The 72,089-nt window shown below is 39.4% G+C and overlaps 1 long non-coding RNA gene across 2 annotated transcripts; it reads left to right on the top strand.

Annotated features, from left to right (window-relative positions):
• The first annotated feature begins 27,242 nt into the window (after positions 1–27,242).
• Positions 27,243–59,397, top strand: LOC140128998 (uncharacterized). 2 transcript variants are annotated; one of them, XR_011855240.1, is made up of 4 exons: positions 27,243–27,313; positions 47,702–47,745; positions 57,581–57,702; positions 59,321–59,397. It is a non-coding gene; the product is annotated as an uncharacterized lncRNA (long non-coding RNA). The 2 variants fall into 2 exon arrangements; XR_011855239.1 differs by lacking the exons at positions 57,581–57,702; positions 59,321–59,397 and adding an exon at positions 48,771–48,952.
• Positions 59,398–72,089: the final 12,692 nt, after the last annotated feature.

The raw sequence follows: 72,089 nt of genomic DNA on the forward strand, positions 1-72,089 counted from the left end.
TCTCCCACATATAATTCAATCAGCCCATTCATTCTGCTCTATAACATTCTTCTAGTACTTTAGATATCATTTAAGTTTCACTATATCAAAATTGAAAGCTGGACAGAGACAACTAGCATAAATACTAATCTGAAAAACAGACATTGTTCTATGAGCATTGTAGTTTTGTACTTTCCACTAAAGACAGGTTGTAGAAGCCCATCACACCTGAAATACCTTATCTAAGCATTTTCATTACAATATAATTGTGTGCTGTAACTTACCTTGCACCCTTACAGAATCCCCTGTGTAGTTCTAGGGGTTGAGGGTTGGTTTGGATGCATTTCAAAAAACAGCACAAATGTGTCTGTGCTGCTCACAGCTCACTCCTCAGATCTCAGCCCCCACCTTTGTACTACTTCACAGGACAAAGCTCACAGCCTAGTGAGCTGACATCAGTGGGGGAGGGATGAGCTATACAGGAACACAAAGGTCGGGGCTGGAAGCAGAGCAGTCTGCAGCACAGAGAAGTCACATGTTGTGTTTTGAAATGCATCCAAAGCCCAAACCCCTGGGACTACACAGAGGATTTTGTCAGGAAGTTGGGTAAGTTAAAACACACAATTATATTTTAATGTAAATGCTTAGAGAAGGCAGAAAGACATATTTGAAACGCAGATGTAATGGGCTTCTGCAACCTGTCTATAGTGAAAATGAGGTCCCTGGTGACAGGTTCCCATTAAAAGAGTCTCAAGTGTTCCCAATTAGTTGATACATTCATATTTTAAGATCTGTCTCACCAGACCTATCTTCTTTTGTTTTTTAAGTGCTCCCATAGATTTGAATCGAAGACGGCACAAAAACATAACCAGGGTCCTATTGTGCCGGCACACATAACATGGAGTTTGACTTCTTTCTACTTTATTTACAATGAATTTGAAAGTTCTCACTTATCATCTATAGAGAAATGTAGGGTGTTAGAATTTGGGTGTCTGATCAATTTAGCTACTATAAATGATTGTTTGTAGTAGTTTGTATCTCATGTCAGAAATACACTTACCACATAATAAATGGCAGGTTCAGACAAACCCAAACAAGATTGTCTTTAGGGTAAAATGCGATGAAGTGTTAAGTTACATAATTACTAACGCTGGCATAGGTGTCACGAAAGAAAAAAAACGAATAAAATAACTCCTGTTCTTCATTAACATGATTAGTTGGCATAGGTGTCACCTCAAGAAACAAAAAAATAACAGGATAACTTCTGTGCATTGATAACACAATTACCCAAATTGTATCTATTATTTTTCCAAAATTAATGTAAAATGTTACCTAAATTAACATTAACCCATATTCTACATATTTCTGAGAAAAATGGATTTACAAAAGGTGACAAAACAAGCATGTTCATGGACTTTGGGATAGACTGGTGCCTTTTTTAATGCTGGTACTAGTCAAGTTACAATAAATTTGGTTGGCCAAGGTGTCCCTGGCTTGGCCCGCCTTGTTCATCGCCCCACAAAAGGGTCATAAAGTACCAATGTCCATTAAAAGTTCAAGAAATTGCTACTTTTTATGCCTTGTACACCATTTCAATGCATGGTGTAGACCCTTCTTGCATGTCTTTTATGCAGATGTTGGATCATTTTTCCATGTACAAGCACAAGCTGCAGTTCCACCTCTCTTCATCTTTGATTATCAGTGGATTTCTACATTGGAAAATGTCCATTGGAACCTCTATAAATACCTGATATATCAAATAATAATCCTAATCTAATTCAACGTATCAACGATATCCTCTAAATTTCTTTATTTCATATTATAGTTTGAATCAGACCAATCTTAATGGCAATCTATCACCAGATATTATCCCATTAAACTACTTGCCCTCACAGATAGTATATGAAATGTAATTTCTAGTATATCCTCTTTTATGTGACTCCCTCAGGTTACTTATAACAATCTCCCCCAAATTCATGTGAAAATGAGCAGAGAAGAGTCACATTTTAAGAGATGAGTCATGTTTAGAGGCTGCAGATGACCCTATCTTTGTTTCTGTAGTACTTAGAAAATGAAAGTTAGGTATCTCATCTTTCAGGTCACATCAGGTTTGTGATTCTTTGGCCTACAGAGATACAGGCAGTTAAGTAATGAAATTCCTGGCCTTTTTTTAGCTATTTATATCTCTGGTTCTGTATCTCACAAAACTGCAAGATGAGAGTCTTATCTTTAATAAGCATGTCTCTATTTACAAGAGAACCTGAGTAACCTAATGCAATCTGAAGTAACACTCCCACTGCAGCCTATAAACTTATATTAGGCAAAACATGACTCTTCTCGAATTTATTTTCACATGACTTTAATGGAGATATATCTATAGGTAAACAGGTGAGATTTGCCATGAAATAGGGAACTCTGGGAAGGACATTTTGTAACCTACCTGAAGGGGACAGTAGTATAATAGGGCAAAATGTGATGATACGTTCCCTTTAAACCCTTGCCCCACATACCAGAACATCATGGTGCCACTAGAAGTGTATGAAGAGGGCTCAGGGGCTGCATAATGCAGCAAACACCCGCCACTAACACCCGCTATCAGCGCTAACACCAACTTAACTACTAGCACCCATTTAGAATTCCCTCTTTTATGTGAAATTTCACCTGGTTACCTATAAAAAAAACAGGCGAATATGACTATTCTCCCCCCATTCTAACATGAGATTAGTCAGCTTCAGTGATTTCAAGGGCAGTATCACTTCAGAAGGCCCTGTCTTCTATTCTATAGTACCTAGAATCATTTTTGTATCTTATTAAAGATACAAATCTCATCATTGGGTCTATGGTTCTGTGAGCTACAGAACTAGAGCTATGGGCAGTTAAATACATACTTGGAAATGCAAGCTGCAGATAATGATGCAGCTCCTGCCTAATTTTGAGCTGCCTATATATCCAGTTCTTTAGCTCATAGAACCGTAAGTTTGTGATATGATCTAAAAGATGAGATTCTTATCTTCAATATGAGACAAAAATCATGTCTTTTGGTACTAGAAGATTGGAACAGAAGATTGGGGCATCTGAAGTCACACTCCTCCTGTGCCCACTAAGCAAACCTCATGTGAAAAGAGTCATATTTGCTTAAATTGGAAGGAGATTTTTTAATTGATAAACGGGTGAGCTTTCAGATTGAAGAAGAAATGCTAGAAAGGACATTTCATATTCTACCTGAGAGGACTAGTAGTTAATTGGGTGACAGGTTTAAAGGACCACTGGGATGTCCCCCCCCCCCCCTTCCCTCCCTGGCAAGAACCGCTCTTTTTAAAGCTTCCTTACAAAAAAAAAAGGCTTTTCAAATTATGCAAATTAGCTTGAGAGATTCCATAGGAGTTATTTTCTTTAAAAAAGGGGCGTAAGAAGCTTTATGAAGGGTAGATCCTGGCAGAGGTGGCACACACCAGTATGTCAGTAGCCTTGGTTTACAATCCTTTATCCTGGTAGTTTGGGTACACCTATTCTATGGTTGCCTTATACCTAGATAGTATATAATGTTTCTTTAGATGTGAAGATTTCCTTTTTTTGCATTGTTTCCTAGTTTGCCCCATACTTGTCTTATTTATTAATGGAATCAATCACGAACTTTTATAAGCATATCCTCTTACAAGCAGAATACTGTAAAAAGCCTTCTTCTCAATGATAAGATTGCAACTTCCCCCTCACTTCCCAGTCCACAGAATCCTAGAGACCTCTTCTATTCAGTCGTGGCAGGCACAGGGCTGACGTACAGAAAACAGCCACATTGTGCTGCAGTTTGACAGGAAAGCCGCAGGGGATTCAAATTCCTCCCCATCCTCCCTGCTCAATTATTGGAAGACTATCACTCGTAAAGGGAGGGATTCTGATACCAGGCATAGTTTAGATAATTACTGTTTATGTAATTTCATAATGTATTAGTGTTATCTTGCCAAGGGAGAACCTATATGTTCACACGGCGCTGCAATGCCCATACAAATGCAATAGTTTACATTAACAAACTTAAAAAATGTACAGGAAATGTAGAGTGAGCTACAAATATGACACATAGTTACGTTAAGAAACAAAAACATACTCTGTAATTCATTCTTAAACAATCTTCAAGATAAAAAATATTTGATATGAACCAGCAAGGCTGGTAATATATACCCATTTAGATGCCCCTCAAGATATGGTCATGAAGCTGTGTTTGGGGTGAGTGATAGCTAGAACCCCTCCAAATCACTATGGAAATCCTGATATCCTTATTCTCTATGGTTTCTGGGAAGAGGTGGATTTCAAGAAGTTAATTTCACCTTCTGTGGTATTTGCATAGTAATAAATTCAGTCAACAATTACACAAAATGCTCTTTTATATCCCAAAATGAATGTCCTGCAAATGCCACTGTTCCTACATTGATGAGCCAAATTAGATGTGTACACAGCCCATTGCCCTACAAAACACTGATCTACCCCCCAAGGAGTTCAGTCTAAACCTTTTTTGAGCCGTGGCACACTTTTTATAATTAGAAAATAGCACAAAATGACACTAAAACAGTCATATTATACATATAGTTAATAATATAGATTCTAAATTTATTTTACTCACTCAATGTGAAACCTGGGCCTGTTTCGATAAACACAAAAGGGATATCCTGGCAGGAATGGTGGAAAGACACACACAAAGCTCTTCCCCAACAGTTCTCAGTTTCTCCCTGTTTTTAGTATATGGTGCTGATTATTATGTGGCTCATATACTGCAAAATAAAGGGGTACAATGAGAAGTACTATGGCCATGAGGCCAGAGTACAAGTGCCAGCTCGTATACTCAGCTTATGAGCTGGTACTTGTAGTACTCCAGCCTCATGACTATAGTATTTCTCATTGTTATATGCAGTATACTGCTGGAGTACTAAAAGTACCAGCTCATATGCTGAGTATTCTGCCAACAGTTCATATACTCAGGCAAAAGCTCATATAGTCAGCATTATTGGTGGGCATTACCTTGGCGGCAGGCAAATGCGAGAGTCTCTCCGCTCTCAGGATGATGCGCCGGCCTCGGTGACGTCATTTTGTTGCGCGAGGTTCAAAGCTTGCACATGTGTTATTGTACACGTCTCCTCCATTGTAAGAAGCCGTGACTGCGCATCGCTGCGCATTGCTGGGAAACAAAACACAGGGGGCACCATAGTTTGGGGAACTTTCCCCGCGGCACACCTGACCATGTGACGCGGTGCAGTGAAATTGCCCAATTGAAGGCGATGGGGCCATGAGTTACATGCAGTTTGCACAGCTAGCTTACGGCCTTAGCAAATGGTTGTGTGCGGGAGGCCTAAGGGGTAGGGGCATCCCAGCAAGAGGATTCAGGGGAAAGTGATGGGGAGAGCAAGGCTGTACTCCAATACATCTGTGATTATTTCCAATAAAGTTGGGTTGAAATAGTGTAGTAAGAATGGTATAAACCTAAACTAAGAACCCTATTTTTATACTACTACTCTATGTTCCACTTTAACCAGTGGCTTTATGCTTATTGGACGACATCTTTTTGTAAATCAGTAATATATTGTTCTATAGTGACTTAAGAGCAGAAGTGATTGATGACTATATGCAAATCTCTTGTTGCTAATATGTCAAGTAAACCTATTTGGGTGCTGTTTAGCAAGCAAAATGGCTCCAAGTTAGATGGGCAGAATAATAAATACACGCAATGGAATTTTATTCTTTTACTCAGGTTGACAATGTAAGTATTAGAATGAAAGCCTCTCTAAGGACTGGACGTCTGTGTTTTCAGCTCGTCTGCTCTTTTGCTCTGGTTGACTTATTTTTCTTTTGGCACAGACTGGTCAATCACAAGCCGTTTGATACCATTCCTTTCATCTGTCTTTTGCCAATGTGTCCAAATAAATGGAAAAACAGGTTGTTGAACACATTACTTGTAACAAGTGGAGATATGAATGGTTGCCAGTGCCTAGCACTTATTAAGACATATACCTATTTATGGTGTGTGGGATAAAACCTATTGATAGGGAAGATGATTCATGAGATATTTTGGAAAATCTCCATGAGTTGAAGATACTGATTTGTCTACCTTAGCAGAACATTATACTTTTAAACTGTATAACAGAGCCACCTCATAGCAGAACATTATACTTCAACCATCAACAGCATGGAAACATGAAACACTCTCCTACAGTGAATGAAAAACTGGAATGCAAAGGTAACAAAATATATGATTATATATTATATGTGATAATATAGCCCCATATGCCATTTTTTAGGCTTCCCATCCCCCCACATGGCATATTGGCCGTTACAGGGCAGAGAACGGGATGGGAGTGGGGCAGCTAGGGGGCCAACAGGTGTGTGAACTCCCAGGCCCACCATACTTACTATCTGGCCTAAACAGGTCCAACCTGGCAGAAATTGCTGCGGGATCTACTAAGAGGCTGGAGTCTTATTGTAGATATGGCACACCGTAAACCAGTGGGGGGAGAATTTAGAATGCTCGTTAAAACATTGGAGCCTCATAGTAGATCCGAACTACAGAATGCCGACCAGGTGTAATATTAAGAATGGCATTCAAAATGCCAGTCATTATAGATTCCCCCAAAAGTGTATTAAGCCACTGTCCTCTTCGAAACTCCAAACCTTATCCATTTCTTAGCCTAAAATGGAAGGGAAATGGTACCAAGAATAACACAGACTGACAAGGTTAAGAAATTTTTCAATCTTTTTATTCTTTTAAGCAACAATTAATAAATGAAGGAAAACAAAACCACCGGTCAGTATTTGCTGCTTCTGATAGTAGAATATTAACTTTCAGGTGCTTTAGAAACTTGTGTAGACATGACTGTGTGATGTTAATCATATGATGTCTGTTATTTCTGTGGTCAACAGCTTTTAGAAAAGGAAGTAGCTGTAGATCAGGGGTTACTGGTAAGTCAGTTATTTATGTTCTTTGTAACATTTTACTAGTTGGTATGGAGAATCACTACAGATACAAAAGTGTCGGAAGTTACAACAGTGACCTCTTAGAACATATAGATTTTTATCCATGAAATACAAAATATAGAGAAAAAAAAGATATACAGTCATGTTCTACAAATAAAATCTAATATATCTAATCTAATAAAATCTAATATTCCATCCTGAAAACCATATTTCCACATCTACAAGAACTCTGCAGTAGAGCCTCAATGGCTGTAAGTCTCCACATGCATTCAAGGTGACCGTTATTGGCAAAATCTCTGTAAGGAGAGCTATTACTTCTCCGACTTTAGTCTCTGACTTAGATGAACCAGTTCTCTAACTGTACTGAATAGGTGTAACTACAGATAAACATTGCTGTCTACAGTTGGAGATACATATATACATTTCGAACCAAAGCCTGTAAGTTCGCATCTTCAGTGAAATCCCCTGGTGTAATGATCCAGAATTATGTAAATTCTCTTGTTAACAGTTTAACCCAGAAAGAGGTATGGCGCCGTCTCACAAGCACTAAGATAAACAAATCACCGGGGCCAGATGACATATACCCCCGGGTTCTGTGTGAGAGAACAGAATTCATTTTGTTATGTGTTCTCTATCCACGTGTCTTTACATTGCCTATATTGTCAGCAAGCTGTGCATAGAACCATCAACCGATGTATGGGAACATCTGCAATGTGTTCTACCCACATATTGGGGCAGATTTATCAAGTGTCTGAAAGTCAGAATATTTCCTGTTCCCATGGCAACCAATCACAGCTCAGCTTTCATTTTACCAGTGCTCATGAATATTTTAAAGGGGAGCTATGATTGGTTGCCATGGGCAACTGGAAAGATTCTGACTTTCAGACACTTGATAAATCTGCCCCATTGTTCTTCAAATACTATTGTGAAGAACACCGTTCGGCACGCATGTCTTCAGATAAGTTAGCAGATGTACGGAACTTCTGCAATGTGTTCTTCACTGTGTTCTTTCAATGTGTTCTTTCAGTGAAAACATCTGCAAACATCTGCAATGTGTTCTTCTTCAGTGTTCTTTCAATGTGTTCTTTCAATGAAAAATGCTCGAGTCTCCCATTGACTTCAATGGGGTTCGTTATTCGATACGAGCACACGAGCATCGGGAAAAGTTCGACTCGAGTAACGAGCACTGAAGCATTTTAGTGTTCGCTCATCTCTATTCCCTAACAATTGCCTGAACTATGTACGGGATTGGCATATAACAAATGTAATGCCCATATACAAAAAAGGATCAAAAAGCGATCCTGGAAACTACAGACCCGTGATTCTAACTTCTGTTGTGGGGAAAATATTAAAGGGGTTTGTTAGAGATGCTATCCTGGAGTATCTCACTGTACATAACCTTATAACCCAGCGTCAGCATGGGTTTATGAGGGATCAGTCATGTCAGACTTATCTGATTGGCTCCTATGAGGAGGTAAGTTCCAGACTGGATCTGGGGCAGGCTGTGGATGTTGTATATCTGGAATTTTCCAAGGCATTTGACACAGTGTCGCATAAAAGGTTGGTACATAAAATGAGACTGCTGGGAATAGGAGAAAATCTGTGTATTTGGGTAAGTAATTGGCTTAGTGATAGAAAACAGAGAGTCGTCATTACTGGCACATTCTTGGATTGGATTGATGTTACCAGTGCAGTGCCAGAGGGGTCTGTATTAGGGCCACATCTTTTTAATATTTTTATTAATGACCTTGTAGTGGGTTAAGTCAAGTTTCAATTTTTGCAGATGATAGTAAGCTGTGTAAATAATTAATACTGAGGTCGATAGTTTAGCATTACAGAAGGATTTGTGGAAGCTTGAGGAGTGGACAGAGAAATGGTTGATGAGGTTTAATGTAGATAAATGTAAAGCTATTGTCACGGGTGCTCCTGCAACGCATATCTGTTTGTTTTGTTTTTTGCCACAAATAAAAGAAGATTTCTACAATTTATGCCTTTCAAGTCTGCGGATTAGTGCCGGGATAGCTTTCCTCCTATTGCTTCCATGTGTCCTAGCCTTTACACCGACCCACAAGCACCTGTACAGGATTAAAGGCAAGGCGGGTGGAAGGGTGAGCTGGATTCGCACATAGGGCATTTTTGTTATTTGTCGAATAGTACAATTATGTTCTAAAAAGTCGATTACTTGGTAAAACTAGAGCTCGAAAAGACTTGGGGATATTGGTGGATGGCAAACTTAATTTTAATGACCCGAGCCATACAGCTGCTGCTAAAGCAAATGAAATTATGGGATGTATCAAGAGAGGAATAGATTCTCATGATAAGGACATAGCTTTGCTCTTATATTGGTCAAACCACACATGTAATACTGTGCACAGTTTTGGGCACCAGTGTATTGAAAGGACATAGTAGAACTGGAACAGGTGCAGAGGAGAGCAACCAAGATTATTAGGCGAACGGGGGGACTAGAATACAATGACAGATTACAAAATTTGGGATTATTCAGTTTAGAAAAAAGACAGCTAAGGGGGAGACCTCATTACAATGCACAAATACCTTAAAGGGCAGTACAAGGATCTCTCCAAAGATCTTTTTATACCTAGGCCTGTGACCAGGACAAGGGGGCATCCTCTACACCTAGAGGAGAGGCGATTCTACCATCGTCATGGACAAAGGTTTTTTACTGTAAGAGTAGTGAGACTATGGAACTCTCTACTGCAGGAGGTTGTTATGGCGGACTTTATGGACATGTTCAAGAGGGGCCTGGATGACTTTCTGGAGAGCAAAAATATCACATATTGTGGGAAAAAAACATTTGTTTAATTCTTAAATGTTGGACTTGCGTCTTTTGACTTTGCAGATATAGCTATAAAAATGCCTTAAAATTTCTCTCCCCCTCAGTATTCTGGCACTTTGCAAATATAAATAATTTTTGTAATTCTAAATTAACTAAAACATAAAGGATTTATTCTTAATTTATGTCACAGTATAGCTAGGTGTATAAACTTCTGGTTTCAGCTCTATAAGGTAGTTACTACATAACAAAATGTTCAGCAACTTGGTATTATACCGTATAGTTCAGTTTCTCACCTTTTTCAGATCTACATTATGGCAAATTATCAGGACAAGATTGAGAGTTGTTCCACTGCTGCCAAGGTGAGTTTTTTCTGTACCAATTTTTCATTTCTAGGTGTCAAAAAGGATATTCCACTCAACAGAAAACAAAGACGTTAAAAGAAATAACTGAGATAGATAGAATATCTTTTTATCATCCTGTGATAAAACTCTATTTACATAAACCTGGGATTTATTCTGACAGAGGTTAATAACCTGTATTTGTTTTAGCTTCTTGTAAATTTAGACATGGCAGAGCGGAAGTCCTGATTAAAATGGTGCAGAAGCAAACAAGATAAAGTCAACATCTGATAAAAGCACAGCATAGTCAAAGTCAAAATCCACTCCAGACACTAACACCACATTGGCCCAGATTTTGTCAGGATTTGAACGGGTGTCCTGTAGCCTTTCTAGTCAGTTCTCCATCACTGTGCAATGTAGGGAACTTTTACCTGTCTTTTTGTTGCTGGTGTTTCTGGATTACCTGCTGGTGTTTTTAGGTCTCAGCGATATTAATTTGTATTATCCTATCAGGAGTAGCCGGGCTCGATTTAATACAGATTTTGTCATTCAGTATTTGCTAGGTATTGTTGTATCTGCAACTTATCCTTGGCTCTGCTCTGTAGGAATAGCTGTACTTACTAAGTCGCGTGTTTCTTTGACTGTGGTGAGAGATTCTGTGATGTTTATCTGTTCTCTTGTATTCACTCACCACTTTTCTGTCTGTTCCCCTTTGTCTGTGTTTAATTTCTAGTGAGTGCTTTTTGGAACTGCTGTGGTTGTTTCGTACTATTCTTGTCCTCCCTATCGCCCTTCTTCCTGTATTCTGTCTAGGTTGTGTGTTTGTGTGCAATCTGGGATTGTTTGTTTGCTAAGTTTTTACTTGCAGCAATTGTTTTGTTAGGGAGGACCAAATTTAGTACAACAGACCCCAGTATCCTTTAGTCTGTTTCCCTTCTATCTGGAAATGTCTTTGTGTTCAGAGAGAAAGTAGTTGTCGGGTCCAGGAGTAGTTCAGGTAAGCTGACCAGCATCCGCAGGCAGGGACTAGCTTAGTCTTAAAGTAAGGGACAGTTTTTCCTTCCCTGTTTCCCTAGTTCTTGCTGCTCTCTTTATACAGTTCCCTGCTTCCTTGTAAACCTTGACAGATTTATCAAACTGGCTGTGCCAGTTTTCAGGTGGATTTTGCACATAAATTCATATGCAAACTGCTTGCACTTGTATTTATGAAGCATTTGCGCCACTTTTCTGTTGCAGCTGCACTGTGTCCACCCCAACACAAAACTGTGCACCTAAAGGGGCGTACCAGTGTAGATTCACACATATACACACATATATGTCAGAAGTCCTGACTTAATTGTGGTGCATGCCCGTTTACCAGAGTGCACCAGAATAAACTGATTGGTTTGGTAATAACCGGCACATGCATACTTGATTTTAAAAAAAGGTATTTGCTTTTGCTCAATAAAAATGTAAGTTTATGGGGGACCATTTATCATGGCTTGTAAGCCTCTTTTCTGGCATACAAAACTTGAAATTATTGGAATTCCAATTAATTCTTACGTCGCCTCCCCGCCATGCGGGTGTAAAGGAAAATGAAGGCTGCCATGCTGGGAGGCAGAGTTCAATATCCTGCACTAGCACAATAGCTAAAGCCTGAATCCTGCAATTATACACCGACCAGGACCATTACGTAGAATACATAGAATTGTCTGTCAGCACAGCCACCTGACTGATTTATCAGGTGGGCAGAGCATCGGGAGAGGTGGGTTTAATCATACCCTATCGCACAATGTGCCACCATATGATAAATCGTCCCCTATGGATATATGGGGGTAAGCCAATTGTGCTGAACAAGCTGAAATTCTCTATTGATTCTGTTTAGTATATTAGCGTTAGTGCCAAGTGGGAATGCAGATCTGAGGCTGTCATTGCTATTGTACATCATTCAGTACTTCATAGTTTTTGCAACCTATGCAGAGAAATGAAATATACATCCTGCATATACATCCTGTACTTTCACATTCCTCCTTTTCTACATATTTATTTTTAGTTCATTATATTATTGGGAACAAAACTAGCTAAAGTCCAGTTATGGACAAGAATCATTGTTAATGTTGCTTTTCTGCTTAAATTTGTTAAGCAGTTTTCCAGGTGATGTGCAGTGAAGCCAAAGGAATGAGCTATTTATTATTCTGCTTATTATATGACTGGGGTTAGACCAATTCCACTTTCGTTCTCTTAATTTCTTTGGATGTGATATTTTGGAACAGGGCATTTATCACTAATTACATAACATGAAAGTAAACACTGACAATTTATTTCATAAGATTAAAAGTAGAGATGAGCATATCAATTAGTTGAATAGTAGACTTAGTAGTACATATATTTTGATTTTACAGAGCCAAATCAAACCCAAATCTCAATTTCAAATCTCAAAAAGTAGAACACAAAACCAGTTTTGCTTTTGGATATAACCCCTTTTAGTCCTCTAATACACAGATTTTTTTTCCAAAAAAGGTCTCATTTAGTTTGGTTCATTTGCTATGATTTTTTTCATTATAGTTAGGATTAGCATAACTCCTTTGGATAGTCCTAACTGAAACATAAACCCTAACTTTAAATCTAACAACAACCGCAAGGAAACATTTGTTTGTTTTACAGTTTTGGAGTACTAAAGAGCATTACCATTTACTAGAATAATTGTAGAAAAATCATTAACGAAAAATTATTAAAGGGGTGTTCCAGAAATCAGCATAATTCATATACAAATGGCTCCTTAAAATATAAGCTAATTTGTAATTAGTTGTTATTTAAAATTTTACCTTCTGTAGCAGAAAAATACTGATGACATAGACTGTAATGAAGAATTAAAATGCTACTGGCCCTTTAATCAGTCTGTTAATTTCCTCCGCACGGAGAAGACACAGGACAGAAGATGGCCGCTGGTCACATGTCCACATCACATGTCCTGCACCTGCCTGGGCAGGTCATGTGACCACCACTATATTTGGCTGTATTCGGTTTGTTGCAGTGCATCCAGTATGGCCAGTGTTTTCGTGATGGTTACACATCATTAGTATGGTAACAAAGCAAGGAAACCTGTTAGATCAACACTGAGAGCAGAGCATAAGAGGGAGGAGGAGTTACTGAGAACTAAAGGATCTCGGGACTTGTAGTTTCCAGTGGCGGCCAATAATGCGTGATAATTCTACATACTTTAGAGAGGCTGTAAAATGTTGTGAATCACAAAATCAAGCTCTATTTAAGCTCCATTTTGTGACTAATGACAGTGGGGCAGATTTACTTACCCGGTCCTGTCACGATCCAGCGGCGCGTTCTCTGCGGTGGATTCGGGTTGGTCCTAATGGAGTTTGGCATTAGGATTCTGCCACCTGACCCAGATATATTGCTGGATGGTGGCCGAACAGCCAATCTGGCAAACTGTCCACCCTAGCAACTATCCAGTTTTAAAGTGTTGCTCATATAATCCAGGTTGCCTAATTTTAAAAAAGGTTCCAGATAAAGATGTGGGAACCCAATGGTTGGGTTCAAGTTTGCTGTTCATGTTTGACCGATTGGACAACCCATGGGCAATTATAACCATGGTTAGTTACTAGAGATGTCATTTTTTTTTTTCTTTTTGCAGTATGTCACCAGGTTAGAAATGTTCAACTTGTGAGTAAAATATTTAAGGGCAAAATAATTTTGTACATTTGCAAAAGTATTTATTACGGTCCCTTATAGACTCCAACTTTAAATGAATGTGGGCCGAATAGCATTCAAATTATTTATTAATGATTTATTAATAGCAAAAGGGCAAAAATAAAATATGTCATAGGGGCAATAAAACTGGGAGAGTCATTTGTATCACAGTGTAGGTTATAGACCAATAGATAGCGTGTAATTTCTATCATCTGCTACTAAGGCCAGCAGGATATATTTGTGTATAAAAAGAGGAATAGGAACTCTACTAGAATACAGTGTGCAGAGGTTCTGGATAGTCCTTCGATTTGACACCTTGTATTTAGAAAGGCACAGAGATGAACCGCAAATCTGATAAGTGTCATGGAGGATCATAGAAATTGCAGAAATTATATTTGGTCATGAGAATAGATGTGTAAGGAAGGAGGGGAAGATTAACCTAGATAAATATCTAAATGGTCCATACAAAATCTGTTCCATATACACCTACCCATAAAACACACTTTATAATTATGTAACTATGGTGCATGGCATGCTACCCATGTTTGCTAACATCATAAGGCTGTGGGGTGAGTATATTTGTACAGGTTTTTACTGCTTATTAAAATATGGGAGCCAAGCCAAGCTGGACAGCGCCCTTTCTTTATCTCCAATAGTTCCATCGCTGCTTCCTCATTGATACGAGTCCATAAATAGTATCAGAGCTGAGCTGCAGTATAACAACAGCATGTGGTGCTGCCCTTTATTCTGCTTATCATCTGTGGTCTCATGGGAGGGATCATCTCAGATATGATAATATATTAAAACAACCCATGTATTATATATATATATATATATATATATATATATATATATATATATATAGTGATGAGAAAACTCGAAGCGCACTATTTGGGTCCATAATGAATTTGGAGGTTCACCACCCACAAACCCGTAGACCAAACTCACTGCTCTGATTGGGATCTGGGTCCTTCGGAAAAAGGCACCAAGCTGCTTGATTGACTGCTGAGGCAGCCACTTAGCTTCCAGCCCCTTAACCACAGGAATGTCCTCTGTAGTCATGCCTGCAATTGGCCAAGCTGGACAAGTGTATAAAAAGGATATAGTAGAGTCAGAACGGGTGCAGAGGAGAGCAACCAAGATTATTAGTGGAATGGGGGGACTAGAATACAATGGCAGATTACAAAATTTGGGATTATTCAGTTTAGAAAAAAGACGACTGTGGGGAGACCTCATTACAATGTACAAATACCTGAACGGACAGTACAAGGATCTCTCCAAAGATCAGATCTTTTTATACCTAGACCTGTGACCAGGGCAAGGGGGCATCCTCTACGCCTAGAGGAGAGGCGATTCTACCATCAACATAGACAAAGGTTCTTTACTGTGCAGTGAGACTGTGGAACTCTCTGCCGCAGGAGGTTGTTATGGAGGACTCTATGTACATGTTCAAGAGAGGCCTGGATGCCTTTCTGGAGAGAAAAAATATCACGGGTTATGGGGATAAAACATTTATTTAATTCTTAAAGGTTGGACTTGATGGACTTGCATCTTTTTCCAGCCTTATATACTATGACTATGACTATAAAAAAAAAAGTGTCTCTGTAGTATAAGAGCAGAGGCATTGCTCAATTACATGGCAGACATGTGAATCAACTTCCATGGGATTAACTTCACCCCGCTCATCGTCAGTTGGAGGTGCAAAGCCCTCTAACTCAATCCCCTTTAAAGTAGCAAAGCCGTTACTGCCAAAAGTCACGAGCAGTCAATTATGCTGTGCTATGACTTTCCTTTCTATTGCCCATCCACCTGCCCCAGTATTAGAGACAGAGTTAAGACACCCAATAATTTTTATTGGGGGACCAGGGTGTGGGCGGTGGATTACTGGAGACCTAGGATGGGGCTGAAACACAACTGAACAGACAGAGCACCTTTAACGGCTGTCAAATCATTTTAATTACCGTATATTTTTTATATTTTTTCTTTATTTTTTTACTGTCCTGTTCTTCCCACCACTTTTCAGTCCTCTAGGCCTTAATATAAATGGAGTTTGTGTTCTGAACTGAATTTTGATGTGAAATTCGGACAAACCTGTCAAACTTGAATCTTGACCAATCTACTCATTCTTAATAGTTTCTAATTTAACACATAGAATTAAACTTGTAAGTGTTTCAAACTATACAAAGTCCCTACCCCCCTTGTCCAGGACTTGGAAAGTTGGTACAAGTTGTGGAGTCAAAAAGCCAAATGTTTTCTGACAAACTGACCAGAGCAGAATGTTATCATCAACAAGCAGATTGCAAGTTCTGGATAAAGGCCAAGCTCTCATCTGTTGCAGGGGAGGACAAAGAGAAGTTGACTGTAAACTTCAAGGTATGAAAGAACATCTAGAGACTCAATGTTGCAGCAACTTGTTTGACGTGGAAAGAACTTTTACATTTGGGTAAACATTTTTTACACAAATCTTCCCTTTGTTGAGTGCATTAAGTAAATACTCAACAGTTTTTATTTAAGTTGAATGTTAACCTTTCTTTACCCTATTGATTCAATGAGAATTTCTTTATCTTTAAAATGGCAACAGATTCATGTTTCTGATACAGAGATCAACATCTATTTATAAGACATAGTTAAATATCAATATTCTTGACTTATTGACAACAGTAGATAGGTCAATGACTGGCCTATCCCTGCTGGATTAGAAGACCATTTGACCAGACCTTTTAATGCATATTTTATTAGTGGCAATATAGAACAAAGAGTAGGCTGGAAGTAATATGTGAATATCAGTATCAGAACATCAATCTCTATAAACTTAATTTTAAAGACATTAGCAAGTAATGTATTTGAGTCTATATAAGAAGAAACGCTTTATTTTGTGATATTTAAAGTATACCATGTGTCAAATATCACATGAACGTGTGTCTGATCTTTATCTCCTTCTTGTGGCAGAAGATTTTGTTCTCTGAACATGTCATTATCTTGCCTCTTTCTACTCCATGTAGTGTCACACAAGGCCTGCTTCTTATCTACACTGCTCTTCCTTGTGTTTCACACACTGAACAGATGATAACGTAGTTTCAGTAAGCAAATGTATAGAAGAAGAAGTAGGAAGTAATTATAGTCTTACCTTACACATTGTAATAATGGGGCAAGCTACTATAAAGAGGGAAACAGGAACTTGCCATTGATGATGTCAGCCCCGCCAAGCCCTAGTATCGTTACAACACAAGTATTAACTCATAAAAAATAGGAATCAGAATCACCTTCTACGAAAACTAGCATTTTGTCTTTGGTTTCCTTAGAAAGCCCCTGCGAAATGTACACTGGGGTGCTGGTGTGCGTGCTCTAGGTCTAGCATGTGGCATTCCATTAATGGGAGGGGGGCCTGCATGGGTCCCGGCACCAATTTTTTGGACAGATTTTGTACATTCTTTTCAGTGCATGTATTTAAGAAGTGTCCCAGACACATTTGTGGCCCACAGGACACATTTGTGGTGCAGCTGCACTATACTGCATTGAAACGGGCGTTCCTGTGCTCAGTCGGACCTTTCTCCACATTTATCATGCAAAGTCCAACAGAATTATGTTGTTCGCCCCTTGTTATAAGTGGTACACTCGGTCGGAGCAGTGCAGGGAGCACCAGATTCCTAAATAACGTGCACCAGAAATCCTGACTAAGGCGCCTTCTGCACACTACACAGGCAAACTGCACATAGTGAGGTTTGCACTGTTCTAAGTAAATGTGCCCCAATGAGTACCTCCAGTATTTTGTGGTAAAAGTAGGAACCTGGGCTTTTTACACAGATATATACGGTAATACTTTTGTTGTAATACTAGGGCTTGCCAGGGATGAGATAATCAATGTCAAGTTCCTTTGATTCCCTTTTCAAATATTACGTGCGTTTATAGTAGTAAATATGACTACCGAACCAGTAACATTGGAGTAGCCTTCTGCAGGTTGGCTTGCTCTCTTTGCTAATGTGCTGTCTGCTTATTACAACAAAAGTACAACCTGAAGCTGGGAAACATAATGAAAATGAAAAAAATTATTTCCCAGCAATCATTTCCAGATTTGGCTTGTTTTTAGTGGAGAATTCTATTGGTAAATGCTACAGATATCCTGGTCCTTTAAGTCTTTTGAAAGCTGCATTAAGACCCACAGCTTAAATGCACATATTGAGGCTTGAACACTTGCACTGCAGGCCAATTTGGACTTGTGCATTTAGAGGGTAGTTGAATACCAATTTTTTGAATTTGTCGAATTTCAATCTTTTTGCAGCATCTGTACCACCACAGTGACTACTAACTGGTATATCTACAGTGTAGATCCACTTAAAGTATGTCCTCTGGGGACCCATTCTATAAAAAAACTAAACTGAAACCTTGAACACGGGAAGAAGATGGATAAGTCCTTGAATAGATATTAGATCATTCATTTGGTCATTTGCCTTGTATAAAATGTTGTCACAAAGTAAAATGGATTGACAACAACCTGTATTGTGGTCTATGTGGTTCTTAACAAAAATATACTAGTTTTCAAGTCTTTTTGAAAACAGTAAAAATAAAAAAAGCCTTCTCAACTCTCACTCAGCACTTATTGATGAAGGTCGACAGCTGCCAGAGTTTTTGTACATGTCTTTACTGGATCTACTTTTATCTCACAGACTTACACAAGCAGAATATGTCACAATGACGTAGTAAACTGGTTGGTCATTTTCTATTTCAGTGGGAATTAGTTTCTTATCAAACTTGGCAAAAGTTTTCCCTTTGCAGGCAGTGAGTAAACAGGCTGCTGGACATAGTGTTTTTGTAATTTAGCTCATGTTACACAAATTTAAAGAGACTGTTCTTAATGTCAGTGACAACAGACAGGACAGTGAACCTTAAAACTCCAGCCCTCCTACAGCCTCACTGCTTGCCTCAGCATATCTTAGACAATACAGTACAACCCCAAATAACACAAAGGGGAAGCCAACAATCCAGGTCACAACAGAGATAGCTAATCAGGCACAAAATCACAGATATGAAGGATAGTCAAATACAATATCCAGAAACCAGAGATACAGAAAAAGCTACACTGAGCACAGATGGTAAATCTGTAATAAAATGTTTAACCAGCAATGGAGGATAGCACACACATGGGGTTTATCAGATAATGACTTATGCTTCAGGAGAGAGTTTGAGCATGTTAACCCTTGCTGGTTCAAAGCCTGAAATGAAGCAAATGGAATTCAGCTTCTTCTCAGATTGACAGTATGAACTGCAGAAGACCCTGACACAGATGTTGCTTACATTTATGTTTTTGTATTGTTTTCAAATGTTTATTACATTATTTTAGTACAATAATTTAAGAAGTGTCAAACTAGGGACATTTAGAGACTTATTCTTAAAGTACAGCTAGTGTGATGGTATATTGACTATTATTTTATGCTCCAGAACAGGATGTAACATCTTCAAGGCACTGTGTACATGGTCACCCAATTCAGAAAGAACAGGGAATCCTTTAAATAATATCTGATGTTATACAGTTGATGCAGAAACTCATAATACAGCCATGTGATTGTCCCTTGCAGTCTTCAGATATTTAATTAAATTGGGTATTTAGTGGACAGCAAGCTATTGCCAATCCACTGGACACATAGGGGAAATGTAATTTTTGCTCTTCAAATGTTTATACACATTTTAGTTTAATTGTCAATCCTATATTTTTTAAAGTGTCCTAAAAATGCTTCATTTTTTTTCAAAATGATTTAAATAATTGAAATTTATGAACAACATTACATGCAGAGCAAGTTTAGTAGACTTTAAAGAGTGTTTAGAGTGCAAAATAAATGTAGGAATATCAATTCAAAAATAAAAAATTATGTATGCTATAAATATCGGTTTTTAGTTTGTCAAAATTAACCATTGTGACTAAAATTTGCTTCAGAATCTTTAAAAAAACATTTCTGCATTTCACATCCTCTGCAAGTTATCTAACAGAGTGATGAAACCTCAGCTCCAGCACACACTAGTGAAGCTGGACTGTCCATTGATTGCTGACTTGGTTGGCTATATGTGAATGTGGGGGTTTCATTAGTGATTGACATTGTTGTGGGTACGCGTTTTAGGAACCTGCGCTAATACAGTTTTCTTGTAGCAATGTTTGTTTAGTGTTATTGCAATTTATTGCTTTTGGATGAGATATTCTTGCACATAAATGTGCAATAAGTTTTTTTCTTTAAATCCCAGCCACGCACCAGACAAACATGATAGACTTACAAGAACAAACCCTTATTAACAAACACAAAAACACCTAATACAAAATAGACACTAAAATTAGGCAAAAAACGAACTAGACAGACAAAAAAACTAAACATACAAAATCTAAATCCCCCAATTGTGTTGTCTCAATTTGCTGACTTCTGCCATCCCCTCCAAAGAGCTAACGCTCTTCTATCCATTCAAATGTAATTCATGGATTGCACAAGGACACTAAAAGAATGACTTCCTGTATCCTCCCTCTAACAAGTCTATACACTCCAACATGGGACATAAACAGTTTGCCCTCACAAAGCAGCCTCTGGAAATGGGCTTGTCCTTGGTGGATTTTATATCATCAGCATTGAACAGGGTAAAATCCCAAAAGACAAGTGATAAATGGTAGGCTGGGTGGCATTCACTGTGTATTAAGATGGGCTCAGGAAGAGAGGTAAGAGAGGACCCAATGGGGCACATTTACTTACCTGTCCGCTCCAGTTCCCCGAAAGTGCATTGTCCGACCAGAATGCACTGTGCCGCGTTTCACTAAGATCATGCGCCCGATATCCTGCATGTGTCACTTCCCCGCTCAGGTCCGACGGAGTTCACCTTCTTCTTCCTGGTGTATGTAAGTGCATTGTCTTGCGGCACAATTTAACCCCTTCCCGTCGCAGCCCTTTTTCGTTTTTGCGTTTTCATTTTTCACTCCCCACATTCAAAAATCTGTAACTTTTTTAGCATATTGTAATGAATGGGTTAACCCGGAGTAGCTTCAGGTCTTCGTGAGACCCGAAGCTACCATGGCGACGGATCGCCGCTCCCTGATGACGTCACGGGGAGCGACGATCCTCAGAAAGATGGTGGCGCCCACGCGCCATCATCTTTTTGAAGCCGCCGGTACCTTTGCTGGCGGCGTTCAGCTGGAAAACTCCAGCGATCGGTGCCGGTGCCGGTGTTACCGGTAAGCCTTTGCTGCATTATGCAGCAAAGTCTTACCGGATATGGAGAGAGCTCAGCTCGCGAGCCCTCTCCATGCACCGGGACCCGACATGTGACGTACTATTACATCACATGTCGGTAAGGGGTTAAAAGTTAAATCCTATGCTCAGTCCGAATAAGTCCGATCGTCCTATGGCACGTCCCCTGATTTCTGTAGCATGAAAGCCAGCTCAGCCACGCCACAATCCGATCGCGTGCGACACAATCCCCAGTTAAATACCTATCACAGCGGCCCAAAGCACGAAGACGTCGGAAAATCTGCCGAAAGTTCGGCCACAGATTCTTAGCAAATAAACCCCAATAAGTATGATACAATATGAGACGAAGTGGCCAAAGCGATGAAGATATTCAGACTGTTGCCACTTGGGGTACCAGAGGGGTAGATATTCTATCCTTTTATTTGATATCTTTTTAGCAGTGTCTTCTTTTTACAAGGCCAGTTGAGTAATATTGTGATATTTGCAGCTCTTACTAAAGCTTTAGATTAATTATTACAGAAGTGAATAATACAATGTTTCAGGGGATTTGGAGTAGAAACATTTATTATAGATATGTCTAAGGTTATACAAAAATTTGGATACAAAGTTGAATCAGATATAACATGACACTGAAGGGAAGTTGGGGACATTGGTATTTAGTAAACTTAATGTAGCCAGTGCCAGAAAGGTACCGCCAAGGCAAATAAAATCATGGAATAAAAAAAGGGAATACATTTCTCTAGACATACAAATCCCTAGAGAAGACATATAGAACAAGAAATATTTAGTTCAACTTTAAACTCAATTTGAGACATTTTTGTGGTGCAAAAAGCTCCAGATGAAACCAGCCCAGCCCCGAATCTATTTAAGATTCCCTGCATTCAGAGATTGCTATGTTTTTTTTTGGATTTGACACAAAAACCCACCAAAATTGTCCTTTGGTTATAATAAAGGTAGCAACATACATGACTCTGTGTGCACTTAGGAGTTAGTTGTGGAGAGTACACTGGATCTAACAATAGTGAATAAGGGCACTTCCAATACATTTACTTTCCTCCGCAATGGAGTGTCCGAAAGATGAAAAACATGTCTGCTTTCTTCCAAAACAGCTCCACACCTGACCATGGTTTGTGCCGGTATTGCAAATCAGCTCCATTCATCTCTGAGAAGCCGAGTTGCAATACCGGCACAAACCATGGTCAGGTGTGGAGCTGTTTTGGAAGAAAGCAGGAAATGAGTGCATCAACTTCCAAGACCAAAGTTAGAAGAGTTGTGTCCAAACAAGGCAATCTAAAGCCCGAAAGGGACCAGTGCTCCGCTCCTGTCACAAACAGGAACACAAAGAGAGTTAGGCTGGAATTTGCAGCAACATTATTTTGGTTTTATGATAAAAAGTGATAAGGAAGTGCTTTCTATGGTGACATTAAGCCCCCCAATTTTTTTTCTTTTCCCTATTTTATTGTATGCCATTTCTTCTTATTTTTTATGACTAAAATGTAAAAATGTTAAAACATGTAAACAAGATGTTCCAACTGTCTTTGTGTTATGATGAATATTTGTAACTAACATAGTGTAAGACATGGAATTTATTTTCATTCACGTCAGTATTTGATATGCATAATTATTAGGTGCAGAAAGGCACCAGAAAGTAATAGTAAATAATAGGACAGAGTATTCAGGGTGGTTTTGTCGGTGGACTGTTTAACGTTGCTTCTAGTAAAAAGTCCAGACATCTGAACCTGTTTTTTAGTGGGCCAAAAGTGCGGTCAATGGCACTATGTGGCACATTTACTAAAACATGGCTAAATGGCTAAAACAGTGTACACAGGTATTTAAGAAGTGTATGCTCTGGGATTGCGGCCCACATGACCCTTTTATGGCGCAGCTGCACTGGCTTCCACACACAAAGTAGGGGGCGTGCTGTCGGATGGTCCAACCGATTCAGACCGAGCGCCATATTTGACTTTCAAATTGTGTTGCACGCCCTATGTTAAATGTGCATCACAAAAAAGATGGTGAACTCTGTCAGACCAGTGTGGGGAAGCGACACATTCATGATTTATGGCACACGATCGCCGCAGTGAATCGCCGCACGCAGCATTATAGGCGTACAATGCACTTTTAGTGTACTCTAGTGACCTTGTAAGTAATTGTGCCCCTATGGGTCTTTTTATGTGCATAATTATATCTCTGTACTTTATCTTTGCTCAGATTCAGGTAGGGAGTCATATGCCAGGCTGTCAGTTTACTGCCATTGTCACCTAAATGAAAACTGGCACAAACACTTAAATAAATGTGGGCCACTGACTGTGGTAATCTTGTTATATTTGTTATCCATTGCCTCTAACCTTCTAAAATCAACATTTAAAATTATGCTAATGAGCCCGAAAGCCTTTGCGGGCGTTACTACAGCCCTTCTGTGATGCATATTCACAGGCTGTTGCAATGAACAGGAAATGCCTCACCCAATCTACTGCTCTCTCCCTTTTCCCTCTACCTGCCTAATCTAGCAGCGGTAGGAAGTGCACCGGCTCATTGTAACAGCTTGTGAAGCTACAGCACTGAGGGGTTCTGGAAACATCCACCAAAACCCTTTAAGCTCAGAATAATTTAAAAGTTGATTTCAGAATGAAGGCGGCAATGGATAGCAAATATAAGGATATTACCAGTCACCATGTCTGGATCTATGAGTAAGTGTCTCTGGTCTTTCATGATTTTGATGGTTGATTTATTTATGCATACTTTGATGATGAAAATAGTATTGTTATATTTTAAGCTTTTCTCAGAATACTGTGTTGTGCTTTATTAAAGCCACCTATGACACCAAGTGCTTATCACTGTATAATGTGCTGCTTCCAAATATAAACTGGTACAACTAAAGTAGACATGCGGTTTACTATGATGTGTGACAATTCTGCTTTCCTGTACTTGCAACTTCCTCTGACTATTTGTTAGACAGGTTATTTAGCTCATTACCAACATCTGATCCACTTCTAGATTAAATATATCACAAACAGATGGGATTAATGAAACAAAGAACCATGAGCTCCATTTGTCAGACATAGTTTTTCTTTACATTATTCACAATACCCAAGGCAAGAATGTACATTGAAGACTCCTATTCATATCTTCAAATTGCTGCTTTTACAGCCCTTTCTACCCAATTATATTACTATATCTGAAGGATACTTATACCCTTTCTAGCCCTTAGCTTTTCAGTAGCACTAAAAATAAGGTCTTTGATGCAAGTACTTATAACTAAATGAGAAGCATGTCTTGGTCTTTTATGGGCCAGTGCGTTTTATGGAGACACGAAACATAAAGTCTAGTTTATCTCCAGTGCATGAGCTGTAATGTATTACCTCATAATATGCTGGGAAGTAATCTGATTGTAGTGTTCTTCATTAGTATTATCTGGCAAATGGCCCACGCTGCCTCATCTCCAGTAACACTTACATGTGTATAATATTTATATGTGCGCATTATATTATCAGCTGTTTTTTATGGGTTAATAAAGGGAACTTGTCAACAGTTTTGATCATACAAATCTGCAGACAGTGTAATAATCATATCTTTGTGTTGTTTGAAGTAGTAGCAGGATTGAGAAAATGCATTTATGTTCTAGGATTTGAGCTTGGTTCAAAGCCCTTAGGTGTACTCATGTGAGAGATCTCTTTACTAAAAACTGAAAAGCCACCTACAGTAAATATCCCCCTCTCCTTCCCTATGAACACAGTAAGCCCTAAAGCTAGACCCACCGAGCTGCCCCTAAATTTTGCCATCCCTAGAAGGCTAGAATACAGTAGTGGATTATAATATTGGTGGTTTCGGAAGTAGCCCTGGTCCCATGCCTTCCAAGGCCCTACAAAATATTATACTCCCAGCTTTTGAGACTTTGTGCATTTCTGCTTTAAGATTCTTACAGAGAGCTACCTTTCTGCATCCAGATTTCTGCCCAAGCTGCAGAGTCAATCTGGCTCCTACTAGCCAGCCCTCTGACCACTAGACTAAGGCTGGAGTACTCTCAAATTCTTGCTCCACTGCCATCCAGTCCACCCCCTTGTTTGTGGCTGCAGGAAGGAAACGTTACAACATGTTACCTGCTGATGTTCTGGACTGTGTGCTATTTAACAGACTGTGAATCATTTCAAGATTGCCATTTCCATATGTGATTCTACCAGGAACCTCCCTTCACCACTTGCTTGGGCATCTGTTATTACACACACCTGGAGTGTCTCGGAGGGATCCCTTCTTTCTATTTCGGTCACCCGCTCTTCTTGCTTTTCCCGACTGACCCTGACAGGAATGGACGAGGTCTGTTTCTGTGGACCAAGCCACCATGACACAATTCTGGTGCTATGCCGCAATACAGCCAGCTACTCCAGTCGCTGGGAATCCAGCTGCCCCCAAACCTGTGGTTAGGCCTCAGTGGGGCACATACAGATGTGTCATTTGGATTGCAAATGGAAGCTGTTCAAAAGGATTGGATTGCAAAAGGAGCCTTCAAGCATATGGCACATCTGCGGTTCCTTTTAGATGTACTGCATTCTGGATTTTTGTCCAGCACTAGCATATGGCTTTTTAAAAGGAAATTTTAAAAAGTTTGGGCTTTTGCAATAAGGTAAAAACAGAAACAAAAAAAAGAAAAGGGCAGTGGTGTTAAAGTTGACTTTTTAAAGCAGGTTTTTGCAGGTCAACCTAGCACAAAAAGGGTAGAACATGAAAAGGGTTACTCAAGTTTAATGCCAACACTCACTTAACAGAGCCAAATATTATGCCAGGGAAGGATTTCACAATGAAACCACTTTCACAGTTCCTACACTTCTGAGAATATGCATAGCCACCTCTTTTCTGTATAGTAGTCCAAACAGTATCTTTACTCAATTCATAGAAAAAAATAATCCCTAAACAAAAACATGTCTGATTAGCGCCTACCCACATCAGTTAAGCCCAATGACATGTCAGATGGAGCGAGACCTGGCAAGACTTGGTGCTAACAACTCTCATTACATTTCATAACAAGATCAGTCCCTGGAAAACACGATCTGTGCGAGGGTGAGTTTAGAGAAAACAGTCTCAGCATGGAAGGAGGACACATAATGTGACTTCAAAACAAACCTCCTACCACGAGAACATCAGATCACACAAGTGAAACCCCTAGCAAGTCAGTTTCACACAAAGACATCCTGTGCTATGTGGTTGAGAGCCACACCTAAATCACACCAAAAGAAAAGGGGATGCAAAATAAAGCATGTATTGTGATTACCATGTTATCATTGCCAGAGTAAAACATTTCATATGGGTGTGAAATAGGCAGCATTTAGGGATTAAGTATCATCATTCTGTATATTTTAAAAGCAAAATGCATGTTTCAATTTTAGATGACTTTATATGGTGGCTGTATGAGCAGCAGCTAGCATACATTGTGCATGGCACGGTATAGTGAGCACACGTGTCACCGTGCCATCATCAGAAAAAAAAGATTGAGCGTGCTCCATATTTCCCATATGTATGGCCCAGCCGCATGCCTCCCTATGGAGAGAGGAGGGGTGAGGATCTCTCACCCCTCCACCTCCCCAGCCTAACGTGTGAAATGAGCCTTAGACTTTGTATTATTGCTCTGTGGTTTGTGTGCAAAGAGTCTGATGTGGCTTTGGTTTCTCATATTGTTATGTACAAAGAGCAGTATCACACATAGGGCAATATTGCTAAGGCAGTAGAAGAACACAAATACATCAACTATTCTACAGAGCACTTATTATCACACAGTAGATAATCATACATCTAGATAAAGACATACATTGTATGAGAGCTGTTTCCCACAGTCCGTGATCACTGACCGTGCTCTGACTCCTGTGTCACAGGCTGACCACACTGCTGCGGACGGGACTCCTTACATGCTTCAATATTGTGTTAGCGCTGCAGTTTAGTTTCAGGACATTATTACATCATATAAATCAATATACTGCAAGTAAGTGCATTAAATGGGTATGTCAGGAATCAGCATAATTCATATACAAATAGGTCCTTAAAATATAAGCTAATTTGTAATTAGATGGTATTTAAAATTTTATTCCTTTTAGCAGAAAAATGCAGTAAACATACACTTTGATGGAGAATTAAAAATACTACTGGCTCTTTAATCAGTCCATTGATTTTCTTTGCACGGAGCAGACACAGGACAGAAGATGGCTGCTGGTCACATATCCACATCACTTGTCCTCCAGCTGCCTGGGCAGGTCATGTGATCACCACTATGTTTGGCTGTAGTCGGTTGGTTGCAGGGCATCCAGTATGGCCGGTGAGGTAATGCACAGTGATGGCAGTTACACATCATTACTAAGGTAACACAGCAGGACAGTCTGTTACATCATCACTGAGGGCAGAGCAAAAGAGGGAGGAGAAGTTACTAAGAACTAAAGGATCATGGAACTTGTAGTTTCCAGTGCCAGCCATCTTGGTGATGACACTGCCTACTTTAGGAAGCCCATAACATTTTTGTGAACCCTAAAATCAAACTACTTAAGCTCCATTTTGTGACAAATGACATTGAGTCATTGAGCATTATGGGTTTTTGTATCAGACGTTCATATGCCCGGAATAAACCTTTAAGTTCAGCTACTGTTCTAGTTTCAGCAGTGTGGGCAGGGACTCTCTAAGACACTTCATGTTTCTTCTGTGCTATGAGATGCTGTGTGCTGCCAATGTGCTTAGATTATTAGGGTAGATGGTTTAGCTACAATTTAATTGGTTGCCATGGGCAACTAGGAATATTCTGACATTCAGACAGCTTGATAAATCTGCCCCAATGTGTTATTTTGTTATCCTGAGTATATTTAAGAATCTTGTCGTGGAAATACCCCTTTTATTGTTTACTTCCTGTGGATATAAACCAGTCCATGGTCATGTGATGTCACACAGGTGCTCAACTCGTTATAACACCCAGTTCTGATTACTCTCCATGATCTGTGCACCTGTGCGACATCACATGACCATTGAAGCATCTTCTGACACACAGGGGCTCATATATACAAAGCTCAACAATGTACACTATACATCTCCTGGGTCCTCTCCTGCTCTGGAAGCCAACTGTTAAGTAGCTGTATAGTATCATTCATTACAAATTGTATAGACCCATAAGGCTATCTATTTGGATGCGTTGCTACTTGATGAACTTTTGTAACCTAAACATCTTTTTTATTTTCCTAAATGTACATTTTGTTCAACTACACACTGTTGCTATTTAGATATTTCACAATGCATTGGGAAGACCTGTGATTTCAGATTTCAAGCAGTTTTCCAAACACAGTCCTTTGATGAAGGGGATACTTTAGTTATTACACATAATTTCCTAACTCACTCTGCTGGTATCAACAGTTACACAGCTAGTTAGCTCATCAGAGATAAGGGATGTCTTAAATCTGGGCCATTTCTGCAGAAATCTAGCTCAAGCCTAAGTGCAAAACCTGTTTGGGTTCTGCTTTGGCTGCCCAATGGCTTTTTAAACCCCAGCCCATATTGGACAGCCCATATTGCCCCTACTCTTAAGCTACCCAAATGGAGCATACAAGTAAGATGATGGAGTTGTTGTTCACCTTGTGGGTGTTAGGGGGCCTACATGTTATTATTGGGGGGAGTTGGGATATTATAGAGTAAGAGTTTTGTAAGTTGTCTGATATACATGTAGTGGGACTATGTGATTACTGGATATGGATAGAATAGTGAAGAGGGGTATTTTTTTACTATTCTAGGGGGTGATAGTGGTCAACCTAAATGTGGGAAGCATAGAGGGCAACAGGCTTTGGGACTACTTTGAGGGGAGTGAAAAAATTTTAAATCTCAATAATTACTATTTGCTGTGCATTGAGATCTACCTTATAGTGGTGGATATGTAGTACTGGAGCATAGGGTACCACTACTATTAGGTATTGAGTACTGTGGGCAACACTGTTACTTTGGACTATAAGCACAGGCAAATTACTCAAATCCTCCAATATTAGTATGTGATATATAATTATAGAACTGTACTGATTAGTTCTATCTAAGTTCTAGTTTATGGTATGATTCACATTGGCCTAATTACCTGGCACCCAATTTCTACACAACTCTCTTTGACCTCCGAACAGCACATTAAAGGGGTATTCCCATCTGAGCATTCACATTTAATTAAATTAATCTCCCATGTGTAAACATTTTTTCAATTGGATGTTATTTAAAAAAATGATCCTGTGTGAAGATAATTTCTCATCAATGTAGTCATATGGTCCCTTAGAAATGAGATGGCTTCCTCAGATACGACCACCCCACACTGGATTCAGCATTTATTATGACAGGACGGCTGTTAGTCATGCAAGGACTTCGTATACAAATATTTTTGTATTTGTTTCTTTGTGCAATCACTCCAGCAGAGGTGGCCGTATCCAAAGACACCGTCTTTTTTCTAAGGGACCATATGGCTACATTTATGAGAAATTATCTTCACACAGATACATTTTTTTAATAACATCTAATTGAAGAAATGTTTATATATGGTAGATTAATTAAATTGAATATGAATGCCCAGGTGAGAATACCCCTTTAAGTCTAATGTTATGGGACTGCTTAGTTAACGTTTTACTTGTCACTTTTGTTCGCTTGGTTGTCTGTCGGTTGACATAAAAGTCAATGCTATTTTTTTCTTTTATATTTAAAGAGAACCTTTCAGGTCAACTATGAAAGCTGTGCATGGGTACAATGTAAAATACAAACATTTATACTTACCTAGATAAGGCACATTGGACTCACATCTGGCGTTGCTTCAATGAAGCCGCTTCACTTGCCGAAATGTGTAGAACTGAGAGCTCTGGAATGAGCTCACAAAGAAAACTTCTACAGTGCAATTAGGGACACTAAACCACCAGTCCATAAGGACCTGTGCGTGATTTAGTGTCCCAAATTGCCCAGACAGGTTCCCTTTAAATGTGACCTTTTTTAATTTACCACCATAAAAATGAGAATAATGTGAAGCATACACGAGCTTGGAGAGCAGTCAGTCTGAAGGTGCCTAAGCAAATTATGGGGGTCATTTACTAAGGGCCCGATTCGCTTTTTCCCAACGTGTTACCCGAATATTTCTGATTTGCACCGATTTCCCCTGAATTGCCCCAGGATTTTGGCGCATCGGAGCTGGCATGCACGCAACGGAAATGGGGGGGCGTGGCCGAACGAAAACCCGACAGGTTCGGGAAAACCGCTGCATTTAAAAAAAAAAATCTGTCGCGGAGCTTGCACTTACCTTCACTCGGCCCGGCACGGTGAACTCCAGCACGTTCCGATGCTTTTCAGCGCCACCTGGTGGACAGCGGAGGAACTACCTTAATAAATCCCGGACGGACCTGAAGCCAGCGAAGGTAAGTAAATCTGCCCCTATGTTTTTTATTTGGAAATGTGTCAATATGCTTGTAAAAATGACATGTTCTTTTTCTTTTATTCATTATAATTGTTATAAATGTGCATTTTGAAAGCCATTTTATTATGAAAAAAGTCTGAAAAAACCTTTAACTTTGTGAATCAATTCTTGGCGGTTTCATGATTCACACAAAATAACCAAAAGAAGAAAAAAATAAAAAGTCCAAGAGACACTTTATCCTCATAGGCTAACAATATTTTTACCAACAAAATAACGATATGTGCCGTTCTCTTAAATAATAGGCCTCTTAGCTGTACGTTTATACATATAAATCTATCTGGCTCCTTTTGTAGTATTACATTAAAAACATTCTTTGGGATAACATTTAGCTTGCCTTTAGCTGATCTGCTCCCTGTCATATAACCTGTGTTTCGCCCACTCTTTTCTGTCACTATTAGAGACACCAATGTTTTGTAAAGCCTTTTCCTTAATCATTGTCCAACAGGCACTCGACCAAATTGATGTCTAATGAGTTGACTGGTTAAATTTGGATGCCAAAGTACAAGTGCTTAGCGTGTAATCACTACAGTCTAAAAATGGCTATAGCCTCACAATTTGTGATACAACACATGTATATTGTGTTTAGTAAAACATTTTTTTCCCTGTGGGTCAATGATATAATAATTGTGGATATCAATAAATCTCACAATCATATTGGGACCTCATGCTTTTAGATCAATTCATTTGTTTTATGTTCCTTTGGCATTATCCTGCAGTATGGGAGGCATGTATAGAATCCACCCAGTGAGCAGATACATTTTTTTGCACTTAATGATAATGGATAATAACAATGAAAGAAATATTTCACTGTGTTATTTAAAGGGGTTGTACCAACTTAGGAAGTTATCCCCTATCCACTAGGGACAACTGTTCCCTATTTGCAACAAAGCGCAAAAAACAGGACAATTAAAATAAAGAAAAGGAGTTAGGAGAGTCTGGTTGGAACCAAGAGGACAAACACAGTAAAAAAAGAGAAAAGAATAGTCATAACACAAGCCAAAAGTCAGAATGCAAGGAGAAAGAGATCAGAATAACAAGAAAATCTGGAGCATACTAAGACACTTCTGTAACAGACTGGGCAGAAATCTTATGGGAAAATAGGAGTCAAGGCCCTAATTAGTTATTGGATCAGAACTCAGAAGAGAAGAGGGAGTAATGTGAGTAGAGAGAGAATCTGTCAATAACAATGGGTTAACTATCGAAGAACCAGAACCAGGCAACAGGAGACTGATGGGTGTTGTCCAAACCAATCCAAAACAACCAGCAAGCCTAAACCTTTGTTCACACTGACAGTGTTCAGCTCATACTCAGCCGCATGCCACGGGCAGAGGATGACGCCGACAAAGATGTTACCGTAAGTGTGTATTTCACTTAAAATAGCATTGTATTAATGCTTGGAGACCACATTGTAGCATATGCAGTTACTTATAGTAAGTATGGAGCCCAGTTAAACACTTGTCTTGCTCCTCGTTGAGTGGCAGACTAGTCACATGCATAGATATTCCATTTTTACATTTGCTGATCTGTTGAGTAGATAAGGAGTGCAACGGATTGGGGTCTTTGCATCTGTTTAGCAACTAGAAACATCTCTATTTACTCGCAGCTGGTTACCAGCTGGCATGGCCTTTATTATGTTTCCTTAGTTACCCTGTGAGTATGGAACATATGATATACACACATATGATAACGTGAATCAGTGTCAGTCATTGCACCAATAGCTTTTGCTGCCTTGTTATTGCACGATTTGTTCATGTTATTGACCTAGACTTAAACATTCGGTTCTTCCAATGCCACAGTGATTCTTTATGTGTGGCTGTATCAATTATAGGATTAACAGATCTATTTTTTTCCTGTGTAAAACTTGCACTGGGAAAAACTAGGACAAGTTAGACCTGTCTTGCAAAGAAGATTCCTGTTGGCAGCTACAAGGTGCGATTCTCGGTGTATGTGATCAACATATTTAATTAAATGCCACTCATGGAATCACACAATCAAATGTTGCAAAATCACACAAACAGAATACAGGTTGAATGTACACAGCGCTCTTCATCTACAGCAAAGGCTCTGTTCAAAGTCAGCTGCCAGTGTGCAAAAATAAATGAGTGCTGATAGTTGCAACCTCATAATTGTCATTCTTTCTATTTGAAGTTGTCCAACACTATTTTCAAGGCTGTTTATGACACAGCCTAATGGACCAGAATGTACAGTATCCTCTGATACAAAGATGAATGAACATGTTGTTCCTAAATGAATCTGAAGTGTATAGTTGTAAGAAACTGGCCGGCTGAGTAGCTATTGTCGTAGTTTTTTTTTTGTTTTGCTTGTGAAGTGTATTTATATGTTATAATGAATGGATGGTATGAGTGGAAGTCATTGGGGGACATTTACTAGGAACCGTGGAAACTGCACTAAATGCAGTTTGTCTGTGTATAGTGCCGGGAGCGCCACATTCAGGATTTCTGGTGGATGTTCTTCATGAATCTGGCAATTCCAGCACTGCCCTGACAATGTGTTCCAACTTTTTTTTGGTGCACCTGTAACATAGGGCTTGTGTCGCATGGTGCCTAGTGCAGCTGCGCTACAAAAGGGTAGTGTGCAACATAATTGTGGTGCAGGCACTTTTTAAAAATGAGTAAAAGCTCCCAATAATCGAAGGGTATTTTCCAAGGTACATCAGCGGCAGTTACTCAAGTCTCCCATTGGGTTTGCTACAATGTGTAGGTGCAGAGTCCAAGCTCTTTTGCTCACATAGTATTGCCCAGACTAGATACACTTGTATTTATTTTTCCGCTGAGAATAGGAGAAGCATTGTAGAAGTTTCTGGCCTCTGAATGCACACAACAGTGTTCTCATTCATTGACAATAAACAAATATACTTTATGTTTCAATTCTGACCCGTTTTTTTCAAGATATTATAAAGTTTCACTACTGTAAATTTAAACATTAGTAACCTTGGATCACATGGTGTTTGCTTCCACATACTTGATAAACTGAATTTTTTTTTAAAAATCAACCACATGGCCCCTACTGCTATATTGGAAAACTGCAACAGTCACGGGGGGGATTTATCAAGAGCTGGCGCCAACTCATGATGTTACCCTGCTGCACACGTTGCCCAAGATATGCTTAAATGCCTTAACTGAAGTATGAACTGCACTAGGATATATTTAATCTGCCCCCCTCCTTATGCACTCTCCAAAGACTTGGTGAGGGAGTGGTGTGGGGAAGGTTACAATTACTGCCTGAGGTCCTGGAATTGCAACATTTTCATGGCTTGTATGCTTAAAAACTGACTTAAACACCCCTCACGGTGTCTATCATTTTCTTATATGCTGGATGCGTCATCAATAATAGGTAGGTAGTGGGCTGACCCCTTACTCCTCTATCCATTTCTTGTTTGACAAAGTGTGGAGCTACAGGTGAACTCTGTGACCCAAATAATATCCCACAATTACTAATTACATGGCCTTTTTGCAGTTGAGTCACATTCATGTGAATAAGATTGAACACTAGAAAAGTTGCCGTGCAATGTGAAGTCTGGTATTCCCATATTTTTTGGACTATAAGACGCTTCTTACTGTAGGACACAGCCCAGATTTGGGTTTCTAAAAAAGGAAAAATATATTTTACACCAATTAAAATATCCCTGTTGGTCACACAGCACACACAGATCTGCTCCATCCATACAGTTACACATACAGATCTGCATCATCCATACAGTTGCACACACAGTTTTGCTCCATCCATACATTTACACACAGCACACAGCTCTGCATCATCCATACAGTTACACACACAGTTCTGCTACATCCATACAGTTACACACAGCCCTGCATCATCCATACATTTACATACACAGCTCTGCATCATCCATACAGTTACACACACAGCTCTGCATCATTCATACAGTTACACACACATATCAGCATCATCCATACACAGCTCAGCATGATCCATAGTTACACACACAGCTCTGCATCATCCATACAGTTACACACACAGCTCTGCATCAACCATAGAGTTACATACACAGCTCAGTATCATCCATACAGTTACACACACAGCCCAGCATCATCCATAGTTACACACACAGATCTGCATCAACCATACAGTTACACACACAGCTCTGCAACATCCAAACAGTTACATACACAGCACAGCTATACACACAGAACCCCACGTCCCCCTTCCCCTATTCCCCGCTTCCCCTTCTTCTTAACCTGTCCCTGCGCATCATGTCTGCATTCTCAGCAGTATGTAGTGATGTAAGAAGCATGTGATCAGTCACATGATTCTGACATCACCGCAGGTCCTGTAGGACACTCGGGAGAGGGGAGAGCAGTGCGGAGGCTCTCCTCTCTGGAAGATCGGGTGCAGCTCTATATCAGGGCATCACCTGGTCTCCATTACATTGGTCAGGAGGGTCAGGCAGTGCTGTATCCCCCTGACCTTTGGTCTACAAGAGGCAGGCACTTTTTAGCAAGATTTTTTCTTGCTAAAAAGTGCGTCTTATAGTCCAAAAAATACGGTATGTACGATAGTATGAAAAGGCCACATTACTGAAATGCCCTGAAATTATATCATATGAGAGGCACAGTGCAAACTCCATTTTACAGCTCTTTGATGCCATATTTGTGTTGTAATGGGCTTCAAACAATCCTTTATCCCTGCTGTAAGCTTCAATCCTCTCTTTAGAGTACAGTGATGGCAGCAATATTTCACTATGTACCAAGAACAAATGTGCTGAATTTGACTTCTCACTTTCATTTACAGAGAATATGACTAGACGCCAGAGACAGATAAAAGATGAATATCATCACTTAATGACCTCTGTGATGTAGGTCAGTGCATTCAGAAATGAAGGACTGTGATGCTTCCGAAAGTATTACATTGTATTCCAGCAAAAGACAAATTATTATCCCTTAGGCCTTTTGTTGGGCTGCAATGCTTCATGGCAAAGACAAGCACTGTTTCAGGGGGGTAAAACAGAGATCCATTGGGTGATTCAAACTAAATTTGGTTACAATGCAGACTCTTCTTGATACATTTATATTATAAATGATACATTATAATATATATATATTCATGTTATCAGTACCACCTTAAGACTTTATATTTAAATTTTATCAAATCTGTGGTAACTCATTTGTAACCGTGCCCATTTTTCTTGTCTTTTCTTAAATGTGTTTAATATTGTCTTTTCTTAAATCACAAATGTCAGCACTTTCCGCTTATACAGTGTACATTTTAAATGCTTAGTAGATGTGTGGTCGTATTTGATGGTTACTTGCAGACACCACTAGAGGGAGCACAGGAGATCACTGCATACTGTAATAATATGTGAACACTGTGAACATTTACTGTGTTCTGCTAGATTTATTGGCATTATCAAGATAATGAAACTAGGGGACGTAACAGACACTAATGGAAGCAAATTGTTACCATTGACTATAATGGAGTCTGTTTAGCCTCTCTTATGGTGTCCATCATTTTATTCCATGATCCATCATTATTATCTTATTTGTTTAACAAAGCTTACATATATGATATACCTTTATCTTTTTTAAGAACGTCCTTTTTCACACAACACATAAAAATTGCTTTTGTGGTTAGAGCTACCATGTAATTTACACAATAGCTAAAGAAAGCTTCACTTCAGAAGACATCTTCAGAGATCTACCAATATCCATCTTACAGTATTTCTGAAGAAGTTAAGAAATAACAAGTGTATTACTTGAGAACTGACTAAAGTAATGTTCTCCAAGTTTGTCTTTCTGTGGAGCATCAGTGTAAGGCTTCATGCACATGAATGTTATGGGGGCTGAAAGAGGTTTTCGGCACATGGTGATCTTGCCGGCCGCTGTGTAAATATGGGACTTGTCTTATATTTTGTCATTTTACAGCAGCAGCAGCTTGTTTCGTTTTCTGCTCCTCCTTCCTCTCTCCTGCACCCAGCCACATGCTCAACCACGTCCCAGTTTGAGTATACATGGGCAGGAAAATTTTCCTCCAAGGATCAAGAAACCTATTCCCAGTACCAGACTGTACTACCCCAAGTTGCATCCTTTTAACTCAAGATCTTCTTTTTCTGTGCTGTGTAGCTAAAGCACACTTGCACATTTCTTTCTTATACTATAAAACATATAATAAACAAGTAGATTAAAAAAAAATTGTACAATTGCCAGCCAGGCCGTCACCTTCCTAAATATCACCGCACCCATCTTCTGCTGTAAACATACAATATAGCACCTTATGGAAATGAGGAAGAAAGGTGATCCACTTTACAACCAAGCATTAACACCTTAGGGATGTGGCCTAGTTTAATAGTCACCTGTCACCATGTACATATTACTATGGGTTAAATTACATACATTATTTGATTGTCTTATTCCCTCTGCAAGTTTTTGTTTTGTTTTTATTACTTCATTCATAGGCTCAAAAATATGGTTTCACACTTGCCAAAGAGGTTGTAAACTTTAATTTTCTCTAAGGCTATGTATGTTGTATGAAAATAGGTTATCGCCCCCTTGATTTGCATGGGGTATTTCACGTGAAGCATCCCAGGGATCATATTTTTTAAAAAGGTTTATACATAAAAAAAAATTAGATGAGGCACAAATCATTTTGTACTTGTTGACAGGTCCATCTCATCATTTATGACTACATCCATCTGATATACCATGAGGCCCTCATTTATCTTAGAACAGGGCCATGAGTGATATGCATCTAATGTACATGACCAGCTTTGGTTTGCACAGCTGTGATGATCCTTCAAGATCCTGCCATTCCTTGTGGTTAGGAAGATTAGTATGATTAATAAAAATATGCCACTGTCATAAAAGGGAATTGAAAGGTACAAAACCCTCTTGCACAAACAGTGGAAGTTTCCTATTATATGTTAGACTTGAGAAAATGAGAACCATCCCATGCCCTCCACATACTCTATTGTCACATTAATAAATAGGCTGCACCTTCCTCTTTTGTACGTGAAAACACTAGTTGAGAAACTTCCTTAAAAAATTCAGCAGTGCAAGTACTAACCATGTAAAAGGAAAGATATTTGGTACTTGGGCACAGCTGCTGTTTTAGGATATGTATAAAAATCTGCTTGTAATTTTAAGACCTGCAGCAAGTAGTAAGCACATACAGAGAAAGTTGTACTAATATAATTGTTTCTCTACATACACCCAAGGAGATTTCCAGTGATATGACTGCCCATATATGCAGGCCTGGCGTTATGCCATGGTAAAGGAGGCAAATACCCAGGGGCCCCCAACCTCAAGATAACCTCTGGGCATCTGCAGTATGCAGGGTCAGACTGGCATCTCTATCACAGGGACTGGCATCTCTATCGCAGGAGCCTCTGTCCATACCCGTAAGAGGCCCCTGCCAACGGCTGTAATAGTACTTGATGCAGCTGTAACCGGGAGCTTTCTGGGCACACACGTCACGCTCTTAGCCCGATGCACTGCTGCGTCATGACGTTATCACACGGCAGCATCATCACGTGGTTGGGAATCCCAGTGGTCGAAACTAAAAGACAGGACTATGCAAACTAATGAGGGGGTACATTATGCAAATTCATGAAGGGGGGGGGGTAATATATAAAACTCATGGGGGGCCCTAGTATACAAGATTCATGGGGTGTATAAAATGATGGGGCCCAGTATAGAAATTAATTACAGGGACAGTGTATATAATTCATGAGGGCCTTAGTGTTTAAAATTCATCAGGCAGCATGTATTGGGGGTTATGTAATCTTATTTGCTCATAGCCAAACCAATTGAATGTAAATGTGTTGTTGGTACAATATGCAGAAATTTGGGGGCCCAGTTTAAATTTTGCCCAGGATCCCACTTTGCCTAATGCTAGCCCTGCATATATAGACAGTTACATCACTAGGGAAATGCCCTGAACATCAGCAGCAGCCAATAAGGAGAAACAGGACAACACATCCATTATGTGAGCATGCAGTGAGATACGTCCTAGCCCTATGTTGTAAGGATATGTCGTCAATCCACCCAACATATCCATACAAAGGAGGGCTAAAAATACAACACAAATATAGCCTTCATCCTAGTTAGAACAGCTTACATTTAAAGGATTTACATTATTTGTATCTTACTTTTTCATGTTTAAAGACGTTTAATAAATAATCCTTTATTTTTGCTCCCTTCCCCATTAGACCCTTAATTCTAAATTATGTTTACCAAAGAAGCTTTTAGTCCTCTCATCTTCTTCAAAATGCTGGTTCATGGCAGCACCAATTGCACCCAGAGATCCTTCCTTCCATTCTTTAGGTAAGGAATAGAGATTAGCGGATCTGTCAAGGTTTGGGTTCAACAAGTTCGGCTGAACTTCAACTTTGGCTTGTGTACTTGGACTTCAACGAAACCTGACCTCGAACCTGTACTCCATTGAAATCAAGGGGACCAGGGGCGTAACTACAGCCATAGGAACTGCCATGGGGCCCGCAATGTCAGGGGACCTCATCATTCAACCTGACACTAAGCAAAGGAGGATGTGTACCATTATATACATGTTATGCTGTACATTGTACAACATAATATGTATATAACCGGGCACATCTTCCACAGTACAGAGCATGAATCAGCATCTCAGATAAGAAATGTCGGGGGAAGGGGGGGGGGGGGCAGCTGAACGACAGGACTAGGGATCTATCTTCTCTAATTCCTGCCATGTACTTCCCCCATGTGGTCGGCAGCTACAGATCTGTGTAACTGTAAGAGATTAGACATGCAGTGACTGTGGTATGAGACAGATTGAGATTAGACATGTAGTCACTGCAGCATTAGACCATTAGAGATTTGACATGCAGTCAATAATTCCCTGCATGTCCCTGTCTCCAGCAGCAGCAGCCTTTCCCTTTCTGTCTGGTCTTCTATACTGCAGGGTCACATGTCCCATCTGACCAATCACAGCCATGTCCATATTAGGCTAGTTGTTAGGGGTTAAAAGCTGGGTAACTGGCTGCTTAGCTCATCTTTTACACGTTTTACTGATTGACGAACCTGAAGCCTGAACATCCAGGTGTCGTACGGATTAAGGCTCATGGAACTCAACTCACACTGCAAGTTCTGGTCCCCTCATCACTAATAATGAATATATGCATTCATTTCAGGCAGTTTCCTTTTTCTGTGCTAATAGTATCTTCAGACAGAAGAACCCTTGAATATGTTCTCTGCACAAGCCCCGGTAAACCCTATAGGTCTGCCTTGTGCAGATCTATATGTAATTATATGAAATGAAACCATGCAGATGCAGTGTAAGCATATCACAGACTTATTACTTAGATTATTATGAATTATTTTAAGTCACTGACACTTGGCCAAAGAGAACAAAAACTAAACTGCAAACATTTCCTGTTCAGTAGTTAAGACCTTGCTACTGAAAACTGCTTCTCGGGCGATTTCTGGGCCAATAATAGATATGTGGAAAGAGGATGTAAGCCGCTAACAATCAAAACATATTTTTATTGATTTTACATTACTTTTTCATAGTGGACCTAAAGTGTAACACAGCAAAATCTGTATAGAGCTTTTGTATCTTAAAGCTAAAAGAATACAGAATAAAAGTATCAGAATAGTGAAAGATATCTGTAGGTGGTAAAAGCCATCAAAGATCTCAGAAACAACAGAGACTTGGTCCTTAGACCAGTGGACAAAGGGGAGGGACTTGTCATTATGACACTTGCATATTATGACCCTCAATATCCTATCTTATACGGTTTATTACAAAAATATAAATGACAACCTGATTCCTGCATTACAGAAAAAATCGTCTAGGTAAAGCTTTGAAAAAGAAAACCATTACAAAAGAAGAAAATACATTTCTCTTCATACCTTTCCGAACCACACCTTATTTTTACTTTCTACCAAAGATCCATAAAAATGCTAAAACTCCACCTGAGAGACCAATCATCTCTGGAATAGAATCCTCCTTTAGTAATATCTTGCACTTTCTGGATCTACATCTACAGGACTACGTTGTGAAATTACTGAGTTATCTTAAAGATTCTGATCACCCCATCCAAGAATAAGAAACCATGGACCTACCAACGAATTTCTAATTTCTCACAATGGATGTTAGTGTCTTATATTCTAATGTCAATCATAAGAAAGGACTGTACCACACAATACCTGCACAATGACCCGGCACTTTCCAGGGACTTCAAGGACCTACTGGTTACACTTTCAACTATAGTCCTAGAGAACAACTTATTTTAGTCTGGGTCTACCATGTACCTACAACAACGCGGCACAGCGATGGGCCCATCCTACGCTAACCTCTTCATGGGGATTTTTAAATCTTAATTTATTTTATCCAAACATCCTTACCGACATTATATATATACATACCGCAGGTATATAGATTGTCTTAAAATTTGGAGACACAGAGATGCTATCTAAAAGGGAACCAATACACCACAGAACATAATCCTTCTCGGATTGCTTTTTTTGATCTCCAACTAGAGATACAAGAAGGATGCATTATCACCTCCATGTTCTTTAACCCCTTAAGGACGGAGGGTTTTTCGGCTAATTTCTCGCTCTCCAACTTCAAAAATCCATAACTTTTTCATTTTTACGTGTACAGACCTGTGTGAGGGCTTATTTTGTGCGTAACAAATTTTACTTTCCCGTAATGTTATTTATTTTAACATGCCGTGTACTGCGAAGCTGAAAAATAATTCCAAATGTGGAAAAATTGGAAAAAAAAACGCACGTGCGTCACGTTCTTGTGGGCTCAGTTTTTACGACTTTCACTCTTCGCTCCAAATAACACGCCTACTTTATTCTTTGGTTTGGTGCGATCGCGGTGATACCAAATTTATATAGGTTTTATTGTGTTTTAATACATTTTCAAAAATTAAACGAATGTGTACAAAAAAGAAAAAAAAATTTTTGCCATCTTCTGACGCTAATAACTTTTTCATACTTTGGCGCACGGAAATGTGTGAGGGGTCATTTTTTGCGAAACGAGGCGACGTTTTCATTGCTACCATTTTGAGGTCTGTGCGACATTTTGATCATTTTTTATTTCATTTTTTATGTTATGTAAAAAGGTGTAAAAGTCGCATTTCGGACATTTGGGCTCTATTTCCCACCTCGGAGGTCACCGCTGGCCATAACCGTTTTTATATTTTGATAGATCGGGCATTTTGGGACGCGGCGATACCTAATATGTCTGTGATTTTTACTGTTTGTTATGTTTTATATCCATTCTAGGGAAAGGGGGGTGATTTGAACTTTTAATATTTTATTAATTTTTTTTATTTTTTAAACTTTTTTTTTTCTTTTTTTTTTCACTATTTTTTAGACCATCTAGGGTACATTAACCCTAGATGATCAGATCGCTCCTACCATATACTGCAATACTACAGTATTGCAATATATGGCGTTTTTGCAGGTCTTACATTACAATGAGCCACTGGCTCATTGTAACGAACCTGCATAAACCATGTAGCCTCGTGTCAAGAGAAGACCCGAGGCTACCATGGTAACTGATCGCCGCCCCCCGATGACGTTCGGGGGCGTGGCGATCGAAAAAAAGATGGCGGCGCCCGCGCGCCGCCGTCTTTTAAACGCAGCCCGCGACTTTGCGGGCGGCGTTTAGAGGGTTAATAGCCGCGATCGGTGCAAGCACCGACCGCGGTTATTAGCGGTGGGGGTTTTGTGCAAAATGCAAAAACCCCCACCTCTGTATGAAGAGGACTCAGCCCGTGAGCCCTCTTCATACATCCCTTATACCTCTGCGCCGTAGAGCTACGGCGCAGAGCGTTAAGGGGTTAAGGATGTAGACACTAACAGTTGCCTGGACTATGGTAGCTCCTGCTTCCAGAAATGGAAGGACAACATTCCTTACAATCAATACCGGAGAATCCGAAAAAATTGTACACATACATCAACCTTCAAAACTCAAGCAGCTATACTTAAAGGGCACCTACCACCACAAATCTACCTATAAAGGTAATATAATAGTTACTGTAAAGGAGAACATGGGGGGGCACTGCACTTAGACGAACATTTGCAGGTTTCTGGCAAAAGACTGCGCTTTGCACAAAGAGAAAAGAATGTGTTGCAGGGGTCTCTGTCCGTATGAATGCTGAGGTGGTGCTCTAGCTTGGGTAAAGCAATAGTAGCGTCAAAACAAATGTTCGTAAGAAAAGAAAAAGCTGGCACTCACCCAATTAAAACTTCAAGGCTTTATTTCTTCAAGATAAAAGAGACATCGTTGCGGGAGGGAAGAAGTATGTACAGCAGGAGCCCACAAAAAAGGCGACGGTCCGTTTCGCGCTGTAACATCGCTTAATCCTGTTACAGCGCGAAACGGACCGTCGCCTTTTTTGTGGGCTCCTGCTGTACATACTTCTTCCCTCCCGCAACGATGTCTCTTTTATCTTGAAGAAATAAAGCCTTGAAGTTTTAATTGGGTGAGTGCCAGCTTTTTCTTTTCTTACGAACATTTATTACCTATAAAGGTAGATTGGGTGGTAGGTGGATCAATGGGACGTGAGGATAGCCCTTTTAAGGGCTAATCCTCGCGTCCCCGCACTTTTTTGGAAACTTTTATTACCCTAATATGTAAATTTTGTTATGCGGCTACTGGGACGTGGAGTAGCCGCATCTGAGGTTACACGAGGCAGCTACTCCACGCCCCGGTAGCCACTTTACCCCTCCTACTTACCCATCTTTGGCGCGCAGCTGCTCGTAGCTGCGCGCCCTCGTCTGACGATCCTGCTGTCTGCGCATGCGCAGAACAGCAGGCCCGCGCGGTCACTGCTCCGAAGCCGGGGCTGCACAGGCGCGGCCCTGCTGTTCTGCGCCTGCGCAGCCGGCAGGATCGTCTGCTCGTAGCTGCGCGCCGAAGATGGTGAGTAGGAGGGTAAAGTGGCTACCGGGGCATGGAGTAGCCGCCTCGTGTAACCTCAGAAGCGGCTACTCCATGCCCCAGTAGCCGCATAACAAAATTTACATATTAGGGTAATAAAAGTTTCCAAAAAAGTGCGGGGACGCGAGGATTAGCCCTTAAAGGGGCTATCCTCACGTCCCATTGATCCACCTACCACCCGATCTACCTTTATAGGTAGATTTGTGGTGGTAGGTTTCCTTTAAGAAGCGATTTCAAGAAAAAGGATATCTTGCACACATCCTTAAAAGAGTTTACAAGAGAAGCCAATTACTACCACAAAATGACTGTCTGAAGGCCAAGACTAACCAAAACCAGCAAGATCCACCACTAGGCTTTATTACACAGTACAATGATAAATATAAACAAATTAAAGCGATCATTAAAAAACACTAAGACATCTTAGAGGGAGACTACTTCTGGTTTCTGGTCACCACTGGATAAATGGAAAGTCCTAGACACTACACATCACCATACTTCAATGCAGTCCGGATAAAACTTAATAGGTAAGCCAACCTCTATGAGGCAGAGATTCAGTGTTTGTAAAGGAGTCCTTCTGTCCTACTCCACTTCATAAACATGGAGCCCTTTCTCGAGCACACTAATTAGGATGATAAGCTGTCTATGAATTATATATTTCTATGCAACACCCCAGTTTATTCATCTATGAACTATACATACATCTATTCCTTTATATACGCATGTCCTATCGATCTACAGATAAAGAAATAAATTAATAAATTAAAATAAATTATTTATTTTATCCCAGCATCTATTCTGTTTATGAATTATATTGATCGTTAATACATATATCTGTTATAAGGGCTTTTTGTTTAGACATCTCATTACAGCCATGGCTTACAAATCATGCTTTTTAGTCATTTTATTGATTATTATATTGACTATTATACTGAATTTTACTTTGTTTCTCTTTTATCATTAGTGGTATCAGTATGTTTACTCCTCACTATCATCATCATTACTTTTATTCATTGTTTTATGCTGATTTCTACATGTTATACCATTTATTTCTATGTATTGTTTTAGACCCAATGAAGCACTCGTATTAGAAGTGCGAAACACATTGTCAAATTTTATTCCACCTAAAGGACCAAATACTGCATAATTGTACCCTCGCCTCCCTTTTCTTGGAGTAACATCCTTTGGAATCTACCTCTTGGTCTTATGCACCATAAAACACCTGAGACGCAGACCCTGCGCCAAAAAGAGACGTGGCAGTGGTACAGATTTACAACAGAGTTGTGCCTGATTATCATCACAACCTCACAAGGTTATTACTTATCTATTCCCCTTATACCATGGATCATTCTAAAGATAATCTTGCGCTACGTAGCGCTATTTGAATCTGTTTATATTTTTCTCAGGTTTCACCGGTCACCTTCATTTTTCTGGAGTAGACAGATTGATACATTTTCCCCAATGTTTTTAATTTCTGCCTTCAAACATCTACAGGTGTGGCTCTGACTAACTCAGATGATCACCCTATCACAAGCTGCCAAAGGCATGACATCATCTGATGGGTTGTCCCAAATTGTTTAAAGTGATAAAGTAAGGTGATAGTAATCTCAGTGTATGTAAATTTTTGATTTAAGTAAAAAAAAGTTTCTGTCTCTCATTATTCTGGAATTTGGCAAATATAAATAATTTTGGTAATCTAACTGATCTAAAACAGGAAAGGTTTATTGTTACCGTATATACCGGCGTATAAGACGACTTTTGAAGACTGAAAAATCTTCAGTCTGGTCTGGGGTCGTCTTATACGCCGGTAATGTTTCTTCTCACCTTTCCCGCGATCCACCGAAGCTCCGCTGCTACGCTCCGGCCGCTGGTGACAGCTCCGTGGGTGCCGGCGTCGCAGAGAATATGACGTCGGCACGCGGCTGACGTCATATTCTGTGAGCCGCCAGCACTCGATGAGCTGTCACTGCCGTCCGGAGTGTAGCAGCGGAGCTTCGGTGGATCGCGGGAAAGGTGAGAAGCTGTTGTATTATTAATGTGCCAAGCAGGCTGGCTATATAGAGGGGGAGGAGGCAGGATGCAAACTGGGGGGCCGGCATTCCGCACAATTGGGGGGCCGCCAGGCTGTATAATAGCTGGCTGTATACTGGGGGTACAGGCTGGCAGTATACTAGGGGGGGGGCAGTTTGGCTATATACAGGGGGGCTGGCTGTATACTGGGGGTACAGGCTGGCAATATACAGGGGGAGCTGGCTGTTGGAAAAGGGGTAGTCTTGTACGGCGAATATATCTTAAACTCTATATTTTTAACAGGAAAATAGGGGGGTCGTCTTATACACCAGGTCGTCTTATACACCGGAATATACGGTAGTTGTGAGAAAAACAGCCATTTGTGTCTTTTTATATAGTGTATGTAAGCTTCTGGTTTGTGTGGGAGGAAATCGCTCAGCAGTTTTGACTACACACAACTGAATACATTGTTATAGAGCAGCCCTGGAGAACTTTTGTGTAGGTTGTTAGTAGCAACAGAACTTTGAAAAAATGGTTAATATTCCAAAATTGCAGTTGGTTTGAGAGCACCGAGGGTTATCCTCACACTGCTGTGCTGTGAGACCTATGTGATATACTTCTCCACATTACATTACACTGTTAGTGATCAGGTATTAAAGAACTACTAATAAATTAATCAATATCAAACAAATCAGATCAAACTGAATGATTATATAAAACATGTTATGGAAGACGTGAATGGAAACCTTGTAATAAACCACATAAGCCCTAAGTTCAGAAGTTCTAGCTCTTTCACTAAAGAGGCCATGTGCAGCAACCAGATCTGATCCCAGAGTCACGCAGTACAGGCATATTAAAACTCTGGGCAACCACCCAGGACTGCCTGTTGACTTTGGCTCTAAGCGTTCCAGATAATTAAAAATGAGTTTCCTTTGCGTCCCAGACCAAACTAATTATATGCCAAGCTTAAAGAATATCCTCAATCCTTTAGGTTCTTGGGTCATCAAATGTGCTCATTAGGCCAAAAATTCTTATCCATTTTTACCTTCATATTAGCTATCTTTACGCCTTCTACCAGGCAGTCTTCCAGAGCAGCTCCTACTTAAAAGGCTGTATTACGTCTCAGCCATCTGCCCTCTACTTGAGGACAAGTGCAACCATACCTCACAACATTCTGAAAATGTAAAGGGTCTACTTAAACACTGTTAATAGCTAGACAATGGAAAAAAACACAGCTGGAAAAATGTTCTTTTTACCATGCCTGTGGTTTTTTTTTCATTTTTTGATGTGGATGCAGGAAACCTCCAGCTAAATTGTTGCAAAAAATGCATTTTTGATTTTCTATGCAGTGACAAGATATATAAATTGTAAATCCAACCATAGCCACATTCCATTTCACTTTTTGAAAATGGAGTAGGCAATATCAAGGTGTAAAATGTCACATGATTTTTATACAAATAAACACTGTGCACTTATCTGGGGTAGGGAGCATCGCTCAGTTGCCGCTTGTGGCTTAGTACAAAACCGGGCAAGAACAGAGGTTGCAGAAAGCTTAGGGATTACTCATTTTCCCTTCCTGACACCCTATCTTTTTTATCCCCTTTTGGATTCAGGCTTATTTTGGCCTGTAGGGAGGCACAAAAGATGTTTCATTTTGCCACTCTATATCTTATCATTTATATATGTGTTTTAGCATCATTGCAAGAATGTTGTGATCTATCTATCTATCTATCTATCTATCTATCTATCTATCTCTCTATGGAAAAGGTTTTCGTCGCTACCCTTTTCAATAAAAATCACTCACGTTTGATTTGAACCTTGGAGTGTTGCCTGCCTTTTCCATTCGTTGACTACAAACCAGGATGCCCCAGTGACAATTGGAGTTTAAACATTTTTTGCTGTAATGGGACCAAGGATTATCAATAAAACTTCATTACAGACACCTTACAGTTGATTATTGTAGTCTGGGACTATAGTAAAGCATTCAGAGAGCTTCACCAGAGGTCAGAGGGGTCTGTCTGTAACTATGGTGTCCTTAAGTAGGGGACCGCCTGTAATAGGAAATGAATGGTAATATTTATTAGGAACTACATTCTATCTCTACATTGTAAGTATTAATTATACTCGAGTATAAGCCTAGTTTTTTCAGCACAAAAAAATGTGCTGAAAACCCAAATTCGGCTTATACTGGGGTAAAAAAAATATAGGTTGTACCAGGTTTTTGTGGTAAAATTAGGGGCCTCGGCTTATACTTGGGTCGGCTTATACTCGGGTATATACGGTAATACTAATGCTACTGAGAAAACAAGTCTCCCCTTTTCAGATTTATTCTTGAATCACCTTATTATCACTGCTTCCTTTTCAGGGACCTAAACAATGGAGGGCTATAAGAGGTCATCAACCACAAAAGTAAGCAGTAAAAATAGCTTAGAAATTCTGTACTGTAGGTAAAGCATACAACAACAAAAAGGGATCAGTAACCACAAGGGAAATTGCATTGACAAAAATAAATACGTATAATGCATTAACAATCTACATTATTTAAGAAGATGAGGGCAAGGTAAGGGAATTGGAAACTAAACCTATGAAAACTCTGCATAGTCGGTTGGAGGTCATGAATGACATATGCAAATGTGTGTGCCTACTAAAGTAAATGAGTAAAGGGTTAAAAATGCATTAAGAGCAACAACTTCTTGTTACTTGCTTGTTTTCTGTCACCATCCCTAATCTATGTAAAGGCTGTTGGTAGTAGGGGTGGATTAAGACTGGCATTGGCCCTGTGCTGTATGACTATTATAGCCACTACAAGGCTGGAATCACTTTCTACATATGGTACTAGAATTAAGCTCCCCGGGGAATGGAAGATGTGTCCCTTCTGCCTGCTTTCAATCTGCGGTTTTAGGACCTTTAGAGGACCTTCACATGTTTTTAGAATATGTGTTTTGAGATCAGGACCAGATGTACGAGGATTTCATAAGTGAAGTTAAGATTTGCATATTACATAAGGTGTCCATGCTGGGCACAAATACTTGACAAAGAGGTTCTGCAGCAGCTGGCATGTGTATTCTAATTAAAAATGTATTGCTATTAAACATCAGGAAGATAATACATATCTATGCTGCTGCTTCTTTAGCTCAGTGTTAATAATTAGATATCAGGAGAGATTCTTTACAGTAAAGGTGGTGATGGTAATATTGATGAATGTCTATGCTGTCTTTTAAGAAGTGCTGTTCACATTTTCTCTGATGAAAGTTCATTTCATTGTATATGTTACCTGGTGGCTTATTCTGTGACCTGTTCATATAGAGATTCATGTGACCTCCACAGCTATCCTTCTACGTCAGTGCCGAAACAATAATCCAGACAGTAGTTGGGTATATGATGTTATAGATTCTCACTCACATGTAACCTGTGTGTTTATATTTTTGGGATAGGTGGCAAAAATCTGTGATTGGGCATCAACGATGGTAATTCGTGAAACTGTATGTCAACGCTGCGGCAATAAATGCTGACAGGATTGGCACTCACCAAGAAAATTTCTAGACCTATGAGCACCAACATACATAAAAAATACTCATGTAAATGCTTGAGGGAGTTTTTATGAATTCCATCAAGGCTTTTACGTTTAGCTCTCTACACAATTCAGTGTGCAACCCCCTATCTGCTGGACCAATAAGACTTATTTATTACATCTCTGAGCATAGTCTTATACAGGCGGTCCCCTACTTAAGGACACCCGACTTACAGACAACCCATAGTTACAGACGGACCCCTCTGGTCACTGTGACCTCTGGTGAAGCTCTCTGGATGCTTTACTATAGTCCCAGACTGCAATAATCAGCTGGGGACTGGGGACTGCCTGTAATGTATTTGAATGTATAAAAAAGCCTTAAAACAACATAAAGATTCATCCTGTACAATTGATATGATTAAATGATTGCAGCTAAACAGTGAAAATTACAGAATTGAAATAGTTGACACCAGGGTTAAAAAAAATATGAGGATGATACATTGCCAGCTATACCATAAAGTTAATAGAACTGTGGCTGCAGACATGAATACAGACATGAATACAAGCAGAAGCTGTAGACATACATCGCGCTGGCCTATGTATACAAATAGAAGCTGACAATGTTGGGATGGAGCCGTTGTAAAACAGAAGTGGGGAGAAAGGTAAGTATAATTTTTTTTTTATTTTTCACCTCTTAGTACATTATGACAGACATGTACATCATAATGCTATTCAGGGTGTATGATGAAAGCCCATAGGCTGAGGCCAAAAGCGAGTAGGCGCCGACATTTTTGGTAGGATCATCACTCCCCATGACATCATTAAGTAGCAATGATCCATTCCAAAGAAAGCCAGGAGTTTTATATATACAGTGCCTTGCGAAAGTATTAGGCCCCCTTGAACTTTTCTACCTTTTCCCACATTGCAGGCTTCAAACAGAAAGATATAAATTGTAATTTGGTGAAAAAGAGACAACAAGTGGGACACAATTGTAAAAAATAAACTGAAAAGTGGGGTGTGCAATATTATTTGACCCCTTTACTTTCAGTGCAGCAAACTCTCTCTGAATTATCCAATGTTGTCCTAACTGACAGATGATGATAAATATAATCCACCTGCATGTAATCAAGTCTCCGTATAAATACACCTGCTCTCTGATAGTTTCATGATTCTGCATCATGAAGACCAAGGATCACACACGGCAGGTCCTTGATACTGTTGTGTGTGATGTTGTGTTGTGTTCTGCTAATATGTTTACTGTTAATGTGTTTTGCATGTTCTGCCCAGCAACAGTGATGTACTGAGGAGGAGGAGCAGTCTGAGTTAGGGCAGTTGTTACAGACAGAGCAAGGAGAAGCATGGAATAAAGTTGTCTCTGAGTCTGCAGTCCAGTGATCCAGTGTCGGTTCCTTCTGCATCATACGGGTTCCTACCACGACATTACATTGTGGAGAAGTTTAAAGTCAAATTTGAATACAAAAAGATTTCACAAACTTTAAAAATCCCAAGGAGCACTGTGCAAGCGGTCATATTGCAATGGGAGGAGTATCAGATCACTGAAAATCTACTATGACCCGACGGTCTCTCTAAACTTTCATCTTAAACAAGGAGAAGATTGATCAGAGATGCAGCCAATGATCACTCTGGATCACTCTGAACTGCAGAGATCTACAGCTGAGGTGGGAGAGTCTGTCCATAAATGAAAAATAAGTCATACACTGCACAAATCTGGCCTTTATGGTAGGGTGGCAAGAAGAAAGCCAATTTTCAAAGATATTAAAAAAACTTGTTTAAAGTTTTCCACAAGCAGCCTGGGAGACACTAAATGTGTAAGAAGGTGCAATGGTCAGATGAAGCAAAAATTTTGGCAACAATGCCAAACAATATGTTTGGCGTAAGAACAACATAGCTCTTCACCCTGAACACCCCATCCCTACTGTCAAACATGGTGGTGGTGGCATCATGGTTTGGCCTTTTCTTCAGCAGAGACAGCCAAATACAGGACTATTCTGGAAGAAATCCTGTTGGAGTCTGCAAAATGTTGTTATGGGATTAGAATGGCCAAGTCAAAGTCCAAACCTGAATCCAATTGAGAATCTGTGGAAAGAGCTGAAAACTGCTGTACACATACAACCTCACTGAGTTCGAGCTGTTTTCCAAGGAACAATGGTCAAGAATTTCAGTCTCTCGATGTGTAAACTGATATTCTAAGCGGCTTGCAGCTGTAATCCCAGCAAAAGGTTGCACTACAAAGTATTAAACTAAGGGGGGCTTATAATATTGCATGCCCTACTTTTCTGTTTATTAGTTTGTTTTTTTTAAAGTTTAAAATATCCAATAAATTCCACTTCACAATTGTGTCCCACTTGTTGTTGATTCATCACCAAAAATTACAATTTCATATCTTTATGTTATGTTTGCAATCTATATGGTAGGAGTGATCAGAACCTACCCTAGGGGGGCTTAATAAAGTAAAAAAAAACAAAAAAAGTTTGAAGAAAACTATGGAACAGAAGTATGGAACAGTTATCGGAATCACAATGGAACCAATATAAATATGGTATCTCTGCGATCGCACCAACCTAAAGAATACAAGAGAGCTATCATTTAGAGCACACAATGAAAGGTGTAAAATCGGTGGCCCAAGAACATGGCATAAATACCTTTAAATTTTTTCAGAATTTATTTCTTGCTTTCCAGTACATGACAAGGAACATGAAATACTGTACCATAAAGTACAGTTTGTTATACAAAACATACTCTTATAAAGCTCAGTACTAGAGGAAAAAATTATGGATTTTTAAAGCTGGGGAGTGCAAAATGTAAATGCAAAAAACAAATATGGCCTTGTCTTTAAACTATTAAAAGCTCCGCACCCATCCTCCCCCAGGCAGTGGCTATTTACCTACTGATCCTCACATCATCACATGTGATGTATTCTTCCAGGATTTAAGGAATTTTAGGAAAAGCTGAATTGTACTTCATCTACTTGAATTTCCTCACCTCTAATAACTGTTCTTAACCGGTTAAGGACCGAGCCCTTTCCTGTTTTTTCATGTCCATTTTTCACCTCCCACCTTCAAAAATCTATAACTTTTTTATTTTTACACTTAAAGAGCTCTGTGATGGCTTGTTTTCTGCGTAACAAATTGCACTTCATAGTGATGGTATTAAATACTCCATGCCATGTACTCGGAAGCGGGGAAAAAATTCCAAATGTAGTGAAAATGGTGAAAAACGCATTTGCGCCATTTTCTTGTGGGCTTGGACATTACGTCTTTCACTAAGCACCCCAAATGACATGTCTACTTTATTCTTTGGGTCGGTATGATTAAGGGGATACCAAATTTGTATAGGTTTTATAATGTTTTCATACGTTTACAAAAATTAAAACCTCCTGTACAAAAATTAATGGCGCTAATAATTTTTTTATACTTTGGTGTATGGAGCTGTGGGTGGTATTATTTTTTGCGAAATTTGATAATATTTTCAATGATATCATTTTTAGGACAGTAAGACCTTTTGATCACTTTTTATAGATTTTTTTATACTTTTCAAAATGGCAAAAAAGTGCCATTTTCGACTTTGGACGCTATTTTCCGTTACAGGGTTATAAGCATTGAAAAAAAGGTTATCATATTTTGATAGATAGGGCATTTTCGGACGCATCAATACCTAATGTGTTTATGATTTTTACTGTTTATTTATATTTATGTCAGTTCTAGGGAAAGGGGGGTGATTTGAAATTTTAGGTTTTTTTATTATAATTTTTTTTCTTTTACTTTTTTTTATTTATTTTTTTACTATTTTTTAGACTCCCTAGGGTATTTTAACCCTAGGTTGTCTGATCGATCCTATCATATACTGCCATTCTACAGTATGGCAGTATATGGGGATTTTCCTCCTCATTCATTACAATGTGCTATCAGCACATTGTAATTAAGGGGTTAAAACGAAATAGCCTCGGGTCTTTGGAACACCCGAGGCTACCATGGAGCCAGATCTCCGCTCCCCGATGATGTCACAGGGAGCGGCGATCCCAGGTAAGATGGCGGCGCCCATGCGCCGCTATCTTTTTGAGGCTGCCGCAGCTTTGCCGTCAGCAATTGCTGTGATAACACCTGCGATCGGTGCTAGCACCGATCGCGGGTGTTAACGGTAAGCCTTTGCTGCAATATGCAGCAAAGACTTACCTGCTATGGAGAGGGCTCAGCCCGTGAGCCCTCTCCATGCAGCGCGACCCGACCACCGCCGTGAACACACGGCGGGCGGTCGCGAACTGGTTAAACTACTACTCAAGTTCAAAAATGATCCTGTACATGAAAAGTGTAGGGATTTTTTATGGTAAGCAAAAGAAATGCTAAAAATTGGTGCATTTATATCAGGATCTTTGACCTCTTAAATGTAATAAAAGGGGCTGCTCTTGAAAATAGAGTATTGAGTCAGACAGACACATTATCTGACCTAAAACAATCTTTACTGAAGATGAGGCAACAGCTTGATGGTTACTTATGCAAAATATTATTTTTCAGAACACACAGTAACTTAGAAGAATTTCACTCTAACAGGCAGTTAATTACTTTTAGTCACCCTCATAGGCCTGTAGAGAGGTTAGGCCTTCAGGTACCTTACTAATCAATCACTGCTAGACTGGTGCATAATCTCTTTGTTACTTATCAGCATACTCCAAGAAATTCCATATCCTTGTAACCTCGGTCCTTGAAAGAACAACATATAGTACATCCATCATTTTCATCTATGCTTCAATACAATGTGGAAACTACACAATTTATAGAGTATCAGCAAACGATGTGCATGTTTATTCAAATTTATGTGCTTCACCTAAATAACAATTGTTACACTATCACATTTAAATAGCTGACATTTATATACACAAACACACTTCAGGAAAGTAAAATAGGCAAAATTATTAAGAAAACTAGTCCTACACTTGCAATTATATACAATTTTCATTGGGAGAAACACCTAAAATTTGTATTTATTGTAACAGTACATGATACAGTCACTTAATAATAATTTTGTAAAGAACTATTGGCAAAATTTGGTGCGACCAGCCACATAATAACTGCGGCTACCCGCATCTCAGTCACTCCATGGTCGCCCTGTGTAGTAAAAGGAAAAATAAACATGAAGCAAACATACCTTGAGACTGCTGTAGCTACACTGATGCAGAATCATGTCTTGTTTAATCCCTGGGCTGAGTGGTTTTGCTGAAAAAACTATTATAACGTTCAGGACCTTGGGAAAGCTGGATTGCTTCAGCCTGCCATTGACAAACACATTACATGGAGCTTTCTGAACAGTTCAGAAATGACTCATACACAGAAACTAAGGGATGGTGCAGTGATTTATTAATTCTGCATCAGTGATAACACAGTGATTGCATCATTCTCTGGTGCAGTGCATAACTAATATGAGAAGAGAAGCGCTGAGGTAGGCACAGAAGCAACAGAGCTTCATTATCATAATTTTATAATAGTTTTTTTTTAGCAAAACCAGTCAGCACAGGGATTAACGAAGATATGTTCCTGCATAATGGTAGATTTTCTAAAAATCCTAAAAGTCACATCTTCTGGCCACTGTATTGGGGACTTCATGAGAGTTGAAAGATGATCAGGGACACCATAGCTTTACTGAAGCGCACTCAGTATATATTCCAGTAAAAGGACTTATCTCTAAACTAAACTCGTGACCATGTGTTATACATCAGCAGTCACAGTCCTTCCCTTTGTAGGCATCTGTAGAGTAAGATCACCAAAATCCCTATAATATGTGAATCACGTCAGTGAAAATTGTTGGAACAGTCAAGGAACTTTCATGACGCATTGCAGACTATGTTATCAAGTGAATAGAAGTTTCTAGCGTGTATACAGACCTCACACCTACAGCAACCGTGCTGGGAAGAACATTCTCTAATTACCGAGATCATTTCTCTCTCTCGATGTCTGTTGTGGCTGCAAGACGAAAGTATTTGCATCAGCATTGCCACTATGTTGGTCACAGCATTGTTCTCAACGTACTTCCTTGTCCTAAAATCAAAAATATCGATATGACAAGGACTTTTGAGCAGCAATGTTCCCGGATGAAAATTAATTAAAAGGAACAGTCCTTCATATTGTGCTTATCTTTTCCTAACACTTCCCGCGCAGGTTATTGGTTTGTGAAACCATGAGCTTCATTTTTTTTAATGCTATTGAAACATTTGATGTAGCATGCATAAATCTTATATATATATATATAGAATATCAAAATTAGAGGACAATGTATAATCTCTGGATTTTTTCAGTAATAAAAAACATTTCTATTGATCATCATTTGGTCATGCAACTAGGTCAGTGGTTTACAAAATTACCAAAGTACACTCACCGGCCACTTTATTAGGTACACCTGTCCAACTGCTTGTTAACACTTAATTTCTAATCAGCCAATCACATGGCGGCAACTCAGTGCATTTAGGCATGTAGACATGGTCAAGACAATCTCCTGCAGTTCAAACCGAGCATCAGTATGGGGAAGAAAGGTGATTTGAGTGCCTTTGAACGTGGCATGGTTGTTGGTGCCAGAAGGGCTGGTCTGAGTATTGGATTCATGGATTTTCATGCACAACCAACTCTAGGGTTTACAGAGAATGGTCCGAAAAAGAAAAAACATCCAGTGAGCGGCAGTTCTATGGGCGGAAATGCCTTGTTGATGCCAGAGGTCAGAAGAGATTGGGCAGACTGGTTCGAGCTGATAGAAAGGCAACAGTGACTCAAATCGCCACCCGTTACAACCAAGGTAGGCAGATCTCTGAACGCACAGTACGTCGAACTTTGAGGCAGATGGGCTACAGCAGCAGAAGACCACACCGGGTGCCACTCCTTTCAGCTGAGAACAGGAAATTGAGGCTACAATTTGCACATCGAAAATGGACAGTAGAAGATTGGAAAAACGTTGCCTGGTCTGATGAGTCTCAATTTCTGCTGCGACATTCGGATGGTAGGGTCAGAATTTGGCATCAACAACATGAAAGCATGGATTCATCCTGCCTTGTATCAACGGTTCAGGCTGGTGGTGGTGGTGTCATGGTGTGGGGAATATTTTCTTGGCACTCTTTGGGCCCCTTGGTACCAATTGACTATCATTGCAACGCCACAGCCTACCTGAGTATTGTTGCTGACCATGTCCATCCCTTTATGACCACAATGTACCCAACATCTGATTGCTACTTTCAGCAGGATAATGCACCATGTCATAAAGCTGGAATCATCTCAGACTGGTTTCTTAAACATGACAATGAGTTCACTGTACTCAAATGGCCTCCACAGTCACCAGATCTCAATCCAATAGAGCATCTTTGGGATGTGGTGGAATGGGAGATTCGCATCATGGATGTGTAGCCGACAAATCTGCGGCAACTGTGTGATGCCATCATACGGACCAAAATCTCTGAGAAACGCTTCCAGCACCTTGTTGAATCTATGCCAAGAAGAATTGAGGCAGTTCTGAAGGCAAAAGGGTGTCCAACCCGTTACTAGCATGGTATACCTAATAAAGTGGCCGGTGAGTGTATGTCAACATAATAGAACAGCAATGACTGTAGCACAGAGAAATACTATAACTACATTTTCTGAAGGATACATCAGTCACCAATTGGTAGGAAGTGCACAGGCCTTTGCTTTGAATGACTTCAGAACATCTGTGGCCACAGCATCACTAGTCTCTCACACTGCTTTGTGTGATTTTGGTTCACTCTTCTTCCAGTCTCTTCCACAGTTCTGTGACTGGTGTGGGTTTCTTTTCCATAACTTTGGCATTAAGGATTTTAATGTGGGTTTATATCAGGACTCTGGGCCATTTCATTGTTTCAGTGTTTTCTGTTTCAAAGAATTGCTTTACATAACCCAAACCATGACATGCCCTCCACCATTTTTCACTGACTTCTTTAAAGGAAACCTTCCACAAGGAATCTACAATCATTCAGAGCAGAAGAGAATAAAAGAACACTGAAGAATCTAAAATTTAAAGTGGCTTTCCAGAGCCCTAAACTAGTTATAACCTATTTACAGAACAAGTTCTTAAAGGTTAATTAAGCTGCAGGCAGTAGTAGTGGATTGTAATATAGAAGTTTGTGAAACAACCAAGTCACAAGGCTTCTAGGAAGCCCATGGTAACCCAAACCATCTCCAGCAATGAAATCCTCATACATGTAAAAGGGGTTACAAAACACAAGTTCAAGAGTCCAGAATCACTGAAGGTCCTCCATAGGCCTTCAAACTGTAGAACTACATGTGGACAGAAGGGTCCCCCATCCTTTCTCAAGAAAATTGGTTCTGGTACCATTTGTAGGCAGTAAATATCTGTTAATCCACCCTTATGTGTAACATTCCTTCTCCTGCCAATTAGCTGTTAAAAATGGTTTGGAGGTGAAAGTTTCTACCATTGTATATAATACCTAAACGGATGGGATGTTGATTAACAACTTATGACTTAACCTATGGAAAGATAATTTATAGTAAAGGGGGCCATAAAATCCCTTTAAGAAATGCTAGATATCCTTTTAGTAGGGAATACTTGTTAACAAGATGTAAGAATTAATATTAACATAAAATGAGTTCCAAAATAATCTTAGTATAAATAGCATTGTGTAGATCAAAGGTTTTCCAAACTAACCTTTCTGTGATCTATAATTTTAAAGAAAATTTTATTTTGAATTATTTTTTCATTCTACAGTCAAGCATTTTGTCAAGGAGGTTCATAGTGTTGGTGTGCAGCTTGGAAAGAAAATATGCATGCCTTTGGTGCACCTGGAGTGAATTTTCTCTAAAATAACACTTGGCCGGGAAACAGGAAAGGTATGTCTGGAAAGTGCCCTACATAATGCCATTTTTTGGGGAGGATGATTTAGAAACATGTAGACTCCTTTTAGCATTGCAATTCACCTGTTCTGAACCCATAAGTGAAGATCTTCAAGATCAACTTGAATTTGATTCGATAGATTGTAAGCTCTTGTGAACTGGGTCCCCATTACTATTGTTTCAACAAATTGCTATTTTATAACTCTGTAATGTATATATGTACATGATGGCTCAGCATAAATAAAAGATTACTTTTATTATTAGTATTTTTTATTAATTATATTTTTTTGTTACTATTTTAAAGGGGAATCGTAAAATAAGATGCCATCCAAATAGACTGAAATAATAAAAGTCTTCACTAAATTGTTGCTTTTAAATTCCACCGTACTATTTTTAAGTTAGAATTCTTACCACTTACATTGGTCGGTAAAGACTTGCCTTGTGTACAACATTGAAAACCCATATACTGTAATAATTAAAGAATTGTACCTAATGTTGTGCTAATAGTCCAATAAACAGCACACTAAAAAAAAATATATACACCCATATAGAGTGGTAAAGACCAGGTTCAAGTAGGAGTAGAGGAGGACCTACCAAGATAGAGTTGAAGGGGTTTATAAGCTAGACCAGGGAGTGTAGGATTAACTGGTTTAGGATAAGGGGTGCTGGAGGATAGTAGGAGAGTGAAGGGAAGTGTAGTGTGGAATGTTGGACTTGTGTTGGAGCCATTCGAATTCCAAGCCAGACCAGGGAACATCTTGCCTGCCTGCTGGTTAGCTTTATACACACCATTATGGAGTTTTATAGACACAATTCTCCACTTGCAAGCATTGTTTGTTATTTAAAGAAAAAATAAAGAGTAGAAGGTCAAACGTTTTGGGTTGTGGTAGTTTGCTCGCGAACCATTTCTTTGATGCCCTTTTAAAGTACCTAAATAATCTATAGCTTTAAAATAACTGTACACATATCAATACTGTGCATTTATAATTGTGTCATACGTTAACCTGCTCATTAAACCCTAATAGTTCTGCTATTCATTCTATGCACTAACATCATAGTCTTATTAGCCACTGTAGAAACCATACTGAGATCTCCACATGTTGTTCATTTATGGAACTACATAGCCAGGTTAAAGATTGGAAACTCATGACTCAGTTGAAACTAATAAGCCAGTTAAAATGGGCATTGCTATAATTTGAGATGGAGAAGTCACTTTGTAAGGAGCCATCACTATCTCATGCCCTATGAATTTGCCCCTCCGGGCATTGGACAATCATGATCCATTACCTTGCTCTCACGTTAACTCTGTTTGCTGTTCCCACAACAAATCCACAGCTCCAGGCTTACAGCTGCTGTTATGTGATGCAAGTCGGCGAAAGATCCAGTTACATTTCTAGAAATTGTGTTCATTTAACTATGCCCTATGTCAAAGCAAATCTAAATATCTCCTGCCTACATGTCACCTATGAAAGTGAACGACATTTCATAACCATTTACACTATAAATGAGCTGAAATAGTTAAAACTGAAAACTATAATTAGTTTCTGAAATAAAGCATAACATCTTTCTGCGGTAATAGTAAAGTTGTGTCAACAATGCTGCTTTTTCCCACCAGAAACAAAAGCAGAGGAAATGCAAGGCTGAGGCTCCATTCACATGACCGTATAGGGGTCTGACTGCACATGTTGTGGATACATCAGAGCCCCTATAGAGGTCTGTTACACCTGGTCACAATCGGAGTATGAAGTGGTAGGTTGGAGCTGTCTAATGTGGCGCACACACACGTTCAGATGGATACATCATATATGGTGAAGCAAAACATTTATTGGTTATCTAAGAACACAACGCGTTTCGGAGTATCGAGTTCTCAAGTGAAGTAAGACTGAAATTAGAGTTTTACATACAGACAAAATTGGCATAAAACAGGGTTTGGATAAAACACATAAGTTTCACACAAAGTTGATATAAAAGGGGGCTAAGGTATGTAATTATATAACTGTATGGTATAAAAGGTACAATAGCAATGTAAAGAAGGAGTTGGAGATAGTAGAGAGGAAGGTTTTTTATACTCAAAGTTCAGAAGTTAAGGGGAACAATATACTTGCAAGATTGAGTTGTAGAGAATAGATCTGAGAGAATAGCTCAGTCTGTGTAGAAGGTGGTAAGGCAATGAGTAGTATATAAATGCGTGAACAAGCAGTTAATATTGAAAAAAAAAAATTGATATTAAATTGTAGGTTACCTTAGATATATAAAATGGTAAGTTCTGTAGAAATAGAAAAAAAAATATGGAAAGATGAAGGTTGTTGGGTAGGAGATTTTGGGAGGGTAGAAGTTAAAATTGTGGTATATACATAAATAAATAAATAAATAGCTCACAGAATTAAAAAATATATAATTAATAGAGTAGCCTCTTTGCTTCTCTTACCAAATATCTTCGGCTTGCAGCTATGAGGAGCTGTGCGCCCTCGCTTCGGAGCAATGACCATGCAGCCATGGGACTGCAGTCCTGCGTATGCGCACGCCGGCCGAAGATATTTGGTAGGAGGATCAAAGAGGCTACTGGGATGTGGAATAGCCGCGCTGTGTAGCCTCAACTCTGGCCACTTATTTTAGGGAAATAAAAGTTATAAAAAGATTGTGGGGATGTGAGGATTAGCCCTTAAAAGGGCTATCCTCACGTACAATAGAAGCACCTTCCACCCGATCTACCTTAATAGGTAGATCCGTGGTGGTAGGTATCCTTTAATGAGTAATGATCATTTTGTTTCCAATGCTAATAAGAATTTGACTAGAAACTGAGAAATTCATTTTTGGTGCACTTTTGGTGTAATTTCTAATTCTATAAAATAGAATTACACATCTCCTTCCTGCTGGTTCCACTTCTGGCTTTGTCCAAAATTTCTACCACAAAACTCTGGATTTCCATTATCTTTATATAATCTGTAGCCTATTATAATAAAAGTGAGAAATGTGTTATTCACAACTTGTAGTAATTTCTCAAGAGGAGACATTTCCAGACATATATATTAAAGGTTAACTAGAGAATAAACAGTAACTCTGCCACGTTTCACACATTTGCTGTAATATCTGTCAGGCAGAGTGTCTTATGCCAGAAACAGCTAGGATAAAAGGATCATTACAACAATCATTTTACACAACTATGCTCCCTACATCTGTCTTTGTCTACTGAACTTTTTGTTAACTTTGATAGCTGAAGGAAAAAGTCTGGTGCACTATGAAAATTGGCTCAAACAGAGTTGTGGGAATTTATGCAAGAATTAAAAAGGAAATGGTGGTGGCAGTCCTCCTATTCAGCCAGTGGTCATCCAGGGGACGGACATTGAGGCAGTGAAGTCCTATAAGTATTTGGGTGTCCTCCTCAACAATAAACTAGATTGGGCAGAGGACATAAATGCACTTCACAGGACAGGAAAGGTCAGAGCAGGCTATACCTGCTGATGAGGCTGAGGGCATTCGGAGTGCGGGGGGCTCTTCTTAAGACCTTCTTCAACTCTGTAGTGGCACCAGCCATCTTCTTTGGCATAGTCTGTTGGGGAAGCAGCATCTCAGCGAGGGAGAGGAGCAGACTGGACAAACTGATTAGGAAAGCCAGTTCTGTCCTGGGGGGTATTCTTGACACAGTGCAGGTGGTAGCTGAGAGGAGGACACTGTGTAAGTTGAAGTCTATTCTGGAGAATAGCTCCCATCCCATGAATAAGACTGTGGTGGAATTGGAGAGCACCTTCAGTGACCGACTTCTTCACTCCAAGTGTGAAATGGAGCGTTATCGTGAGTCATTCCTCCCCGCTATATCAGGCTGTTCAACTAACAAGGCCCAAACAGAAGTAAGTTGTGCCCCCGACCTAACCAGTTCCGGCAGGTACCATCAACAGACTGAATATCAAACTGCCCATCATTGCGTGTCTTATTTTCTTGTCTTTTTATCCCCCTTTTTTTTTGTTCATTTATCCCTAATATTATTGTTGTCATTGTTTGTACTGCAATCTCTGTATTCTCTCTGCTGTGGTAACGCTGTGAATTTCCCCACTGTGGGACTAATAAAGGATTATATCATCTTATCTTATCATAGATCCAGGCACTTTGACTGTAGGAATCTTCTTATATTGGATATCCATAGCCTCTATCCTTAGCCCCTTCTAAAATCAACTATTATAATTATGCTCATTAGCCCAAGAGCGGCCCAAAGTGGGTGTTTTCAGAGCCCCTCAGTGATGTCTTTTCACTAGTTATTACAATGAGCAGGCCAGGTCTCTGCTCCCCCTGCATTTCCTGTTGCTGCTAGGTTACACAGGCAGAAGGAAGAGGGAGAGAGCAGGGGGAGAAATGTACTGCTCATTGTGACAGCCTATGACACTGCATCACTCAAGGGCTCTGTAAATACCCACTAGAGCCCCTCAGGCTCATTTACATAATTTTAGCATCAGAATATTATTTTAGTTTTTAAACAAATCATTGTATATTAATCATTGAAGACAATGGTGGATATTTATCAGGGTTTCTGTGCACGCCTGTGGCATAGAAGCACTGAAATAATCGCAAATGTTACCTTATGATTATTTGATTTATTATTTTCCCCTTTCTGACCTTCCTTGGTGTGGAGGTGCACAAAGGGGAGGCGCGGATGCAGCAAGCAAAATTTTTTCATATGTGAAATTTGACGGCTGTGCTTATTTCTATGGCAGAAATAACATAATTATTATTATGTTACCAAGGTTTTCCAGAAATTCTTTGTACTGACCCTGTGCTGGTTCCTAGTTCCAGTGATGTGTCTCATGGTCTTTGACTGAAAACTGGGCACTGCTGGAATTAGGAAAATATTCATAAGTATATTTATCCAGTGTAAATGTGAAGCCAGAGCGTGAAGGCGGTCTGGTAAAGCCAGAGAGGAGCCAGTTAAGGAGACAGAAGTGGGGTGTTACCAGTGTCCGTCCATGCTGTAGCTTTACAGGCTGTTACACTGTCTCCCCCTCAACATTTCCCCCTCCCTCTGCCACTGTCATATTACATAGTGTAAGGGGAGAAGTGCTCTGCACAGTAACAGTCTATGAAACTACAGCATGGGGGGGCTTTTATAATGCCCACATAGCCCTTCTGGATGAGCCCACAGAGCCCTTCTAGATCGTTAGCATAATTTTAAAAGTTGATTTTGGTAGGAAAGAGGGAAAATATAAGAAGATTATCACTGTCACAGTGACTGGATCTATGGGTAAGTGTCCCTTGTTTATCATGCTTGATTTTTGATGCTAGATTTCATTTAATATACTTGTAAAATATAGTAATGTACCATGTCAATCAAAGCATGATACAATGTAGCTGCCAATTTCATGTGGCCACAAACAGTTTTTTATAGCTACATTTATCAAAAAACCATACTATATAAAAGCGCATTGCAGGTACCTATGTGTCATATTTATTTACGCCTTCATGTCTTGTTTTTATTACTTTGTTTTTATGCCATGTCTTCCACATAATGCTAATTAGTAGGTAAAGTATAAGCTACTTTATCATGTTGGAGCAGTATCTGCCATGTGATCTTTACAAGGATGGGCTGGATTACCATTCAAGCCAGGTACTAGCTGATGCTTGCAGGACTGGGGTGTGGGACTGATATTCAAGGGAGTTCTCTGACTTGTGTCCAGACACCTTCTCTGAGTCACTGAGTAATTGTTTATGTGTAAATTTTGGCAGTCAAGGACCTCTTATTCCTGCTAAAAATAGTACTTGATGGACAAAAATGCAAAATCAGTCAAATGGTGTCAGCGAGTGATTATCTGATCAGCGGAATATGGAAATGGTGACACTTATATGACTTAATGACTATTTGGAGATCAGTTACGCTATTATACAATAAAGCTACTTTCTAAACATCATGACATTGATGGATTACATGAAAATTACTTCTGCAGTACATGTAAAGTGCAGCTGGCACAAAGATCATTAATCCCTCTGAAAACCACTCTTGGCCAAGGCCAGCTATGGCCTGGAAATAAGGCTTTTCAGGTAATTTGGGGGATTTGTAATCATTTTAATATCATGTTTATCCTTTCATCTTTGCTCCGATGAATTGCCAAGATAAGAGCCAATTCTTTTGAGCTATTTAGCTATTATTTATAATTGGTTCAATAAAAAAAGCAGACATTATTTTCTCGTCATGAAAACAAACCATAATTAATAAAAACAGAAAAGAAAACAAATGACTGTCAAGGAATATACAATTGTTGTGTTCAGTATATGAACTGCCAAATTATAGAAACTTAAAAGTTACCAATTTTCAATACTTTGCTCAAACAGAAATCTTTGTGTAATTATTAAAGATTAAGAGAAATGTTGTAATATACAGGCAGTCCCCGGGTTACATACAAGATAGGGTCTGTAGGTTTGTTCTTAAGTTGAGTTTGTATGTAAGTCGGAACTGTATATTTTATCATTGTAATCCCAGCCAGAACTTTTTTGGTCTCTGTGACAATTGGATTTTAAAAATGTTGGGTTGTCATAAGAATCAATATTACCAATAAATCTTCATTACAGACACCTGTGATAACTGTTACAGCTGATCATTGTAGCCTAGGACTAAAGTACAATAAATTATCAATATCCAGAGGTCCGTTTGTAACTAGGGGTTGTATGTAAGTCGGGTGTTCTTAAGTAGGGGACCGCCTGTATTATAGGAGGAGCACAGGGGCGGATTAAGACTGCAATGAGCCCTGGGCTGTATGAATATTATTGTCTTGAATTCACTTCCTACATATGGTGCTAGAAGGGACATAGAGGGACATACTTCTTTTCTAGCTCCTTTCATGCTCCCTCCCTTTCTGATTGAAACAGTTTTACTCCAAAATTTCTGCTGAATTCCATCTCGCTACCATGAAACATGGAAGGTCCCTGAAGTGTCAGATTACATGAAAGGGGGTAGTGGAAGGGGTCCAGTGTGTCACAGCAGCTAGGTCAGAGAATACTGAAAACAAGAGATGGAATCTGCAAAATCAGTGGTGTAACTACAGGAGTAGCAGCCATAGCAGTCAATATGGGGCCCACAGTTTCAGGGGGCCCTGTCATCCAACCTGACACTGAAGAATGAAGAATGTGGACCATTTTTATACATGTTATACAACATAATATGTATAGAACATATGTGTGATGTATATATCCTGTATATGTTTGTGTATCTGTAATGTGTATATGCTGTAAGTGTTTATGGTGTGTATATACTGTATATATGTATATATGCTATATGTCTGTATATGGCACTGTATGTGTGTATACATGTGATGTGTATATGCTCTATATGTGAGTGCATAAATGTGTGTGAATGAGAGAAGAACTGTATGTTTAAGTATATAGATATACAAATGTGTGTGTGTACATGAGTGTAATATGTATATTTTAAGTGGGAAGGGGGGCCCAATTCAGAAAACTGCTATGGGGCCCTCCCCTAGTTATGTCCCTGTGCAAAATGAAGAGTACTTGGATTTTAGGTGCAATTTTCTGTTGTATTTTTAATATGCAGTGTGAACTTACCCTAAAACAGCTCCTGGCTACCACTTCTGAAGAGAAAAGAATAACATTGCTTAATGTATTTATTAAGCAGAACAGAACTGTTTCATAAACAGATAAGATAAAACAAACACGAGGATTGCGTTCTTGTGGTGGCTAAACCTCAACATAGCTTGGGTAGTTTAAAAGCTCATAATGCAATATTAACCCCTCAAGGGACAAGCCACTTTAGGGCTTTCGGACCAAGCCCAATTTTTTAAATCTGCTCTGTGTCAGTTTAAGTGGTTATAACCCTCAAATGCTTTAACATATCCAGGTAATTTTGAGATCATTTTCTCATCACAAATTGTAACATTTTGGATGATATCTTTTGCGTTTAATTATGAAAAAAATGAAAATTTGGCAAAAATTTAGAAAAATTCTCAGTTTTCAAAGTTCTAATTTTTTTTACGCTTTTTGGGCAGAAATCATAGCATCCAAATAACTTCATAACTAACATTTCCCTAATGTCTGCTTGATGTTGGCATGGCATTTTATGCATCCTCATTTTTCTAGGTTGTTATGGGGCTCAGAATTGTGAGTGCAATTTTTCACATTTTTATGGAAATCACCAAGACCTATATACATCTGCTTAGATTTTAAGTCACTTTGAGAGGGTAAAACCCCATAAATTACCCCAATATAGAAACTACATCCTACAATGTATGAGAAACCAATTTAAGAAGTTTCTTAACCCTTAAGGTGTTTTACATAGTTAAAACAAAAGTGAGCTGGAATTTTTTTGGCCAATACATTCATTTTGGCCCATAAATTTAAAATTCACAATTGATTAAATGACAAAAAGCTCCAGAAAGTATAATACCTAATTTCTCCTAGTATGCTGATATCCCATATGTGTTGGTAAACTGCTGTGTGGGCACACGACACGGCATGAAAGGGAAGGAGCAGCACAGTGGTGCAGTGGTTAGCATCGCAGAGCTAGGGTCCTGGGTGCAAATCCCATCCAGATCAACATCTGCAAAGAGTTTGTATGTTCTTTCCATGTTTGAGTGGGTTTCCTCCGGTTTCCTCCCACACTCAAAAAAAACAAAACATGATGATATAGTGAGACCCATGGGAACAGGGACTGATTTGGCAAGCTCTGTGCAGCACTGTATAATCTGTGTGCACTATAAAAATAAATGAATTATTATAATTATAAGGAGCGCCATTCAAAGCATAGCAAAGATTTGCGTTGTTACAAGCTATAAAATGTTTATATTTTTGGTAATGTGGACATATGGGGGCTTATTTTTTCCAATATAAGAGACACTTAACAGGTACAGAATTTAGGGGGTTTAAATAGCTAATTGATTTCATTAATTACTAATTTACTAATAGAGATTTTATTAACTCTTTCTTGGTGAGGAAAAGAAAATCATTAATTCTGGTTTAGGGTTTTTAGCTTTTTTTTGTTGGCTGTACACCATACCATAAAAATAATTTATCATCTTTATTTTATGGTTCACCTTGATTACGGTGATATCCCATTTATATAGCTTTTTATGGTTGACTTGTTTTGGAGAGTATAGAACCCATTTGTTTATTTGTTTGTATATAGCCAGCCAGAACCTGCCCCCCAGTATATACCCTGCCAGCCACTGCCCCAGTACATAGCCTGCCAGCCCCTGCCCCAGTATATAGCCTGCCAGCCTCTGTATTCCAGTATATAGCCTGCCAGCCCCTGTGCCCCAGTATACAGCCTGCCAGCCCCTGTGCACCAGTATATAGCCTGCCAGCCTCTGTGCCCCAGTATACAGCCTGCCAGCCCCTGTGCCCCAGTTTATAGCCTAAGTTTATATTGGATAGCCTAAAATTAACTCTGAACAACAACTTCTTTATGTTTCAAAATGAATTTTATTTACAGAAACGCAGGACGGCTATGGGGTCGAATGTGGCCCCCCCATATGCAAATTTGTTTATGGTCTTCTTTGAGAACCAATATGTCTATAACAATTTCTTGTGTGAGAACCATGCAAAAGTATGGAGGCGGTTCATAGACAACATTTTTTGCATATGGGAGGGGGCCACTCGACACCCTCTTGGATTTTTTGAAACAGTTAAACTCCATATGGGAGGAATTAAAGTTCACCATGACACATAGTCAACACGAAGTAAGTTTCCTGTACACTGAAATCATCAAGCAAGAGGACGGCACATTACTCTCTGACATCTTTAGAAAAGATACGGATCGGAATGGTCTCCTACACTTTGATAGCGTCCATCCTCTCTCAGTTAAGAAATCGATTCCTGAATCCCAATTTCAACGGGTTGACCGTATAGTCTCAGATCCCGCTCTTAAACAAATTAGATACCACAAGAAAAATAAGGAGTCACACAATTCTGCAATAAAATTACATAAAGTTTTTTATTTCATTGATATATTAAAATTTTGTTACAATGGATGTTAAATGGAGGATATCCAATAATATTGGTCTGAGTATGCTGCCCACCTCACTAACAAGAGGGTATGTTCACCATAGATCTATCACAGTTATTACTTATTTCCCCAGTAAGTAAATAAAGTGCATATATGACTGGAAAACACCTACTTAAGTATAGTAATTTCGCCTTGGTGAAACTTTAAGTAAAAGAACAGTGTCTTACCCATGATGTAGTGTAGGTAGGGACAGCTCCCAGACACCCCAACGCGCGTTTCGCCCACGCTTCCTCAGGGGGTACCTCTTAAACAAATTAGACTAGAAGAGATGAAAAACAGATTTGTACAAAGATGATACCCTGTTAAAACATTTGAAGAATCTAAACAGTTATCTGACATGAGAACTAGAGAGAAATCCATAACCAAACCTCGTCTACCGTTTGTAAGACAGTTTCATCCATTGACAATATTGATGGAACCATAAGAAAACACTGGCACTTATTAAAAGACACATATCAACACATACCGGAATTCCAAGAACCCCCCCCCCCCTAATATGCAATAAAAAATTGCCCACATTTAGAACAGACTGGTGAGAGCAGACTTTGGAAGTGACAAAAAATCCAAAAAAGACACATGTCCGTGTGGTCTCCTATACGTTGGTAAGACCCGCCAGTGTGTAGGCGATCGCATAGGTCAGCATAAATCTACAATTAGGAGGGAAAATCTCCTATTGCCACATTTCAAATCACTCTTTACCACAATTAAAATATCAGGTTATAAATAAAGTAAACTAACCTAGAAGAGGGGGAGACATCACCCTTCTTCTACGTAAAGAAGCATACTGGATACATGAGTTGAAAACTCTGGAACCTCATGGTCTCGATAGGGATTATGAAATCTGCCAATTTTAGTCTGACATCTTATTGTTTTCTTACAGACACAGAATGTATGAGTCCCACTGATATGGGGGAGAAGACATGGTACAGAAAGTACCTACAACTTCACCCATCACTGATACTTCGGGCTTTGTGACAGTACAAAACTCTTCTTTTTATCCAGTTCACTCCCGGACATCCACCATGGATTTATATCAAGAAGCAGTTGAACAGGACTTACAATCCTTACATGAAAATATCTCGCCTGCTCAATCCAATTTGACTCCTCAGCATTACAGTGCTATTCAATCCCTTAAACGTAATCCACATATTATCATTCGTCCATCGGACAAGGGCGGCAATATCACCATTTTGGATAAAGAATTATACCGACAACAAGCCCTTGATATGTTGAACGATAATACCACTTACCGTTCTCTTCCTTCTGACCCTATACATTCCATCAAAGAGAAATTACAAAAACTTACTTCGGATGCTGTGGCTTTGGGTTTTATTAATCAACGTACCGCTGAATATTTAATTCCAGACACTTTCACTTGTCCTAATTTTTATTTACTTCCTAAAACCCATAAACCTGGTTTTCCTCCACCTTTTCGTCCCATAGTCTCCTGCAGTAATTCACTTTTGGAAAGACTTGGACATTGGCTTGATAATCTCCTTCAACCTCTGGTTGCCAGACTCCCGGGTCACATACAAGACACCAAAGCCCTTCTGGCAGCCGTCAGCAAAACATCTTGGTCGGCTTCCGACTCCTGGGTTTCTTGTGACGTCACCTCTCTCTACACTTGCATACCTCACCATCTTGCTTCCATTGCTATTTCCTACCATTTGGAAAGATATAGTTCTTATGCTATGGACCTTCAAGAATTTATTATATCAGTACTGTCTTTTTTGTTATGTAACAACTATTTCATGTTTGACGACCATTTTTATTTGCAGATTTCTGGATGTCCCATGGGTGCCCGATTTTCCCCCTCCCTTGCCAATCTATATATGGCCTTTTGGGAGGAAAAATATTTGTTCCACTTTTCCAACCCTTTTATTCATGCTATTAAATGGTACGGGAGGTATATCGACGACTGTCTCCTGGTATGGTCTTCACACCGGGAGGCAGTCGTCGATTTCATCCATTATCTTAACCTCAATGATTTGAATCTCAAATTCACTTTTGAATTTGGCGGTGAGTCTATCTCTTTTCTTGACATCACCCTTACCGGGGATGCCCAACACAATGCGATTAAAACTAGTCTTTACCGCAAACCCACCAGTGGAAATACTACCCTGAGAGCGGAAAGTTGCCATCCCCGCCACACTACTCGCAATTTACCCATTGGCGAGTTTATTCGTGTCAAACGTTCTTCATCTACGGATGTGTCATACAAAACCGAATGCTCCACCCTTACTAAACGTCTTAAAAATAGAGGTTATACTCAAACATGCTGTGACCGCGCAAGACGCATTGTTGACAGTCACCCCCGTACCCATTATTTGCTTCCCAAAGTCACTAAAAAACCTGCAATCTCCAAACCCATTTTCAGTACCTCCTTTTCATCTCAATACACCCAGATTGTTACTATTGTCAATAAACATTTACCTATTCTCGAAACCGATCCCATTTTAAAAAAAATTCTTTCCAATGGCATTCTGTGCGTGTCCCGCCGGGCCCCTACCTTAGCCACCATGTTATCACCTAATATTTTTACTAATTCTAATACTACTCCTACTTGGTTGAGCTACAAAGGCAGCTTTTGCTGCGGGGGCCCAAGGTGTAATATCTGCAAATTCATGAGTAAAACCTCCTCCTTTGCCTCTACTGCCAATGGCAAACAGTTCAAAATATCCAGGCATTTGAATTGCGAGAGCACTTTTATCATTTACCTTGCGGAATGCACTACATGCACTTTACAATATGTTGGCTGCACATGCAGAAAATTAAAAGACCGGTTATCAGAACATATCACTGGTGCAAATCCACGCACCCTATCTAGCACACGTAACATCACCGGTCTTTCTAAACACTTCCGTGACCAACACTCTGGCAACATGTCCAGTTTAAAAGTCACTGCCATTGATTATGTACCCATGAATAAAAGAGGTGGTGACAGGGTTAAGGATCTTCACATGAAGGAAGCTAAATGGATCCTCTCCCTCCACACTCGTTACCCTGCAGGTCTAAATTTTAAAAGTGACTTACTGTATATTTATTAGCGTTATGCTGTTATTTACATTTATTGTTCTATATCTGTCTAATATTTTTGATACTCTGTACTTTCCCATTTGATTTTGTTGTCCACTTGTTTTAACCTTTCCGCTCCTATGCCACAGGTGTGTTTAATTGGGTTTCTCTCCGTGTGAGCTGCTCTAGAGGGAGGTTCCGTTACGGTGACGTGTTTCCTCCTCTCCATAAAGCCAGCTCACACTAGACGAAATATAGGTATGAATAAGGACCTCTATTTGTTGGTCCGAAACGCGTAACCTTTTTCTCTCCCCAGTGATCACTTTTTAACCACCATGTATTGAAAATAAAGATGAATTTTTTTACATCACCTGCCTGTTGCCGATGACATCACTTTTTCCTTTTTCTCATTACCCATTTGGCCCCCGGGACCGGACCGGGTCTTGCATCGTTGCACGGCTTTTTCTTCACTGCAGCTGCTGATCAGGTGAGCTGACACCATTGCCTTTTTTGGCTTTTTCCCATGGTACAGAAAGTATTTTTCTTTATCTTTCTAGTTTATACTAATATCTAACAAATATACCATTGTGCCACTAACGAGAATGCTATTAACCTCATGTTATTTACAAGTTTTTGCTTTAACACAGCAATAACCAATCCCATCGAGAAAATCATGTGTATTTTCTATTTAATATTCTTGTCTATGTTCAGTTATATGTCTCACTTAATATAACTAACTTGTTATTTAACATCATTAATGCTTTAATACCATTAGACTCATGTTTAGAATTACCTTGTTATCTGTATACCTTGTGTTCCTTATTGTATATATTATGCTGTACTCGCGGAGATGCGGCTGACAGAAGAGCCCCCACTGCTGTGGCCTTTTTATTAAAGGGGGCTCTGCTGTTGTGGACATTTTATTAAAGGGGGTACTGCTGTTGACATTTCATTAAAGAGAGCTCTGCTGTGGACATTTTATTAATACGGGGCTCTACAGTTTCCATTCTATTATAGGGGGCTCTACTGGAAACATTTCATTAAAAAGGCTCTTCTGTGGCCATTTTATTAAAAGGGGGCTCTCCAAAGGACATTTCATTCAAGTGTTCTCTGTTGTAGACATTTTATTAATTTATCAATTTTGTGATCTGTGGTGATTCCCAATTAAATATTACCATTAAGCACAGTATATAACGCTTTGACAGTGAGGAATGGGTTCCTTCTATAATTGGCCTCAGGCAGCAAAGAGGCTAGGTTTACCCCCATTAAGAGGTGATTCATTGTTACTAGAGGAAGATAAAATCATATATTATATATCCAATGTGAAAAAGTTTGAAAGAGTTCCCAGAGCAATGTTTTCTTTAGTTTTACC

This window comes from Engystomops pustulosus, chromosome 4 (assembly GCF_040894005.1).
Source record: "Engystomops pustulosus chromosome 4, aEngPut4.maternal, whole genome shotgun sequence".
NCBI classification, from domain to species: Eukaryota; Metazoa; Chordata; class Amphibia; order Anura; family Leptodactylidae; genus Engystomops; species Engystomops pustulosus.